Raw genomic sequence first — 72,089 nt, 5'->3', positions numbered from 1 at the left:
CACAGACTGCGTTACGCTTCATTGTGCCATTTTACATTGATCTCTAAATCTCTGGCCACAGGGGTGCGCTCAGTCAAGTGACGACACATCTGGGAGGCTCAACTGGAACACATGGAGAGTTGAAACCCCCTCCTTCCGTTAGTCCAGCCCAGTTTTACATAAAGCTGCCCACTTGGGAACTAGCACCACCCACTCAATAGTGAGTGGACCTCCTCACTCTTCTGATGTCAGCCATGCCCACTGCTTATAGGCCCTACCCACTCCCTTACTAGCTCCTGCACACTTCTCAGGTAAATCTTGACTTAAAGCTTTCGATGACTGCAGGAATTCATATTTTTTGGGTCTTTCGGTAAGCCACGTAGATAGAAAAATAATAAAATTATCACGACGTTTCAATCGCAAGACAAGCAATCGTCATCAGGTGAAAAAATATAGCGAGAGCTGCGGAGGCATTAGAAAATATTTTCTCCTGCCTCACCTGATGACGATTGCTTGTGTTGCGATCGAAACGTGATAATTTTATTATTTTCTATCATCGTGGCTTTACTGAAAGACCCAAAGAATACTTCTCAGGTAGTCCTGCCCTTTGCCTATATCATGTGAAAGAAAAATGTTTGTTGAATTTCATTTGAAACGAAAAAATAAAAATTGCCGATACGGACAGAACGATAATTTAAATGTCATTCTGTCAATGGTGAAAACAATACCAATTCTGCGATGAATTCAGGCACTTATTTCAAAAAGCAATTTCATGTACATCATGGCATTGATTCTACGAACAATAATTATCATTATTAAATCATGGAGAATTTGTAACGCGCACAGTTTTCGTTCACTCTCAGAAAAATAATCAATTGGAGGCGCAGAAAGCCACAGACAAGCGGGAAAGGCAACTAGAACAAGTGTCCAATAATTTCCAAAGTTCTGTGGGCCTGTATTATGACGTTTGTAAAACTCCGTGAATGAGTACTAATACATGTGGGAGGCACACCTGGTGAAATCCTGGCAGTGTGGAATTTGCAAATGTGTTTAGTGGACACCGAGAGGCGAACCCTTACGAATAGCACGTTCGATTCTCGCCGGCGAGGAGCTGGTCACAGGGGGAGGCGACGTAGAGCGCAGAATCGGGTTGGTCAACAGGGCGATTTGCAAAAGCGCAGGTAAAACCAAATGGAAACAGGGGTCTGTTTGGTAGACCATTAGTAAAATGGAGGGGATGGTGGCAAGTCAGGGCAAGTTTCAGAAAGGACGAATACCAGCAGAGAGCAACGGTTCGGGGCACATGAACTGAGAAATTCCTTAATTCGTGGGGCTGATGACGGAACAAAGACCAAGCAGAAGGTTTACCAGAAATTGAACTCCTTTACATATGTAAAACACACACACAAAACTACGACAGGAATGGTTTTTTTCAAAATCTCTGCACGCACCAGCTAACCTTGTTATGCAAATCCAAGGCACGGTCGCCCAGGCGTGAGTGTCCCACTGTGCACAGAGCAGACCCCACAACCCGAGTGGGACACTGGGGTTTTCCCCCATGCGACGATTCGATTCTTCGCTTGCTTTTGATTACAAAGGCGATTTCCTGTTCAAGCGAGCACTTAGGTCGAGATCATCGCCTGTGGTGGAAATTCCACATTCGTCGAGTGTGGTCAAGTCTCCTCATAGGACAACCAATGTTGACTTCCCCACCACAAAGTGGTGCTCATTGTACAGGGACATAAGTGCCGAGTCAACCCTCGGCCATGATTTAAACTCACAACTTTCCGATTGCGAGTCGCTCGCTCGAACGTGGAGCCACCCGACCGGTTTGCTCCGAGACTTGTCGGCAACATTCACCATTCATCAACTGCTGCAATCTAACAGGAAACAGAACAAGAAGGGGCGTGACAGCTGCTCCGAACTCGAGATAGTGCGAGCGAGCGCCTATTGCCACAGGTGCTATGTCAGTGGAGCGGCTGCCATACCCAACCACCTTTGTCTCCCCAACAACCCGGTCCTCAAATGCATGAAGGGACCCAGCAGTTCCTTTTGATGCCGCACGCGGGGAGCACTCGCAAACGGCGATGACACGGCCAGAAGCCGGACCACGGCCGCTGCGCTTGAGCGGACGGAAGACTGCCGCTCGGCCAGACGCCTCTCCCTCAGTTGAGGCAGACTGAAAGAAGGCGGCTGAAGCAAACGTGTGAAGCTACTCGCGGCGACTATTAACGCCATGCTCGGCCAATCGTTGTCATCAACGTGGCACTATTCTGGTCCTGGAGAGTTGACTCGCGGCACAGATCCACCTTCAGAATTGTACAAGTGTTGATTTGATTGATTATGGCCCTTTGCTCAATCCACTGGTGAATGTGTCCAAATATAATCTGCAAAGCAATATGAACATTCATTGCTGCGCAAGTGAATATGAATGCGGATTTTCAAATGTAGAACTTTACTCGCTGGAAGGACATAAAAAAAAAGACAAGGAGCCAAGATGTCCTTGTAACCTACTTCATTAAGCGCAATGTGAAACAGACTTAGAGCAGGTTAATGCTCTCGTACGATCAGCAAGCCACAGCCGGTTACTCGACCATCAGGGTTTCAGCTAGGATTTCAAGCACAGGAGCCAAAGCAGTTTTCTATGCAGTCCACTTGAAAGACAAAAACTTTTCCCAAACATTTTGGAACATTTCAAGCAGCTGACCTTTCTGCAACGATTGCCAAGTTTCTTTAGTGCTCTGTGTTTTGCCGACAAACTAAAGTGATACAATTCATGCATGCAAACACGCACACGTGTGTGCCGTGTGCGCATACACGCATGCTTGGGTGCGTACGATTGTAACAATGTGTGGCGGTTCGTGGATATTACGCAACACAAACCGATAGTGGTTTCCAAGACGCGGAGCTGTTGTTGTGTGTGCGTTGGTATGGCATTCGCGGTTGGTATGGCGTTCGCGTTTCGGTTGCGAACAGCAGGGTGGGGTGGGTGGGACCGTGGCGGGGAGAAGCAGCGTTGATTGGGGGGTTGCAGCGGTGGTGGGGTGGAGGGGGGGGCGAGACGAGAACTGCCATCGGAGGAGAAGCGCGAGGTGGTGCCAGCGATGAGCTCACCAGGCAGGCAGCGCTCCACTCGATTTCACGGCCAGTGGGAATCGCGGTGGCACCTCCTTCGCTCTGGACTGTGCCAGACAGTCCTCGATCCCAAGGCCGTCAGGACTGGCTCCTCCGACCCCTTGGAGTCCTAAAGCTGGGCTGCCCGGGTCCGCGTCTCGACTGAGCTACACACCAAAACCAATGCTGCCAAAATGATGCCCTTCCAGAAAGCCATGTAGCTGATGGAGTGTGTCAAACATACTTAAGATATTTTACGAGGATATGGGAAGAAGGTAAACCATCCGATTATTTATTTACCTTCTTATATTCTCCACGATGCAAAACATTATTTTCTGTTCACTCGTTTCCTCCACCTATGCTGAGGACTCAGACTCTCAAACACCATTTACTCTCATCCTGCACACTGTGTTCAACCACCATACTACAGTCACAACAACACCCACCCACACTCACTCACCCACCCACCCACCACACCAGACCAAGCCACGCAGACCCACTCACCACACTGCGGGTTAAACATTTTTCTTCCAGTGTTAGTTTCTTTTCCTCCACTTGGGAATTCGCCCCCAGTCTCTTTTACAAGTTTTTACAATAATAACCATGCTCAATTGAATCAACGCGTCAACTCATACCTATTACAAATGCGATCGTGCTGTTCGTTGCTGGCTGCTTGACATGTTTGGGCCTTTGGACTGGTGTTTAGCCAAGGTGTTAAAAAAAAAACAAGGATCCCAATCAGGACTGACGTTTCCTGCATGGACGGTACCGGCCAGTTCAGCCACCAGACACGAGACAGGTTCAACTTGGCAGTTGAACCTGTCAGTTGAACCTGTCAGTTGAACCCATCTCGCACTGCTCGCCACACACCAAAAATTATTTGCAAGGCAAATTCAACAAATATATACACTTGCTCATCCAAATGAGCACAAAAATAATACATACACTCACACACCGAAACACTTCTATTGAGTCGTATTGGCAGTTTAGGCAGGTGCTACTCGATAGTTAAATGGTAGCACAGCAAACAACGGGGCAGTGTGGCCAAAACTATTGCCAGCTCGACTTTGTCTCCTAGTGGGCATGATAATGCACTACAAGAGGTACCCATTTCATCATCATCATCTAGCATCTCACCCAAAAGGAGATTCAGGACAGGTTCAGATGGCAATTTGCTACAGATGGCAATTTGCTACAGCTGTCATCCACGGTCAGAAATTGAGCCGAGGTTGATGCGTTAATAGCATACACAGACCAGCAGGAACGTTACATTAATGATGCACTTTCCTCAAGAACTGCACAGGTGACACAGCGGTCGAGAAACCAGCTCGCAATCAGAAAGTTACAAGTTCAAATTCTGGTTGGAATTTGACTTAGCTCATCTATCCAATGGTGGTTGTCCTAAGCATATACTAGCACCCGTCATGGCAACGTGGAATTTTTAACACTCGCTTGGGGCTGTAAACAGCAGAGGAGCACATCCCCAAATGTGCAGTTGAGCAGCAAATCACTTTGCGTCTTTTCTCAAGGACAGCTGAAAGTAAGGCGGGCGGCTATGCGAGGATGTCAGGTTTAAACCACAAAACAATTATCTCGCACGGCACAACCAGCACCGATCCGATTTCACAGCCATTCCACGTGGAATTTTGCTCGTGAGGAACTCACCTGTTGCACCAAATTCCTCTTTTTCTCGAATTAATTCACTCCCTGCACATGCTCATGTTCAAATGTAATATAAAAATAAACAAATTACCAACTGGCATTTTCCTGTTATTTCTCTGTTGCTCCAAAGACCATGGCCGTTGGCGAGGTTTTGGACAATGGTACTTACTATAAGATTGTACAATATATATAATTGGGAATGAAGGGTGTATCATATTCAAAGCAACCACACATCAAGACACTGTACCAAACAGTTCACCACATGGAACATAGGCAAATTATATGGTAATACACCAGTTTTTAAAGAGACAAATAACAGACCAAACCTAGACATATTTGTCCATCAGCTTAGGTGTATCAAAGCTGCGCAGTAGTTTACTGTAATAAGTTCAAGACCAGTACCAGATCTTGGTTCACATAAATTCCTGCCACCTGAACACAAGTACCAACTCCCAGACCGTGTGGATCAAATCCAGACAGTTTGGATAAGTGGCAACGCTAGTAGGAGGATTACCCGAGTCTGGACTTGAACAGGGAGTCGAGAGCACACATGACTGGGACAAAGTTGCCAATCATGGCTATGGGGACTCTCTTTAACAAGCAATGGAGCAGCTCTCATCTCTCCATTGGTGACCCCGAGCCAGTGGCGGACATTTCACATTGCAATGGCCATCGCCAGGCCTCTCAAAGGCAAGACTGCTATTAATTTACCTTAAGTACTATTTTATTAACCCAAAAGTGATGATGGGTTGAGGAGTCGACCAATCACTGGGATTTGAAATCGCATCCTTCATGTGCCACACGAGATTAATAATAACAAAATCACCGCATTAAAAAGCAATCTGAACAAGGAGGGAAGAAAAGTGTTGCTGTAAACTCCGACACACGCACGCATCAGAGGCTCAACTTTGTCACACGGCAGCGAATGCAGAGCCCGCAAGACGCGTGTGAAATGCGACATTCAGAACGCACCCACACATGCGCGTGAAATTCCCGACACGGGGCAGGCACCTCGACGCTCGCCAACGCATGGACAGCGGCATCGTTCAAATTTCCATGAGAAAATGTACGGCTTTTGTTTTTTCCCCCAATAAAGAAACTCTTCCCCCACCCCCACGAATCAACAACCCAAAGTTGGTCCCTCACGCAATAAAAATGCTGGAAGCGTTCATAATTAAGGTACACGACTTCACTTTTCCCTTTTAGGAAATTTTGTCTTGGAAAAAGAAAAAACCAGTTCGCACAACGACGATAATTCATGAGGCTCGGCTGTGACAGCGTAACCTTGGCGAGGCAACAACACGCGCCGGGTGCCAGCATCGTGGCGTCGGTTGCCCATTTAACCGTGCCGACAGCCCCCAAAGACCGCTTCTGCCGCCATCTTCCAGCATGGAGACCCCTGGGAAGGGCCCTCACTTCCAATGCCCAGGTATATGGGGTTGGCCTCCTTTGGTCGTGAAGAGTGCTTTTTCAAGGATAGACACAACTCTGTCATAGGAATGTGTAATTACTACTACCGGCTCAAAAGTTTTTAAACAAACACTACCAAAGGCTTTTGCCAACATCATCCTCCAAGGGCCCAGGGGAAGGGATGGGGAATGTAGCCGTCTTGTAGGTTTATTAAAATCAGTTTAACATGTCGGTTTTCGCGACCAATATCATCCATAATAGGTTTTTACGGATTAGATCGCGTAAATATAAAAATGTGTCGTTAAACCCGCCACCACCAGACACAGCCAATAAGTAAGGTTTGTCACGTAAACAGAACATGCCAATTCGTTACGAGTACAGCACACTGGTGTGTTGGAGAGCAAAGCAACAACATTTACAATCGGAGTACGACAGTAATAACAACTCACTTCATCATGCGACGGCCAGATTTGTGGAGAAATCCTCCCGTTTCGTTCCTAAAATAGAGTAGATGTGATGGCATCACTTATTAAAATCATTTTGTTTTGCTTTACCAGTAACTGCATGAAAAACTGTGAAAATCAGTAACAGGCTTGCCAGTGTGACAGTGTAACGGTTCGCACACTGGACTTGCTATCCAGAGGTCGCAGGTTCGATTCCATCTCCTGGCGCGGCCATTGGTAGAAGTCAACAGTGGTCATATTACAGAGGCACTGGTCCCGTGGAAGTTCAGGGCCAGTGTACCAGATGAGCAGCGCCCACGCTCGTTTGAGCAACACTGTAACGGGACCCCGCTTGGGCGGTCACGTTTGCATTAATGATGACTCAGCCAGGCTCCGCTCGGCACCCGCGGGAGAATCACCGCTCAATCAAGCAAAGGAGGTGCAGGGCTGCGCTCGGGTAGTGCGAGGGTGTAGCTTTTCGTGTAGTTGTTACGCACTAAGATAAAAGGGGCAAGGTTTGTTTGCGTTTTTTTTAAATACCATAAATTCTGATAGAAAAAATGTATTCGGTACAATTAAATCTTGACTTAAAGCTTTCGTGACTGCAGGAATTCATATTCTTTGGGTCTTTCGGTAAAGTCACGTAAATAGGTTCAAATTCATAAACATTAAAATAAATAAAAAACTACGACGTTTCGATCACAACACAAGCGATCGGCATGAGGAGGAAAACAGAGGGGGAAAGCTGCTAAAAGCAGACTGTTTTAAAGGTTTAAAATGGGTGTAGCCCAAGGGTCATAAACGAAGTGGGCGGGGCTAGTGGTCTAAATGTGAGAGATTATCATGTTAATGTAAGATCGCAGAGCGGCCTCCACTACGAGGGCGCGGAGGTGGTTATGTTACTGTGAGAGATGAGCGTGTTAATGTGAGAGATTAGCATGTCAATGTAAGATCGCAGAGCCGCCGCCGCGTCGAGGTCGGCGCGCGGTGGTGGCTATGTTGGTGTGAGAAATTTACCTGTTAATGTACGAGTTGCTTTCCTGTAGACAGAGCATTGGACACTGTCTACAGGAAAGCAACTCATACGGATGCCTACCTAAAACCTAACTCCCACCACCATCCATCCCAGAAGAATTCCCTCCTCAAAACTCTACACCATAGAGCTCGATGTATCTCCGACCATCATCACCTAGCCAACGAACTGAAACACGTGCACCAAGCTCTCAAGATGAATGGATATTCGGACCACACAATCCATAAAGCTATGACCACCCCAACCGTTGGGAAAGAACCATCTCAGGACCCAATCAAAACCATCACCTTGCCATACATAGCAGGGGTCACCAGAAATATTTCCAAAATCTTGAGGAAACACAAGATCCAAGCTCGATTTAACACGGTACATAAAATTTGTGATCTGATCTCATCAGTGAAGGATAGGATCCCCGATATGCAATACCCCGGCGTCTACAAGCTAAGCTGTGTCTGTGGCAGTAGTTACATTCGGGAAACTAAGCGACATGTCTCGGACCGTATTCGTGAACATAAGGCAGATCTGAAACACGGTAGGACCAATACCTCGGCTGTGGCTGATCATTGTTTTAATGCGGTGGGCTCACACTAAATTGATTTCTCTAAGACAAAGGTACTTTGTAAGCCCACTAGCTATCAACAAACATTCGTTCATGAAGCCATCCATATATACAGGCACAGACACAATTTCAACCGAGAAGATGGGTACAAACTTAGCAATCATTGGAAGGACGTTATCAACCAGTTAAAGTCATAACTGGCTGTGATGTTCCCATCCTGCCACCTCCCGATGTTAGTTATTTCCCTGTGGCTTCGGCTCTCCAATTTTACAATAACACGCTAATCTCTCACATTAACATAGCCACCTCAGTGCGCTCCCCGTGGAGGCCGCTTGCTGACCTTACATTAACATGCTAATTTTACACATTAACATCACTAGCCCTGCCCACTTCGTTTATGATCATTGGGCTACACCCATTCTAAACTTTTAAAACAGTCTGCTTTTCAATCTTGACTTAAAGCTTTCGTGACTGCAGGAATTCATATTCTTTGGGTCTTTCAGTAAAGTCACGTAAATAGGTTCAAATTCATAAAAGTAAAATAAACAAAAAACTACAACGTTTCGATCGCAATACAAGCAGTCGAAAAGCTCCATTTTCCTGATGAGGTTCACTTGTGCTGTGATCGAAACGTCATAGTTTTTTTGTTTATTTTATTTTTATGAATTTGAACCTATTTACGCGACTTTACTGAAAGACCCAAAGAATATCGGTACAATCAATGACAGTGACGCCTCGTAGGGCCAAGCAAGATGGTGGTGGCTTAGAGAGGCCTTCGTACAGCAGAATAATCATGGCCGCTGCTACTACTGAAGGTCATCATGATGAACGACAACACTTAAATCCACTTGCGTGTATAATCGCAAGTGGGTTGTTATTGTCAACGTGTGCGCACAATAAATTATCGTGGATGCTTAGAAACATCAGCCACAGTTCCACTCAACCTGACCATGCAAAGCAGTAATGTGCAGCGTTTCCACGGAAACCACACTAATTACATGCCATGAACAGCCCTTGATTACATCGGCCCAGCAGCGTGCAGAGTCCCCAAAGTACCCCACAATCGCATGCACATTGCTCCCAGGGGAGACGCCGAAGCGTCGTTGGGGCTGCTACATATCCCCTGTTGCCTGGTTGGCAAGGCATCGGCCAGGCGAGGAAGCGCATGGCAGGTCTGGCCAAAAGTAGCCATGGGCTATGAATCCCATGATCCCCAGACTGCTTGTGAATATATTGTCAGTGGTTCGTACATTGCAGTATGGATTGATGATATCTAGTGATGATGAAAGTACCCTTTCTTAACACAGTAATTTCAGTTCCAATATTTATGGAACCAAGCTCAATGGATCATGTAACAGTTAAGTACAATTATCTTCATCATTAGACCTCCTTTGCCAGTACCAAAATATAATAATAGGGTTTTCCCCCTTTTTTCTGGCAACAAAACTGAAACCTTTTTACAAGGAATAATGTCTCCATTAACCACAATGCTTGTGGTCAAAATGCAAACAAAAAATACACTGATAATATATGCATTGTCCTTGAAACTGATTGGTCCACACCAGAGACGGCTTTCTTTTGAGCCTCGTCTCAATTGGTGCTAGACCAGAGAACGCCAAAAGTCGTACAGCTCAAAGACAATGCACTATCAGAGTAATGAGACGAGGCTTAAAAGAAAGCCGTCTCTGGTGTGGACCAATCAGTTTCAAGGACAATGCATATATTATCAGAGTGTGTTTTTTGTTTGCATTTTGACCACAAGTATTGTGGAGAATGCAGACATTAATCCTTGTAAAAAGGTTTCAGTTTTGTTGCCAGAAAAAAGGGAAAAAACCCTATTATTACAATTATCTTGTTTCTTAGTATAATTTGTCATATAGACTCACCTCCACCACAAGAATGTGGAATTTCATCTGCTGACTCAAGGCTGTAAACAGGAGTTGAGCACCATCTCTCTGCTCATGAGCCGCAAGGCAGTGGATTGGTGGCACAGAGGTTAGCACACTGAGCCACGAGCCCCGCCACAGAGATGGACACGGCCGAGGCGGCAAGCACTCGAAACCGGTCCTGGATCTCTCCCGATTGTGTTTACAACTCAAATAATCACCACTTTCAAATCGGAATGGAGAATTCTTGATCCAGAAGCGGATTGCCAAAGGGCTGCGAGATACGGCGCAGCGGAGCTTTTGTTCCAGGAATCCATACACTCGGTGTGTATTTCTTTTTACATATTTTGGCCATAACTGCACTTTTAAAAAATAAACAAATGCTATTTAACGATTCAAGATTACGATTCTCTGCTTTATAATATTTCCAAACAGAAGTAGGCAAAGGGCATCAATAATGTCACTTAATACGATGTAATTTTCTTAAAAAGGTACTCGGTTATCCATAACAGCCGAAAACCTCAGTGTTAAATGGTACTCGGTTAGTTGAAAAGGGCTTGTGTGATAATACAAATCGGCGAGGTCAGATTTGGCAGGATGCCAAGCGTCAACGTGAAAATGTTAGCACAAGATTTTGCGCAAATCAGTCAAAACAAACATGACACACTGTATTATATTGCACTAGACAGCAGGCTCGTGGTAGTTCATCAACTGTAACGAGCACCTCGAGCTTGGTTGAACAGTGTAATTGGAGATTACTGTAAGCAAAGTAAAGTATCGTTTCACCATCACTACCCATAATCAATGCATGTGTTGATTTACATCCTCTCTGGCACGTTCTCGCCTTTGGCTGTAACTCCATTGTTAGTCTTGACCACCAACGATAACCCCTTTTAGCGACATGTTCTGACCAATACGTTGTCTCTAACCTGCATTCTCTCATCCGAATCTGTGCCCCATTGTCATTTCAAGCACGCGGAGCTCCGTGCTTCTTCGCACCCTTCTGGGCTTTCGTTACACTTGTCGACGTCCACGTTTCTCAACCATACGTCATAGCGGGAAGTACAAAAACACTCTTCTTTGAGCCCTGTCCACCTTCGGCAGCTGCCCCAGGTATGCACACTGCTGTTTCCCAGTTTGTTTAGTGAACCTGTGCATGGCTTTGTTTGTTCTCATTCATCCTGAACCAACTCTGAAGCCTTATTTAAGAGATTCTTCTCAGATTCACAAAAACGGAACGGCCACACCACGATTACATGACGAGCGTACAACCGTCTCTTCTGTCCCAAAAGGTAACGGACCAAAACGGAAGAGCCTATTGATGTCACTCACAAGAGAGCAATTTTATGGTTTGGTGAACATGTACGATGCAATATTGATGAGTATGCGATTTTCATTTTACTCTAATACAATGGTCAAACTTGGTAAATTCGTTCGAGGAGTTGGTCACCGACTCTGGGCTTTACAAAGCATGCTTGGTACTGCATACCCGCACAAGGCATTCAACATCATCATTGTGAATTCACGCAGACGCACATACCGTCTGGCACAACATGTATGGAATGGGTAAGTTTAATTCGTAAGGAAGCAAGAGGCCACGTGTCACACGGCGGTACATTACCACAATTACGTCCTGCATGCATTTGTGCCCGCTGGCAGCCAGCGCGAACGCGTCCATACGCTTTAATGCTGGCATAGAATCGATGTCTTGCAATGCACTTTGGAAGCAACGGAAAGCTCCGGATCACTTAGCGCAAAGGAAATACGGCAATAATGCACGTCGATCGTGGAATTGGCTAATGGGTGTGGGGGCTCGGAACAGCCCAGACCCCCAGTGGGACACTGCTGGCAAGACTGATCCTTCTCCGGATCAAGTTTCACGTGTTGGCCAACTTAAAATTTCCACTTAACAAATGAACATGGGATAACTATTTTGTTATATTAATGCAGTCGTGATAATTTCGTAATGTTGACGAGTTTTGCCAAAATGCAACCCAGGTTCAGTACAAATAAGACAACTCTTCACCTCCATCACTAACAGTGACTCAACAGAAAATGTACTGCTCTCAAAAAATGCCACTGCCCAGAATGTTATCCTGCAATCGGAAGGCTGCGAGTTCAACAATGGTTAGGGGTTTAATCTGCCCATCAACCTTACAGGGTCGATAAAATTGACACCACTACGTGGAGAAGTCAGCAGTGGTTGATCTAAGGAAAGACTCGTACCCACCATTGGAATGTGGAATTTCCATCACCAGTTCAGGGCTGTAGGTAGAAAAGGAGCACCACCTCACTGCTCATTTGAGCAGAAATCACTTCTGACTTCATATTCAAGGTGACAAGGTTTTGATCTATGCTTGTTTATAACGGATATCAGCTCGTATGCAAGTGCCATGTGGATTGTCGCAAGTCTGGGAGAAGACAACGGTGTCGAGTCATTCATCCAGCTGTGTATAAATCACGGCTGACGAGGATGCACTATTTACTGGGGTTTAGTATTCCATTGTTCAATACAAGCCGAGAAGAGTCAGGATTGCTATGAGTCAGTAGTTTGACGTACAATGTGGAAGCTGTTAGCGCGACGTCTGCTACAAGTGTGCGCTTGTATCATCTTGCTCAATAAACACCACAGTTGCCGCCTGTGTGCAGATGTGTACACGCGCCCAACACGCTTGCATCACTACATTTAATTATAACTGAAACAGCATCCAAATATATATTAATTTAGTGCCCTATTTATAATCATCATATTATTAGCATGCTAAATAACTGAATTTGTTCAACGTGAATGTCATCGGTGGGTCTCAAACTCGCTTTCAAGCGGTCGTGCTGAATTTTGAACAATGTTCGTTGCACGTGGAAGAAGCTGCCGTTTGCAGACAGATGTACGCTGAGAGAAAACGGAGAACTCTCCAAAGACGAGTCAGAACTCAACATCGTCCACACCCAGCACAGAAACAGCTACAATACATGCTAATTTTAAAAACATATTAATAACCTCTAAAGGAGCACAAACATGACACGGGCTCACGACTCACGGCAAAGCACACACACTCAGGCCTTCGTGTTTCTAAATGTACTTGCGTGGAGCCTGCATTCTTGGTTTCACTGTTGATACGGGTGTTTCAAAAGCTACTTGCAGATAAAGATAACGCGATGTCGACACTTTAGAAATTAAACGATGGGTGGTGCATCAGCAGTGCTGGCCACAGTGGGAGCTCGGGACACGCATATCAGATGAAGGCAGCGGACAAGCCAACCTCAAAACTGGCTAGAAACATGTTGAGGCTTTTGCAATTGCTCCCTCAATCTAATCACTCACCGAGATGGGCAAAGACATCAGCCCCACCCTGGTACAGAGTTAATATTTTTTACAAGCATTCCACACTCATGTATTTCATCCCAACGACCTTTAGAAACTGCTTTGGAAGAGAAAATGAGTCTCATTGTTTATTTGCTGGACACACGAACTGCGCATCATTAAAAGGTGTTGCTTGCATTTGAGCCGAAGCAGATGGATGCTGTTGTCCCAGGTCACAAGTTCGTCGTGGTCCTCTTCTCTTACGTCACCACCACACTTGCTCAAATTTATTTTGATGGTGACCGAACACGAAATTACCACAAAGCCCCCACTCTGCCCAGTCACCCTTGCAGAAGAGCGTTTTAGGTCCAAGAACCCGACCCCAGGTAAACAAATAAAAATTATATTCTTGGTTCTTTCGGTAAAGTCACGTAGAAGGGAAACAATAAAATAAAAAAATATATTTTTTGTTTCCCTTCTACGTGATTTCACCCGAAAGAACCAATAATATGAATCCCTGCAGTCACGAAAGCTTTAAATTTAAATATAAATTAACCAAACTGTACTGCTAAGCTTCCCGCCTATAGCAACCCAAATTGCCCAGCGGAGTGAAGTACTGCGTGGTAAAATTACCCCTTCGACCTGCACAGCATGGGGAGCCGATCGTCCAGCAGCAGATTGGCACAGTGCTGTACATCTGCACATATACCGATGGGACCAGTACATCAGTCAGGCAAGCACCATCGACTTTCCACACAGCGGTACTGGTTTTATCGACCCTCCAGAGATGATAGGCTTGGACACAGTTGCAACCTTCCCAATGGAAGGGGAGCGAGCACCTGGGTGGACGCAATGTAATCACCCACCCAGGCGCGTTGAAAAATAATTCCCAAAATATCGCAGTGATGAAACCAAGTGTGCATTGCGGTCAGAATTAGCGGTGGGAGAGTAAAGCAGGCATTACATACCAAACACCCCGATGTGCCTGGCTAATTATAGCCAAGTCATTAGCCAGGCCATTATGGAATTGGCCTCGTCTTAACGTGAAATTCACCCACAACTGGAATGTTACGCTTTGCGCCGTGAAGCCCGCCGATGAAGTGGACAGCCGAGCAACAGGTCAAGTACATACACCTACAATGAGCCAAGAATGTGTCCCGCGCGTGACGTCACTCCACATGAGACCCAACCCCCCACGTGACGTCACTCCACATGAGGCCCACCCCCTCATTAATATTCATGAGTGGGTGGATTTTTACACTCACGCAGAGGAAGGTCGAGCTGAATTTAATAATTTATTACGCAAAGTCGCTTCAAATATGATGTTTCTTTACAGAAAGTGACGGTAACAATGCAGCACACTGCTACATCCGTCACTGTAAAAGAGCCTCCCCCGTTCATTAATATTCATGCACACGTGGAGATTTACACAAACGCACAAGGTCGCGCACTCCACATGCCGCACCCCTCCCCTCATTAATAATCATGAGGGGGTGACGTCACTCCACATGCCGCACCCCTCCACAATAACCATATGTGGGTGACATCATTCCACATGGGGCAATCCTCCCTCCCCCTCATTAATAGTCATGAGCTGCACAATTTTTCTATTGAATATTTCAGATTTACTGCAATATACACCCTTCCTTGGACGGACAAAAAAGCTAGTTATTGCTAGGGTTGTGCAATTTCTGAATATGTTGTACAATTTATTCATGGAGTTAAAATGTGCACAATTCTTTATCAATACAGTATACAGAGTTAACTCGAGGTGTTGTAAACAGTGGCGATAATCTGGCAAAGTGCTGTGCATCTGCACATACATATATCGATGGGACCAGTACATCAGTCGGGCGAGCACAATCTACGGTGGCGAGATGTTAACTACCTCTCCTGGTATACGGGAGGTTGTGGGTTCGTCAACACTCACTCGATGCAGACCCTGGTGCCTGTATATTTGGAGTGTGCATATTCTACTCGTGGTCGCGTGGATTTTTCTCTGGGTCCTCCGGTTTTTCCCTCCACATTTTGAATCAACGTGCATTTCGAGTATTTGGCTGCTATACATTTCCACATAAGCCACTTCGTTGAGCTATCATTTGTGGCCAGGTCGCTTCTGAAAAAGAGCTCTATATAGCTCAGTGAGCCTTACCTGGTAAAATAAAACAGGGTTTAGTTTAGCTCACAAACTAGAAATGCTACGAAAATAATTATCGCTTTTAAGGTACAAAAGGGTAGATAGCATCACACAAATGCACAGACTTCTCCAGTCTCTTACCCTCATGGGCATAACATTTGTAACATTCGTAACATTTGTCAGACAGCATCGACACAATACTTCATTCACAGCTTTGGGGACGCATGCTTGTAAAGTAGTGACTTGGAGGTAGGGTTACAGGATCACGCAGCAATTGCACATTAGATACTCGTCTGCAGGGGCTGTTCAGTGCCAGTCGGAGGCAGTACAGAAAACTCTTAGACCTCTCCCCTCTTATTTCACTCCCATCCGCACACTCTCCGCTCCAGCAACCAGGCAGGGCTTTCTGTCGAAGGCGCCTCCAATCAACCTTCACTCAGTGGCAGGTCGCTCAGTCCACAACCACCCTCTTCCCAGCAATTGGTGCTGCATAGCGTCCTGAGATGTGGTTACCAGAGGTGTGGACTCGAGTCATGTGACTTGGACTCGAGTCAGACTCGAGTCATGAATTTGATGACTTGCGACTCGACTTGGACTTGCATAACAATGACTTTGTCCCACCTATGAGATGTGGACTCGAGTCATGTGACTTGGACTCGAGTCAGACTCGAGTCATGAATTTGATGACTTGCGACTCGACTTGGACTTGCATAACAATGACTTTGTCCCACCTCTGGTGGTTACTACATTAAACTCTACAGTACAGAGGCCCAAATTACATTGTATACAGACTCGGGCTTTCTCAGGCAAACAAAAGCAGAATTATCATCTATTAATATTACTCTGATGCATCCATCATCCCACATCCTCATTTGTATCCTGCATACTCCTTCCTACGCGAGACTAAGTAATTGTTCCCATCCAATCACCATTTTGTGTGGAACTTGAACATGGCTTTGTACATTGACTACATAAAAACAATGGTGCAGTATTACATTGTAGGCAAGGGGAAATAGTGTGTAATCGACACGTGCAATTACACTAAACACACAGTGTATTGAATAAATACAAAAATACCCAATACTGTACATGCAAATGATGTTTCTTTAAAAACTGATGTCTATAGATACTTGGCAAGGAGCAGCTTTCTTAGATACGAGTCAGAGCTCTTCACTCACCTCCGTGAACCCTCCGACTTGATTCCTCCACCCAATTTAAGGACTATCAGACGGCTTCGTGTTCACTCATCCACACACTGACAGTCGCAATAATACACTCACTCATCCACACACTCACCCACCCACTGACAGTCGCAACAATACACTCGCTCATCCACACACTCACCCACACACTCACCACACTGACAGTCGCAATAATACACTCACTCATCCACACACTCATCCACTCACCACACTGACAGTCGTAATAATACACTCACTCATCCACACACTCATCCACTCACTCACCACACTGACAGTCGCAATAATACACTCACTCATCCACACACTCATCCACTCACCACACTGACAGTCGTAATAATACACTCACTCATCCACACACTCATCCACTCACCACACTGACAGTCGCAATAATACACTCACTCATCCACACACTCATCCACTCACCACACTGACAGTCGTAATAATACACTCACTCATCCACACCCTCACCCACTCACTCACCACACTGACAGTCGCAATAATACACTCACTCATCCACACACTCATCCACTCACCACACTGACAGTCGCAATAATACACTCACTCATCCACACACTCATCCACTCACCACACTGACAGTCGTAATAATACACTCACTCATCCACACACTCATCCACTCACTCACCACACCGACAGTCGCAATAATACACTCACTCATCCACACACTCATCCACTCACCACACTGACAGTCGTAATAATACACTCACTCATCCACACACTCACCCACTCACTCACCACACCGACAGTCGCAATAATACACTCACTCATCCACACACTCATCCACTCACCACACTGACAGTCGTAATAATACACTCACTCATCCACACACTCACCCACTCACTCACCACACCGACAGTCGCAATAATACACTCACTCATCCACACACTCACCCACTCACCACACTGACAGTCGCAATAATACACTCACTCATCCACACACTCACCCACTCACCACACTGACAGTCGCAATAATACACTCACTCATCCACACACTCACCCACTCACTCACCACACCGACAGTCGCAATAATACACTCACTCATCCACACACTCATCCACTCACCACACTGACAGTCGTAATAATACACTCACTCATCCACACACTCACCCACTCACTCACCACACCGACAGTCGCAATAATACACTCACTCATCCACACACTCATCCACTCACCACACTGACAGTCGTAATAATACACTCACTCATCCACACCCTCACCCACTCACTCACCACACTGACAGTCGTAATAATACACTCACTCATCCACACACTCACCCACTCACCACACTGACAGTCGCAATAATACACTCACTCATCCACACACTCATCCACTCACCACACTGACAGTCGTAATAATACACTCACTCATCCACACACTCACCCACTCACTCACCACACTGACAGTCGCAATAATACACTCACTCATCCACACACTCATCCACTCACCACACTGACAGTCGTAATAATACACTCACTCATCCACACACTCACCCACTCACTCACCACACCGACAGTCGCAATAATACACTCACTCATCCACACACTCATCCACTCACCACACTGACAGTCGTAATAATACACTCACTCATCCACACACTCACCCACTCACTCACCACACCGACAGTCGCAATAATACACTCACTCATCCACACACTCACCCACTCACCACACTGACAGTCGTAATAATACACTCACTCATCCACACACTCACCCACTCACTCACCACACCGACAGTCGCAATAATACACTCACTCATCCACACACTCACCCACTCACCACACTGACAGTCGCAATAATACACTCACTCATCCACACACTCACCCACTCACCACACTGACAGTCGTAATAATACACTCACTCATCCACACCCTCACCCACTCACTCACCACACTGACAGTCGTAATAATACACTCACTCATCCACACACTCACCCACTCACCACACTGACAGTCGCAATAATACACTCACTCATCCACACCCTCACCCACTCACTCACCACACTGACAGTCGTAATAATACACTCACTCATCCACACACTCACCCACTCACCACACCGACAGTCGTAATAATACACTCACTCATCCACACACTCATCCACTCACCACACTGACAGTCGTAATAATACACTCACTCATCCACACCCTCACCCACTCACTCACCACACTGACAGTCGCAATAATACACTCACTCATCCACACACTCATCCACTCACCACACTGACAGTCGCAATAATACACTCACTCATCCACACACTCATCCACTCACCACACTGACAGTCGCAAAAATACACTCACTCACCCACTCACCACACTGCACATTACAACACTTTCTGCTTCTTCCTTCGCACTGCTTAAACTTTTGAATTCCCTCCTCCCATCATCGTCTCTTAGCCAACACGGTTATCATATAACCTTGCCTAATTGAAGATACTGTACATGTTTAAAGTGCCGATTTGTGCTGGCCGCTTGACGTTTGGGATCTTTGGGCCTGCGCTCAGCAACTGCTATAAAAAACAACACCTCCATTCACATAAATATCCACACTCGCATTCACCTCAACACATGTGCCCATCAGCTGATTGCAGACACGGGGGGCGTCTGGTGTTGCTGTGGAAACCCATCGCAGCATGCCGAACGTCAAACAGCTGCACAAGCAACAACCTTGACAGCGTGATGATGATGGGGGGGGGGGGTGACAATTACATGATCCTTAACAATGCATAGCATTGATGTTGCGACGGACAGACCAAGCAAGGCGAGGAGAATGCGGAGGAGGAGGCGAAGCGCATTGCGTGTCGTGTGCGCGTGCTTTGGGGCCGGGTGTGTCCCGGGTCTCACGCGGACGGACGGCTCTGCGACTCCGCGGGGGGCCGCAGTGTGGGGGGGCCGCGGTGTGTGGGGGGGGGCGCGGTGTGTGGGGGGGGGGCGCGGTGTGTGGGGGGGGGGCGCGGTGTGTGGGGGGGGGGCGCAGTGTGTGGGGGGGGGGGGGCGCAGTGTGGGGGGCAGTGTGTGGGGGGGGAGGCGCGGTGTGTGGGGAGGCCGCAGTGTGTGGGGGGGAGCGGTGTGTGGGGGGCCGCGGTGTGTGTGGGGGGGGCCGCAGTGTGTGGGGGGGGGGGGGCGCGGTGTGTGGGGGGGGGGGGCGCGGTGTGTGGGGCGCGGTGTGTGGGGGGGGGGGAGCGGTGTGTGGGGGGCCGCGGTGTGTGTGGGGGGGGGGGCCGCAGTATGTGGGGGGGGGGCCGCGGTGTGTGGGGGGCCGCAGTGTATGGGGGGGCGGTGTGTGGGGGGGGGGGCGCAGTGTGTGCGGCTCGGGTTTCCGAACACGGACGCGGCTACCGTGACACGCGGAACACCCCCCAGTAGAAGAGTGACTGGGCACACGGAAATTGAACCCGACTGGCATTTGTACAAATGTGCGGAGAAACACGCGCACCACGCGGGCAGATAGGTGTGGATTGTTGACACCTACCACTTGTAGACTGACACGGGCACGTACATACACTCAGTTATAGGTACTGTACGTACACACACGTGTACACCATGTAAGTGTAAACTTACAGTACACGTAATGCACACGCGTACGTACACATACTCTGTACATTTACACAAACTTCAAACACGTTCTAAAAATAAGAAACTCATTCGACACGCATATTAAAACACACAAAGACATATACACGCCCAAAGACGTGTACACGTGCATGTAAGTGTAACACACATGCAGACGCGTGTCCACAGACATGTGTGGTGTCAATGCACTCACTGTATGCGTTGGAGAGCGGGGGAGATGCGCTCCCTTCGTCCATCCCGCTCAGACGGTGCCAAGCAACGCGTGTCAGTACGCGTTCGTGTCACAGTGCACACGGAGTGAACGCTGCGAACACGAGAACACGCAAACACGAGAACACGAAAACTAATCCTCAAATAAGTGCGCAACCTCCTCCCCGGTACGCAGTGTGCGAGCGACGCGATGGGTTGCAAACTTATATAGCCATGGGGCAAACCATGTGCCCGTGGCGAGAGGATCAGAAGGGGGTAGGAAATACTCAAAAAAATTTAATGATAGTGCTTAACGACCAACGATCCGAACTAAAGCGTGTATATATATTTTTTATAATAACTAGATGAAATTTAATTTATCAATAACATGTGTTTTTCTTTTGTAGCAATTACAAAAACACATTCTTCTGGTAAAATCATAAACTCCCCCCCTTAATTTTCAGTGAGATTTATGAAATGGAAGATTCCACTACGCGGAAAGCCGTGATGACCTTTTTCACGCATCTCAGTACACAATTGCTCACCGTTGCCATGCGATTGTGATTTAAATTTGTACTGTATTTGTTGTATATTGATTATACAAACATGACATTCATATAAAGTACATATGTGCATTTGTAAACACAATTTGTACAACATTGCACATATTCTTTTCAGTTTTTGCTGTGATATGTTTTATTTGTTATTGTTGCTTTTGTTATATTGGTGACACAAGTCACTCTTGAAAATTAGTGTTTCCCTAGTCAATTAAGTTTTCACTTGGATAAATAAAATTAACTTGCAACTCAAAATATGCAAGTCACTGTTATACATGTGGAATTCCCACTATGTACAATCAGTGGGGCTATAGTCGCATTTGTGAGACGAAAGCTTTACTTGCCAGCTGCACAGACTATGCGTTTATGACGTCGACGAGGACGATAAACCTCCAGGCTCCAACTCATTGTGTGAATAGTTTAGGCCCCACCACCCCTCTCGCTCTCTGCGCCTTTCCTTTGTAAGACCCGCCCTTCTTTAAGCCTCATTGTCTTCAGGCCCCCCGCCCCTTCCCCGAGACACAGTTGGGCTGATGTGGGTGGTGGGTGAGGGTTGGGTGGGTGAGGGTTGGCTGGTGGGTGAGGGTTGGGTGGGTGGGTGAGGGTTGGGTGGGTGGGTGAGGGTGGGGTGGTGGGTGAGGGTGGGGTGGTGGGTGAGGGTTGGGTGGTGGGTGAGGGTTGAGTGGTGGGTGAGGGTTGGGTGGTGGGTGAGGGTTGGGTGGGTGGGTGAGGGTTGGCTGGTGAGTGAGGGTTGGGTGGGTGAGGGTTGGGTGGGTGGGTGAGGGTTGGGCGGTGGGTGAGGGTTGGCTGGTGGGTGAGGGTTGGGTGGGTGAGGGTTGGGTGGGTGAGGGTTGGGTGGTGGGTGAGGGTTGGGTGGTGGGTGAGGGTGGGGTGGTGGGTGAGGGTTGGTGGGTGGGGGGCAACACAGCAGCCAAGGGACATGTTCCAGGCCTTTATCGATCCAATGCTGGCTGATGGCCTCCCGTGTCAGTTGTGGGGTTTGTTTGACCATACTCAAGTATCAAGTTTATTTAGCACGAGTGGGGTGGGCATTAGTCGCCAATGTATGGTATATTTAAATCGCCGAGAAGAATCAATTTTGAGGATGAAATAGAAGTAAGCGATCTCAGATTCCTTTGGATGACTGCAAACAGGGGCAGTCAATAGCATAACTACTATAATCACCCAGGAATGTCTGTCCTTAACGCTTGTGACGTCACTCCACATTGACCAGCCCCCCTCATTAATATTCATGAGCAGTTGACATCCTCCAAATGGACATCCCCCCACCCCTCCTCAATAATCATGAGCGGGTGGCGTCACTCAATATGGAGTACTCCCCCCCCCCTCATTAATAATCATGAGCATGTGAAGTTTTCCAAATGGAACACCCTCCCCCCTCATTAATAATCATGAGCATGTGCCGTCATTCCACATCGAACAGCCCCCCTCATTAATCATTAAAAGGTGACGTCCTCCAAATGGACACCCCCCACATTAATAATAATTAGTGGCTGACGTCACTCCACATGGGGGGCCGAGGCGACTCCTTCACCCTCCTCGCCGTCAACTTACAACCCTCACTACAAAGGCAGATCTCCGTAGCGCTGTTGAGAGATCGAAGTAAAAAGGACGTCACGATGAACAAGGGATTATAACCTTAAAACTAAATAGGTTTGTGTCACCGCGCCTTTACTAATTGCACACGCAATAATGCAATGAATGTCACGTCGCGGTCTGCTTTTCGCTTGCAAGTTTCAGATTTACTGCAATACACCCGTCCTTGGACGTGCAAAAGGCTAGTACTGCTAGAAAGAAATACCCCTTCTACCATACCATTAATATTAGTTTTAATTGCTTTTGAAGAGATACAGATTTTGCCAGTGAGCAGTTATAATGGGACCTATTGTATAGTATGACATCTCTGGATGGAGAGAACCGATTCGCTCAAAGATGTTAAATCCCGATGGAGTGAGCCTATTCGATCAGTGTGGTTTGGTGAAAGCTGGGGGATATTGTGTCCCCACGAGCACCATATTATGTGATGCCCTACTGCTTAGGGGCCATCCATTTATTACGTACGCATGGAGGGGGGAGGGGGGGTTAACCCAAATGCGTACGCTTGCGTATGGGGGGGGGGTCTACTGAAAATGTACGTATGCAAAGAAAACAAGGGGGGGGGGGAAGTGAAGCCTCGATAATAATTTGTCTACATTGGCCTTCAAATGAGTTAGATAGTCCGGCGGTAGACTATCCGCTTAAACACGTTAATAGTATTAATACATAATCGTTTCTGCGTAGATTAAATATCGGCCGTTCTGTAGGACTACCTTTTTTCCCGTCCAAGGACGGGTGTATATTGCAGTAAATCTCAAATATTCTCTAGAAAAATAGTCCAGCTCATGATTATTAATGAGCAGGGGGTTGCCCCATGTGGAGTGACGTCACCTGCTAATGGTTATTGGGGAGGGGTGCGTCATGTGGAGTGACGTCACCTGCTAATGGTTATTGGGGAGGGGTGCGTCATGTGGAGTGACGTCACCCGCTCATGGTTATTGTGGAGGGGTGCGGCATGTGGAGTGACGTCACCCCCTCATGGTTATTGTGGAGGGGTGCGGCATGTGGAGTGTCGTCACCCGCTCATGATTATTAATTATGGGAGGGGTGTGGCATTGTAGCTAGTTACGTTGTAATTAGTGTAGGACGCGTGTTACTGCGGTTTTTTTCCTCTCTCTTCCTACGTTAGTGACTGTATATTCTGTATATATTGCATAGATGGGTATTTCTTTTGTTGAGGCACACTAATGGGTTGTTTGTTTTGTTCTTTTGTTGAAGGGGGTTTATAAATCCAATGTAACGTTTGAATTAACCAAATCCAGTACGGGCTACATGACTTGCATTACGTACTACAAGGGCGTTAGATAAGGTCGCATTGAATTAAGTTATTCTAAATGATTTAATTTACGACGCCTTTAAAATCCACCGTTAGATCAAGGCTTCCTTCCCCACGCAGTGTCAATCGTCGAGGTTGTTTGACCATCATTCACGACGATGGTAATTACGGTTAATGAAGAACACGAGCTGTACAACCCGGCTTCGCCCGGGACTTGGATCCACCACGCCCGGCCGCCTTTGTCTCCCCAGTGGCGATGTTGACACACCACACCAGTTACTCGTTTGAGGCTGAGTCGACCTAGGGGAGGCCCAGGACCGGTTTAAATAATCGTTACCGGTGGTGGCTGTGAGCGGGAATCGAACTCGGGTCACCGGATTCGTAGCGCAGCGCGCTACCCGCTACACGACAACGCGCGGGTCACGTGACAGATGTGACGTCACAGCTCACTTGCCGTGCAATAGATCTCTGCATTATTGAGCCCCCCGCCCGCAAACACTTTAAAGTTGTATTTTTATGTTTGTACAGTCTGGAAAGTACCCACATGGAAAATTTAAAGTTTGTTGCATGTCGGGAAGTACGCTAAACATTTTGAACAGACACACATATTATATTCTTGGTTCTTTCGGTAAAGTCACGTAGAAGGGAAATAATAAAGTAATACAAATATAAAACAATTGTTTTATACAAATATAAAACAATTGTTTTATACTTTTATACAAATATAAAAAATATTTTTTATATTTGTATTATTTTATTATTTCCCTTCTACGTGACTTAATACAAATATAAAACAATTGTTTTATACAAGTATAAAACAATTGTTTTATACAAATATAAAACAATATTTTTTATATTTGTATTATTTTATTATTTCCCTTCTACGTGACTTTACCGAAATAAACAGGACCCTGCGGGGTGGGCTGGTAGGAACGAATAACCAAATAATATAAACATAATGTATTATTACACTTGTTAAGCCAGGAAAGCCCCACTGAGTCAAAAGGTTTTTGTAGGGTCCTGCCAAGTGTTTGCAGTAGGGGTCGATGTTGATACACGGACGGACGGACGGACGATATAATCTATTGGTGGTCTGGTCCACTTCGTTCCTACCAGTATAACCAATAATATGAATCCCTGCAGTCACGAAAGCTTTAAATCTAAATTTAAGACACTCAGATTCACAACTTTGCCTTTTATATACATGGAGATGTAAGTGTAATGTTTGTCAATGTTTATTTCACGTTGGTGTTTTTGCTATATGATCATTAGGGAAAATTTTACGTCATAAACTAAAAACACGTATAATTTAGCCCGCCAATTCAAACAATTCCGATTCTTTAATATTCTCTATCGATTATCACAGCCACGAAATCATACAGGAATCGATAGGCGGGAATCGATAGCCCCGATTTTCACAATACGATTCTCCTCATCAAAGACGCTCAGCCGCGGTGTTTGTGGTAATTATAAAACTTAACACCCGAATCAAAATTTTTGCTTATTTTTTTGTTTTAAAATATTAAAATAACCAAAGTGATCGGCAAACACGAGGCGCTTGTATTGTAGCGGTGATGCGGGTGGTTCTATAACTTTTAAACGTTTGTGGCGTTTTTTGGGGACATTTAAACCAGTTGCGTTGGAAAATTACAGTGCGGTAAATGCAACCTGTAGTTTAAATGGACAACGTACAGCTGAAATACAATTACTATACTGCATAATGAATTACTTTACTCATGTTTGACATGTAATGTACCGTGCATAACTTTGATGTGAAGCTTTCGTCACTGCAGGAATCAAAACTCTTTGGTGCTTTCGCCAAAGTCGCTGGTGACAGACGATGGTGTTGTGTTGCGCCCGAAACATAATTTATTTTATACCGACGTGACTTTACCGAAATATCCAAAGAGTATGTGCTGTGCATACTTTAAACCAAATAGTCCACATAGGGCTTTGCTGTGCTCATATTTAAATAAGTTTGCGATGTAGTCAGGCAAGTGACACGGACGAGGTTGGACCGTGGTGTAGTTACTGATACAAATAAGAATGAGCTACGTTATATAATTGCAAGGTACATACGTTTATTAATGGTTATTAACTCAATATAATTACCATACAGAACGACGGCGCAGTTGGTTGTCACGCTGCGTTGTGAACCCGGCGCCATGAGTTCCATTGCAGACCACAGCGAACGCTTGACCAGCGTGGTGAAGTATGGTCAAACTCCCCATGGCAAACACCACCACGTGGTGAGGAGACCTCCAGCAGTGCATTGGCAAAGGTCTTGCCAGTGCTTGACACGATGTTTTATGCTATCTTATAGACTAGTCGACATGACTTCCCCAACAATAGTAATTTATATAACATCGCTTACTCCATCCATTCGTTTCGTCCAAATCTCCTTCCAGCTGCTCGCAGGTCGCCTGCTGCAAGATCTTGCACAGGGACCAGCTTCCCCGAGCAGCTCAAGGTGGTGGTGGTGTCGGTGGTTGTCTGCCTCTCACCACAGTCGCAGCAGATCTCTGCTGTTGTACAGTTCTGCCATCTTGCCAGGTTTGACCTTGACCTGCCGGCTTGGATGCTTAGTCCGTTCAGAGTTTTGCATGTGGTCTAACTAAACTTCAAATCTATAACTACCCCACGTGATTGAAGGCGATTGACTGGCGGTGTGGTTGTGTCGAGCGTGACTGGTGCTATTCATTAATACTGTACAATGTACAGTATTCACGTACTACTTTAATAACAAACACATTTGTAAGCATCGACCTCAGTGCAGATTGAAAATAAACGTGTCCGTGCATAGTTCTCTTGGCAGCGAGTTCCAGAATGAATATTGTTGAGTCTTAAGGGGCTGTTGAACAATGACACGCGCTGGACATTGTAAGGGTGGCTCCGTGCAGCATCAGGACGACTTCTTAATGGAGTTTTACATGACAGCAGTCTTCACGCAGTCAGATGAGGACTGGTGTACACTATTCATACATTGTCACAGTGAACGCCGTATGGATTTGCTTTACCAAGCGTTATGCATTTGTGAATAATACTGTGCGGTTATCCGCGTGACAGGAGTGAAGCAGTGTCTAGTGGTTTGCGCATCGCACTCTGAATCTGGTGGTCTGATCCGATTACCATACAATGATCAGTAGCGAATTATATATGAACTGGTTCTGGGTCCCTCTTTAAAACCGCAGACCAACTTGGTGACACACATCATGTCGCCATGGCAGGAGGTCGTCTTTAGCAGGAGATTGACAAAATGGCTGTCAGTCCGGCAGCCGTGGGCAGCAGAAGTCGCCCACTCTGCCAGAAGTCGCCCACTGCGGCAGAAGTCGTCCACTCCGGCAGAGAGGCCTCGGGGGGTCGACGACCTGCGGCTCTTTAAGGACTGCTTCGTGACGTTTCTCAGATTGCATTGCGGCTCTTGATTGTTTTTGTATACCGAATTCGAAAAAAACGACTTGTTATTTTGGTTGCCGCCCCCTGGTACTGACGGATATAATTATGTGCTGTATACTCGTGTGTGTGTGATTGTGTGCGTGCAATGGCCCGCGTGATTCAGGGCATAGTACGACATCAGAATGCATTTGATCCATGTACTGGCTAATTTCATCCCCAGACCCTTCACCGTCATGCACAGGAAGCACACCAAGGTAATCTGCACATGTTTGGGTCCCTGCTGGAAAGCACCTTACTGTCGTGAGACTTGGTCTCGTGTGCTTTAAATAAACATTTCATACCAACTTCAGCCAAGGACGCCGGACCAGCTTCCCAGTGCCCCGCTAATTTGTGACTTGTACAACCGGTAATTGAGGGGATGGATGGATTTTCACTTTAATCTGCCTGCCGCACCCATTGATTTCATTCTGGGTCATTCACTGAAGCTGGGCAGCACTAAGTAGTCTTTCCCGTTTTAACGCTTGCATTGTGCACACGTAGCAGCTTGTGCAAATGCAATAACGTTGCCATGGGCACTTGGGGCTTAAACACGTTTTAGTTACTCCAATCAGCCTTTATTCAACCTGGGGAGAGCCCAATGGGATCCTGACATGATTGCTGTTAGGGAAACAACAACAAACGTTTTTCGGTAACCTTAGTAGTACATGAACATTTATTGCTTTGTAATGAAGTTGCAGATAGATCTTAAGATTCGCGAAATGATACTGGAAGTCAATGGCCTACTTCCTGTGAATGAAGTCAGGGATCTTAACATCCACTTCACAACAGATGAAGTTATAACATCCTGAAAAAGTATTGGCAATGGTTTTAGGAATCAAACTGTTGATTCCATGTAAGCCAACACATGGGGCAAGTATGATAAACATGAGGCTACCTAGCTACTGATGTAATGTTAAAACAACATTTCTCTATATACAAATACTTAAAAATGTGGCTATAACCAGGGCGGTATGAGCCAAGTCTTTTGTTGACGATTTTTTATTTAAATGTAGGTAAATTCCACTGTACAGTAATGGTATTAAAAGCACAATACGTGGAAATAAAATAATTGAAATGGGGTCGTTTATATTGATTACAGATTAACTCAACATGCTATTAAAATAGAGGATATCCATGTGTAGGATACGTGTGAAAGAAGCTCAACATACGTACAGAGGCAAATGGCCTCTTTTCCCAAAAAAATGCTGCTGTGGCCATTACCAACAATTAGGCAAATCGCCAAGGGTGTTTCGGTCTTTTTGTAATGATGTTAATCTGGCCCTAGAACTTCAAACACCAAGAGCTGCTGCTGCGATATTTTGTGCTTATTATGGTTTCTTGTGATATAATTTAATTTCTGTGGAATTAACTTAACCTTTTGAAAAGTTAACTCATTGTAGAAAAAGCAATCCATTTTTTGTGCAGCAGGAGATGCTGCACTACATCGTGCTCTACATAGAGCACCTGCAGAAGCATCTTGGCCACCTCCGCCGTGCTGCCGAGACACATGCAGCCGGCAAGACATGCAGAACCCAGGGAGAGCTCCGGGTTCTGACCCCTGCAGGTCATATGCACAAACAATTATGCAACCCTATTCTTACTCATGTGCTGGGGTTGGCGAGACCTCATGTCTCAGCCCCCATCTGTTTCCCGAGAATGATGTAGCTCGCACGGCACTCAAGCTTGCATTCCCTGGGTGGAATTGGCAAAAATATGCAGTGTCACGACGATGTATGTGCCTTACGGGCTTGGCATGTGAAGAACTTTGATTTCTAGAGCTCATGGGTAGGGTCAGGGTTTCACAGCTCTGTTTTATCATATGCGGTACTAAACAATGAAGGGAAATTCCTTTGTGCTGTGATGAACTGGGGGCAGACACATGCAGGGAGATCGTGAAACGTAGAGTGTCACACATAGTTATTTGGTGAGAGACTAATGCGTAAACTGAAAAACAGAGATTGAGGTAAAACAAGATGCCACTCTCGCATGCCGAGACATTTAATCTGTATACATTCGACAGCAAAATATGACTACCTGGGATTCTGAAGATTCTTGCGATTCAATACAAATGAACAGTTTGGCTCTTAGCCTGCAATTTCCTTGCCGAGTGCCAATAATAAGAATCCTGTACATGCCAGCTATCAGCTTTGTGTAAACATATCTTTGCTGGGTGTGGTTATTGATGTTTTTATCGTAAGGAATCCTGCCAGGGTTTATATTACACATAGCAATGCTGTCTTTAACCAGAGTTCTATCAAACCAATCTGGTGCACTTATATTTTTGAGGATGCACATATATTGTTGATAATGGATGTGTTTCAAATGGTAGTGTTCTGGTCTGTGCTATGTAATTGTTGGGTAAATCTGCAAGGGGCAAATAGTTTTAATTTTTTAATGTGAATCTAAAATTGAACAAGGTTTGACTACGTGTACTGATTTCAACGTTCACTATGAGGGTACACACTGGCGGAGCCAGTGGGAGGGGGGTGGGGTGGCACGTGCCCCCCGAATGATCCGATCGAAGTTCCTAATTTTGATCGGATCATTGGGGTTTATTAGTAATAAATCGGCATTTTGGGACCCCCACTGACACTGTATAGCATATTATTACATGCCAGGGACTCTATGAGATGATAGGATAATCTGAGTCCATAATTGGCAATAAGTAACGGCCAAGCAGTTATAAGTGACTCACAGAATCGTCCGCAGTTGCGTATACAGTACACGACTTCCCTGAAGGCATTCACCTTCAGCGAGCGTGATGCCGATCACATACGGTTCGAATTCGACCCTCGATCGATGGCTGCGCCATCGCCGCACACGCGTCGAATAAAAAGCAAGGGACAAATCCTTACTAACAACTAGCATTTTTCATTGCTGGAGGGGATGCCCCCCCTACCTGAAAATCCTGGCTCCGCCATTGAGGGTACATTTGTTGATTTGAACACCATGCTATCGTCATGAGTGACAGTGGCCTTGCCTGCTTTGCATCATTTAGACCCATGTAGCGAGGATGGAGGGTACAGCACGTTGCACACGGAGGAGCCCCTGCTGGACTCGCCAAGCGAGACGTCCCCGGGTATACTGCCACAGGGAAAACACCGCTTCTACCACCACCATCACTTCCATTAGCAGCATGGGACCAGCCCTGGTTTATTCCCAGTAGCAGCAGCACAGGTCTACCCGCCCGCACAACAGAAGAAATGCTCAGGTGTTGTGTTTAAGCAAATGCAAAATGAACACCAGGCTGGGACACAGAACACGTGCATGTCTGGTAATATCCTGGCTCATCTCACTCTCATCTGCTCCACTTGTACTCATGTTATTTTGGTGCAACATGCACACAGATGTGCATTGCACATTGCTTCTGCATTATTATGATCAACGAAACCGCCTACGTTCATGATCTGAATGTGAAAACCATACAGTGGAGTTTACCTCACAACCACACCAGAGGCATAAACACTGCATTTGTGACCCTTGCCAGCACTTTCCTCGTCTCCCGTGTCCTCAGATGGCAAGAAGGTGGCCGGCAGTGAAAGCAAGTTGTTGTGCCAACAGCAATACAGCTCCACCAAAGAGCAGACCACTTTTGGCCTGCAGCTCCTCCAACACCAAGACAACGATACACATGAGACGAGTGCTTCTATGGATGTTGACTACCAAGTTCTTGGTAATGATGGCAATGAAGATAGTGGGATGGAGACTTCCATGTGTGAGCAGCAGCAGGAGGGTACAATCCACGACAAATGCGGTCCTGACAAGGAAGATAGTGTGACTTCGCAAACAGATTATGGTGAAAAAAACATCTTTACAAAAATTATGATATACCTTTCACAGACGTATCTCAAAGTGCATTGCATGATTCACATATATCAGAACTCCTGGTCTGCATGGGTGTCTGCGGATAAAATAAGTTACTTTCATGGATAGTAGGGTCTGTGAATAAGGCATCTTAAAGCATTGTAAATAACAGCACTTCTGTTAGTGCAACGTGTTGAAATATGCTTTTCAAGAGACCACATTGACAATCGAAAAAAAGGAGTTAATTTGTCTTTTGAGGTTTTGTATGCTCCTGTGTGTGTGAAGCAGGTTTGTCGGAGGCCACTGTGAATGCAGTTCTCATTGATCCAGGGAAGCACGATTGGCCGAACGACTCCAGACTCACTGACAGCATCATCACCTGCACTCACAGCGCATACAGTACCGACTCGGGGACACTGAATGGCCAGGAAGAGCCTAGGTAATGCATATAAAGGATAATATTTATATTTAATGTCTGTGACTTTACATGAAAAACAAATACTTTACTTTCTGAAAAAGTTTCTGATAAAAAAAATTTCATTTGGCTTAAAATAAACAATTTATTTCAAACAAGTAAAGTTTAGAGGTTAACAATATGAATTAGTTACCAACCCTTTAAAATCCACTATGGTATGAAGGCCTGTCATGTCTGTTATGGGTACTATTTGGCCATACTTAACTGCCTTTGAGTGCAGGCGGACGAAGAAGCACATAATTGGTTCCGATACCATTCGCTGCTAATGTTAACCACAGTCAGGAATCAATCTCAGGTCATCAAGTTCTGTGTAGTTCGCCGACTACTGTACAACCTTTTCCACCCCTATCACTGGAGTGAATATATTGATATGGAATTGGTAATCTTTAAGAATAATGCAGTTATGACTGAAAATGTACATTTCCTTCTATGTCAGGCCGCAGACTTTGAGCACCTTGTAATATTGCCGGCAGTCCCACAGGGCCCTGCATACTTAACAGCTGGCCTTGTCCCCAACTCATCCTGTCCCTGCCATAGTTGGGAAACTACCCAGGAGCTGGAGTCCTCCAGTCCATCCGCCGAGCTCTTCCCTGAAGACAGTCCCTGGCTGGCACAGTACTCTACGCCACCACACACAGGTCTGCTGGCGCTGAGGCCATTGTGTTATGTTGGTTTTATTTCTTGTTTCTAAGCCAAACCACAGGAATGTGGCATTTTCATCAAAATGGATCGCCACCAAAGACGATGTGTATCATCCATTAATTGCTCATTTGAGAAGGAAAACAATGACTTTATTTGTCACACTGTTGAAAAATCACAGACTCCGTACTGACTTTGCATGAAGGAAATGGTCATGGTCCTTAGTCAACACATGCGCACCTCCAATTATCACCCCGCACCTCTGATTAGCACGGTTGGCTAAGTATTGTGCAAAGGAAGTTCAATATACATACATCAGACAACACAAGTTGTATAACTAAAATATGGTGAGGTGTGCACAAATGGGTCAAATACACTTGCTGTTCTGCCACCTACTGATCACTTTGTAGCCCAATTGGTGTGTGCTTAATGCATCTGTGTAATCACAATTGTGAAATCTCGTTTAATCCTGCCTCCAAAATGCAGCATTAAAGGTTAGCTTCTCATTGTTGTGTTTTAGTTTGGGTTTTAACTGTTTGTGTGACTTATATTTTTTCATCTCACGCTGCTCTCAATTGCACTGTTATTACTACTTGTGTTTGTAATGCCACGTTTCTGTATCATGCGTGCACAGTCCTGTACTCTCAAGTCATCACAGTGGAGTCGCACTCCTCTGCCTGCGAACCAGCCCAGCCTTGGCTGAGCCTCAGCCCCTCGCTTTTCACCTCACCCAGCAGACAGACGCCGTGCTCCATACTCACACTGGATCAACATGGAACCCTCATGAGTGGTGTGATAGACCTTTCCACTGTGCACAGTCAAATAATCATTTAAGGCATTGAACAAGCTGTGTTTTGGATATACTTTCAAACAATGTTAGTGCAGAAATGTAATGTATGTCATGAAATATAGTCAGAAGACAAGTGACAAGCATATTTTATTTCAGGATGCTGTTGAATAATGCTTGAAATGTTTTATCAGTGCTGGATGAGGATTCACTCCAAGCTGAGGGTGACATCTGGATGGTTCAGAAAAATAACGACATAACACCTCCGCTTCATGAACTGCAAGGACAGGTGACATACACATTTAGTTATTTGAAGTATAGAAGCCTCACATTTTTCTTGTAATGCACCTCTAATTAGCACGTTTGGCTATGTACAATGCAAACGAGGTTCAACATGCATAAAGAGCAAAAGCTGAAAAGTGTACAAAGAAGGTTAAATTCGGAATTGTAATCACTGCACCTTTGCTTGCCCGTTTTAGCTCATCAACGAAGCTTCTTAAAACTCAGACAGCCTGGGACACAACCTCGGTGCATATCTAGAGGAGATCACTGTTTTTGCAGGTTTTGTCTTTTTGTAAGCAGCCCGATGTGTGCCTTCGGCATGCAGGAACCCGAGGTGGTCAGGCTGGCACCTCTTAACCCAGCTGTCATTGCTTGGCATTTGCAGCCAGACGATGGTGGCAGCAGCCAGGTCCCGCCGATCACGTGCGAGGCGTTGCCCAAGCCAATGACGGCACGGCCTTCCCGCTCACGTCACTTGCGCTGCACTCCATCCTCCTACATCAAGCAGGAGGAAGCAGACATTGAGCTGGTGGGCTGCTCTTATATAATAACACTAGCATTCAACTTTGTCAATTAACTATTGGATGGCTTCTCTGCAACATTTCGCTCGTGCGAACAAAACCTCTTAGAGTCTTAAGACCTTTTGAGCAATGTCTTTGGGAAATTTGGCCAATATCATTTTATGAATTTGGTATGTGAAAAGAAACCAGTGTATTGAAAAAACCCAATTACATCAGGAGGTAACACTCAAAAGTATTACACAAATTGAATCCACACAACCTTAATTCTTTGAGAGGACCAATATCAGACGGACCACACCAAATACTGTGCTGCCATCTCTAGGTACCTGGCAACCCGAAACGCTAAATGCCCACAACACCTGTAATGCATTGTTGTTCACCATCCAAGCACGAAACACCCTGCTTTTATTTTGAAACTCAACAGTATCTGGCACATTCAGAATGATTTGGTTGTATGTAACTGTAGTGGTTAATTATTCCACTAGAAATGCAACTAACTTGAATGTACACGCAAGAAAATATGTTTTAAATATATATATAATTCAGAAATAATACTACAAAGATCAATCAACCTGCATTAAATTTTTTATGGAAGTGGTGTTGCTTACATTTAATATTGTGCTTCAGTTTGTTGTTTTAATGATAACATTTCTGGGTACATATTGAGTGTCTTTTCACTCAAGAGTTTAACAAGTCTTCTTTTGCTGCTTGCTTGCTGACCAGATTTACAACCAAAAATAAAACCACAAGGGTGTCTTGTCATTTTGCATCGCCACCATCCATACGTCTTCTGATATGTGCTCTCGTCAGCGATACAACAACTGTCTCCTCTTCACTTGCACATAAGGGCTGGAACTCGAGCGACGACCTGGGCAAGGGCTTTGTGGATGACTGCAAAGACCAAACGTGGACACCCAGCTTGTATACAATGAGGCGGGGTGCTACATACAACTCCAGAAGATCCGTCAACAACAGTAATGACAGCTCCATAGTTGCAATGCAGTTCTCTACACACTAAAGAGAGCAAACTATGATGCCAACAATGATCTGAGCAAGAGAAGCCTCAGTTTTACTTACAAACCAAGTCAAAGTGTTTCTTTGCTCAAGAGTATTGAGCTATGCTCATCTCTGATGGCTGCCAAATAACCCTGTACAATGCCACGTAATTGCGGGAGGCACAGATTTCTTGACAGAACAATGACTTCAGTGGTACAAATTTTGACTTAAAACTTTCGTGACTGCAGGAATTCATATTCTTTGGTTCTTTTGGTAAAGTCACGTAGATAGAAAAATTATAATAAAAATAAAGTGAATAAAATAATACAAATTAAATAAAAATAATAAAAAACCAAAAACACTAATGTAGACTGTAGCCTGGTTCTTAATCTGAGTGAGTGTACTGGCAATCTATTATGTAGACTGTAGCAATAGTTATTCAGCTGGGTGAGTGTACTGGCAGTCTATAATGTAGACTGTAGGCTGGTTCTTAACCTCGGTAAGTGTACTGTCAGTCTGTAATGTAGGCTGTAGCCTGGTTTTTAAGCTTGGTGAGCGTGTGCCAGTCTATTGTAGACTTATTATTGGTTCTTTCAGTAGTTAAAATAAAAAAAACCACGACGTTTCAATCGCAACACAAGCGGGCGTCATCAGGAAAAGGGGGGTTTAGTCTCTAAAGGAAAACTGTTTATAAAGGTTTAGAGATGGGCGTATCCCAAGTGTGTCAGCAGCATGGGCGGGGCAGGTAATGTTAATGTAGGTAGAAGACAAGCAACTACACCAATCAAAGGGCCGCCAGGCAATCATTGCACCTCGCTCCACACACCCACACTGCTGATGGTAGAGGTTGACAAGAAAACACAAATCAAGTAACGACCAAAAGTGGTTGATGACATTTAATTTAGTTATTTTTTAATCTCATATCCCCATTCTATCGGTATCATGAGATGAAGTGTCACAGAGGAGTTCAGTTGTGCTAGAAAACAGCTCACGGAAGTGGAGACCACACAGTTCAGAATGGGAATATTTGTTTATACTCGGGGAGTCCGATGAGCTATAAAGCTCTTTTTCAGAGAAGTTCAGTAGGAGCAGGTCAGAACATTACAACAATACAAAAACACGATACGAGTGCAAAGTATAAAGAAAAAAGGGGAAAAGTTATCTCAAATCGCTTAAAAATACATACAATGAGATCAATCAAAGTCCCCTCTTGTCCACACAGAAAGCAGGCAGCATTTTTACAACACTTTGTGTATTAATTTTCATCGCATGACAGTCAAGTTGTTCTAAGCTGATGTCCTTTAACCATAGCATTATTTTGTAAAAGACGCAAGATGTTGATCCTATTCACGATCGAGCATTAACCTCGCGATATAATTTGAAAGTGTAAACTATTGTGTACTTTTGTCAAACTCCAAATTTCGTATAAACAAATTAGTCAACTAAATTTCTTAAAATACAACTGTCTTTAATTAACTAGGATTCAATAAACTATCCTCAGGACCTTTTTGTAAAAGTCTTGAGGCTAGTTTTTCTTAGCCAAGTAAACGATTATTACTTTATTTTAATATTTCAATAAACTGCTTTTTCTCCTTTTAAGTTGATGGCAGCAGACAACAGCGAGTTGGAGTCGTGCAGGATAAAAGCGAGAAGCCAGGGGGCGGTCAAAAAAGTGTGGCTGGGAGGAAACGGCGCAATTCCCTGAAAACTAAAGTGTCCCGTGATTCCAAGCATCATCTCACTGCTGGCGTGCAAGGCAGGAAAAAATGTATAAATGGCTTCATCATGTTTTGCCGTCTCGAACGCAAGAAGTACATCTGGTGAGATCTCTACAATGTGGCATGTTTAGATTTTTGGCTTGGTTGCTTTGTGTACCAAATGAAAATTAACTGTACGCGCAGTGAGAACCGACTTATTTAGGTAAGCTCAACTTGTAATGAAGTTGTAAAGTGGAATATGCAAACGCTGTCGGTGACTAGGTGTGACTCATTTCCATAATCTCACAATCTTCATTGTCTGAGTCGTAAATGTATAATTATAGGTTTTTTTACATAGTGCCATTGTGTGATTTTACAAAAACTACAATATCAACGACTTTGGTTAGCCTTAAAGCCTAAAAAGGTAAAGCCATACCCGAATTATTAAATTGTAAAGTAAATTTCTTATATTGGGCACGAGCATCATATTTTGGGCAATAAAAGTGGCCAGGTGAGGTGCTGATCCCATCCAACCTCATGCTGTCGTAGCCTGAACAAGTGCTGGCTAATATTAATTGCCTCGGTGAATTCAGGCTAAGAGGGGCCTTTTTTTCCCTGTGTGCATGCATATGTGTATCTGGCATGCAGCCAGCACCCAGCCATAACATCAACACAAACCACGTGCGAGCTGGCTCAGATGTGGCGTGAAATGAGTGGGGAGCAAAAGCAGCCTTTCCGGTAACTGCACGAGATTAAAAACTCGGTGAAATCAATCATTTATTTAAATAAACGTTTACTTTGTGTCATGACTTGAGAAGAATATGAATTTCAAACATAGCAGTGCATCACCATGTCAGAGAACAACCCCTTAAGATGGCTTCACTAAACATCTGTTCGAGCCAGTCTGCCTCTATCCATATTATAGGCATTCATTGTAATTGTATATGCCTTTCAAAAAATAAGTGCTGAATGTCAATGAAATTAAACAAATTGAGACTATGAAACTTACACTTGATAACCTATAAATGCTTATACCAAAACCTACCTCTTTAGAGTACTTTAATCCACACATTTATTAATATTTGCCAATTTACATAATTGTAGGATTTAGCAATTTTTGGATGCATTAATATATTAACATATCAGCTGAAATGCTCTTTGCAGTGAAAAGGCACAGGACTTCAGCAGACAAGACAACCGAGTGGTGAAGACAGGGGGTGGTGCCACATTGAACGGGCCTCCCAAAGTCAAGATAGAGACACTGGTCACCTCTGAGATCGAGCAAGTGTTGGGTGAGTGGATGAATCATTCAGCATCTCTTAGGTGAATTAGTAACTGAGGGTGACAATCATTGAATGTAATTAAGTAATGAAATGCAATGATTTCTTGACATTGTTATATTACACGAGGGCCAATTAAGATTAGATTTTTCCTTTAGCTCGGCACACCTAGGTATCATTATTACAACAAAGGCATTCCATGGCCTTCATCCAGCAGTGGTTTTATAAAGGGCTGTCAATATAGTTTCAGTTAAATTGAGGTACAGTAGTTGGGGCTGTGATGCTGGCAATTGTAGCCTACTTTTGCAATTACTATAGAGTATATCAAAGGGACCTTAACATCTGCCTTCCAGCAGATGGTTTACTTAGTACAGTAGGTCACTTCATATAACAGGATGGCATCTGGAATTAACCCACTTCCCCTGTGCCCTCACTCAACTCCTACCAACAGATCAAGCGATGGAAAATGAGTCGGCCGACTTGGTGACAAAAGATTACTTTTCTGTGCAGCGGACGAGTTGCAAGAAACGTTGGCGGGGGGATATTTCCCATTCTAAGCTTCACAATTGCCCAACTTCTGGCCCATCTATGGCTGTAGTGCCATTGCCATGTCAGTCTCCCCTGCAGAGATGCTCCCGACGTGCAGTGACACGGAAAACCAGTAGAGTGCAGCAATCATTTGAAAATACTCATTTTGTGGTAGAATTGCCCAAGTCAAGTGCAGAGAAAAAGCAGCAACAACAACAACCATGCCAACCACGATGGAATTGGCAGCCAAAGCAGAAACCAGCTCCATGCCAGCAAGGGATGTAACAGCACAAGATTAGAGAAAACCCAGACCTACCACATGTCAATACTTGTAGTGCGACAGTTCTGGGTACCCAGGTACCAACTACCTCAACACAGGATGCACAGACCTTAGATGGCCCAATTTTAAATTCCCAAACCCTGGCTGGCCTGACCTCATACACCAAAACCAACAGTTCCCTGGCTGTCCCGAGGCAAGATATCCTGACCTTAGATTATAATTATTCAATCTAGAGTATCCCAAATGGCAGATACCCTACTACAGGATTCCCTGACCTTAGCTGCCCTTGCAGGATGCCCCAAACACAGCTGCCCCAGCCACTGTAATCCCATTCACCACTAACCCAGGTTCCACATCCCTCGATACCCCGTCCTTCTCACTAGCTCGGGAGGCGTCATGTGCGGAGAAGGCCACGTTGTGTCCAGGTGGCTGGGCAGGTGCTGGGCATCACGGCGCAAGCCACTTGGCCATGAGATCTGAGCATTGGCGTAATGTGGTTGCCATGTTCCCTGATCTATGGATTTGAATGGTGCCCCCCCGCCCAGTTTTGTAGCCCGGCACCTGGGCCCCTTCGGCCCTTGAGTGCAGGTGCACTGCCTGCACACTCAATGGGCATGAGGAAGAAAATTAAGAGAACAATGAATTCAACTGTTATTAATATGGGTACAATTTACCAAATGAAATGTTATAAATGAATTGTATAAATTAACATGTATGCATTTATTTTTGGAATGTCATAGCTGATTTTAATGTAGGAAATTTTTTAAAAATATTTTTAGAGAATGCTTTATTTCTCCAAAGTAAATTATTTTCATAAAATTATTTTTTACTTCAACCTAGGATGTCAATCACGGTGACAAAAATTGGCATTCTTACTGCACTGTAGCCTCTTTCCTCAGCTCTCACACATCCCCACTCTTTATTTTACTTTTATCCACAATTTCAATTGTAAAAGGTAACAAGTAAAAAGTTAAGATTGGAAGGGTCTGATAGTTGTCAGATGGCAACCCTAATTGAATTGGTTTTCTGTAGATAGCTGCATTGCAGTATTTAAAAATGTTAAACTTTTTAATGAAATTGAAATCTTACTATGAAATGCAGTATGTGTAGATAACACGTTGTATCACAGGCTGGTGCCATGGTGATATAGGGATAACTAAAGTGATATGTTTTAGTATGTTTCACGTCTTGTTTTATACTTATAAATGTTGACCATTAATATAAATGTGACATCTTCTTGGTTCTTTCGGTAAAGTCATGTAGAAGGGAAATAATAAAATAATAAAAATAAAACATAATAAAATAATTCACAAGACATTTCGGCCACAACGCAAGCAGTCGTCCTCAGGTGAAGAACAGGTCTGTCGGAAAGACAGCGTCATTCAGACGCGTCATTCAGACGCGTCATTCAGACGCTGTCTTTCCGACAGACCTGTTCTTCACCTGAGGACGGCTGCTTGCGTTGTGGCCGAAACGTCGTGAGAATTATTTTATTATGTTTTATTTTTATTATTTTATTATTTCCCTTCTACGTGACTTTACCGATAGAACCAAGAAGACGAATCCCTGCAGTCACGAAAGCTTTAAATCGAAATATAAATGTGACATGTATGATATATACACCTAGGGGCCATCCATTTAGTACGTACAAAAAAATCTGTTAAAACTTGACCCCCCCCTCCCTGTACGCACGCGTACTTTTTACACATCCCCCCACCTGCGTACATACACTTGACGCACCCCCCCGAATCCTATAGAACGGCTGATATTTAATCCACGCAGAAACGATCCAGGATTAATAACGTGTTTAAGCAAACAGATAGTCCACCACCGGACTATCTAACTCATTTGAAGGCCAATATAGATATTATCGAGGCTTCACCCCACCCCCCGTTTCCGATGCGTACATTGTCAGTACACACCCGATATGCAAGCGTACGCATTTGGGTTAACCCCCCTCCATGCGTACGTACTAAATGGATGGCTCCCTACAATAAATTATAATTGTATTGGTGTAGGTTCAGGCTTGTGTGTTTAAGTGTATAATTATAGTAATAATTACGAACACCCCTTTCGCAGTCCATTGCTGAATAAGTGCCCCCTCATTCTGTCAGTCCTGGGGGTTGTTTGACCATACTTTAAATCACTCACTTTTGATATTCGTTGTTGGAATTAAACTCCAATTGCTTGGTTCATTGTGAAGTAAGAACACCACTGCACCATTGCCCTCTCCCCACCTACGAGTGTGTGTATAGAAGCAACAATGAGCTGCTTCCGACAAGCTTTTCATTGTAGTTTTGCTTCAATTATAATGACGGTACAATTGTATTGTATCTTATTACAGAAGGAGCATCATTAGGACTATTAGTTTTGTACTTTTGTGACTTAATGATTAAGCTCTGATACTATTTGCTATTATTTATCTGTACTCGGAGTGAATTGTTTTGGAATTTACAAACTGGAAACTAGGATAAATATGCATACCATGTTGTGAAAGCATGCAATGGGATTTCTCAGGCATGTCACTGGTATTTTTTTCCAAAATAGAGCTTCATATACGAGAACTGTTGTGCACTTTTCATCGTTTCTGTTAATTATGTTGTCGTATGGAATTTAATTGGGAACATTCATACAATTTAATATATACAATATATAGGAACACAACAACATGCTGTATGAATTGTCTGTCAAATCCTATATTTCACAAGTTTATGGATCTTGATTTAGTATTGCATGAACACATTTCACATTACATTTCGACCAAATCTGTTTTGCATTTCCCAAAACCTGTTTGATCATTCTGAATACCAATGACGAATGTGGTACATCGTAGTCTGTATAGTGAGGACTCATTTAAATACTTAAGCATTCGCACATCATACAGCAAGTCACTGGTCTTCAATAAACCACGTATGAGTCCATTTAGAAGGAATCTGTACTTGGATAGGTACAATTAAATGTGTTTTTGTACGCAGTATTTCCTTCTCATAAAAAGTATCTTGCAGGCTAACTTTGCAGTTCAAATCCAAATGCATGGCCAAATTAATATTTATATCGTTTGAGCCAATGCATCATGCAGTGTCTGTGCATGTGTAATTAGTGGTGAGATACTGCTATTTTGATCATTTGCTAGAATTGTTCTTTGCATTATTAACAAAATAAGCGTTGTGTAGCATAGATATATGCAGAAAATACTTCTCCTTATGCAGTACTGTATGTCTCTAAAAAAAAGAGGGCTTCTTACACAACCCGTTGGTCAAACTGCCTTCTTGGAGTGTATAATAAATGTAACTTTCATCCATTTCGTTATTTAAGAGGCTGCCACCTCCTTTGCAATGTGAAACTATTAAATTGAGATTGCGTTGCAAAGAAGATAGTGGCATGTTTGTAAAGCCTAGTGCTTTAATTTGTCGATGCAGATGCCGCTGCAGTAATACTGCACAATGAGAGGAATTTGCCATTGCAGAAAGCAATCCTGAAATCCGTTTTTTTTGCGCATTTCAGGATCAAACCTGTGGATTATGGGAGAAGTTGGAATGCACGGGTAATCTGTAATTTACAGGCGTTCGCGGATTATTGGTGCGTGGATTTTTGGAGTTATTCTCCATTGTTAAATTGTGAAAATTTCCATTTCACAAAATATGATGTCATAAGGACATAAGTGCTAAATTGTTACATGTCATGTTATTGCACTCCTGTCTACTTATTAAAACCTTTTCCACATGTATTTCAGTAATTCTAATTATAAAGCAGAAATGTAACTAGAATGTGCCTTTAGTTGGGGTTATTACCTTCCTGTACTGCTGCAACATGGTTAAGTATCGTCACTGGGGTGGTGACATGGCCGAGCAGTAATGTGTATGCTGCGTAATGCAGAGGTTCACTGTTTGAATTCAGCCATGTAATAAGTGTAAAAAGCTCCTTGGAGACATCCCCGATCACGGGCCTCGTTCCCCCTTATAAACTCGCTCGGCCCCACACCTATCGGACAGTAGGCCCCCCCACCCTACTACAACATGTGTGTTCTTTATTGAATAATTATTCCAGTGCCTTCTGGCCACACGTTTCCAATTATCTAAATTTGTGCCTTCTAGCACTTTCTGTTTAGTCCCCAAACACCCCCCCCCCGTCCGTGTGATTGACACGTTCATTCCAGCGACGCTCCTTTCCGGCGCTCTCTTGGAGGACTCTGTTAGCCTGCCCCATCCTGCTGATCTTTATTGTGGTCGTTCCTGATTCTTTCTTGGGAAGTCCCGCAATGTTGCCCGCAGCTGGCTTGGTTGTCTCGGGTCGACTTCACCCCGGCATCCTCTTGCGATGTGGTCCGGCCTCCCGGAGCGGTAGCAGTGGATCTCCGCACAATCCCAGGTCCCTCCGCAGGTCTGCCACAGTCGCTGCTGTTGTCGATCATGCCTCGGGCTGTTGATTTTCTGCATGGCCGCTACCATCTCCAAGTTCGCCTGAAGATCATTACCCATGCTGGGCCCGGTGGTGGCCGCCGTTGTTGCTGCTCCTGTCGGCTCAGCTGGTCCTCTGGCTCTTAAGCTCTCCGTCATTTGACACCTGTGCCGCCATCCGAAATGGCGCTTCTTGCTTCGTGTGCTCGGAGGCACTTCGTGAATCACATGGAAGTTTGGTCGCTCTTCAGCACAATCGGTAATACAAGGCCGCTCCCTTGGACGAGGCCTCGTATCTGCTCCACCACCAGCGGATCCTAGGCTGCCTCGTCAATCCGTGGGAACACCACAATTGCGAGCACCAACAAGGCGTTAAACTGTATTCCATCAGCGGCTTATCTTCTCTCCGCCGGGATGAAAAAAAAAAATCGCTGCCTTGCGCTAGATCGAGGGCATAAAATCTCTGCCATCCCTTTATAGGCCTGTCGTAGCATGGCACGTTAACTCTTTGGAATTGTGAAAAAGCCGTCAGCGCTCCGTCGTTGAGCACCGTGGGCAGCGCTCAAAGGACCTCCTCGCTCCATCAGCAGACTTTAACGGTGGCTTCGAATCTCCGCCAGACCTTGGGTTGGTTCAATGAAGGTCTGTGGTGGTATCTCGTGCAACACATCTTCGTCTCGAGATCCCCGCTGGGCGTAGCTCCATCTCTGAGATCCCCGGAGCTCGCCGCGTGGAAAGGGGAATCGATGGCTCCGTCTCCAGGCCAACACTGTTGACTCGGCGCTCTGCTGGAATTTGCTGTTATTCCGGCTCATCAATCTCGTCTTCTAGGACTGTGGGGATTGGCAGCTGCTCAGGTCGCACAGCATCGGCTCTCTCCCCCTCTCCTCTACGATCGCCGTAAGCAAACGATCAATGGCGGAGGCAAGGCGGTCCAGTCTCTTAGCTATCTGTTGCTAGTTCTCTTGTCTCGGCGATTCTGGTCCCCCGGTCTATGGAAGGGCCTCCACCTCTTTTGGGAACGTAGCTGCCAACGGGGTCTGGCTCCCGCTGAGTTCCAGGTCTCGGGGACCCGGGGCGCTGAGGGACAATGCCGCTTGTTCCAAGGGAGCTCTTTCAAAATACTGTAGACTGTATCCCACCGCTGCCACCAGTGTAAAGAAGCTTCTTGGAGACATCCATTTTTGTATAAGTATAGCTTTATTTCTAACTTAACGTATGTCAGTTCTGAGTGTAACAACCGCCACAATCGTAATTACTTCGGCTATATTTCGATTTAAAGCTTTCGTGACTGCAGGGATTCATGTTCTTGGTTCTTTCGGTAAAGTCACGTAGAAGGGAAATAAAATAAAACAAAATAAAATTATCACGACGTTTCGGCCACAGCTGTCTGAAATACATCGTCCTAATGGACACTGCTAAGCTTGGCAGCGTATTTTAAGCTGGGTGGGAGGAGGAGAGAGCCTTGACAAAGGAGTTTACATATCAACAGAGGAATTTAGCATATGTAAACTGCTTTGTCAAGACTCTCTCCTCCCACCCAGCTTAAAATACGCTGCCAAGCTTAGCAGATGCTGGCTGCTGACGGAAAAGTGGTACTGACAGCAGAGGGCTGTACACACGTCAGCAGAGGGAGTTCATCGGGGGGTGAGGAGATCCAAGGAGAAGCTCAGGAAGGGGTCAATCTGGAAGCCCGGGAACCTGCGAGGAGCTTCCAGAAAGTGGGCGTGGCGAGGGCGGAGCAAGGCCACGCCGGGGCGGATAAAAGAGGGCCCCGGGCGAGAGCTCGGGGCTGTTGACGGAAGTGGATCTCCCCTCGCAGCGACACATTCGCCGCCGCCTCGACCACCCTGAGACACCGCGAGCTCGACAGCCTGCCGACTGTCGTCGCTGGCTGGTGCCGTCAGAAGAGACGGATGTGTGTCGAGCGTGTAAGCACGCAGGGCGTCTATAGTTCCTTGACGTGTAGAATAAAGAAGGTGCCTTCAGAACCCTGCCCGAGTGATTGACTACACGTGGATAAGGATAAAAGTTACAAATCAGCACTAATCTTCCGCTTCAGAATATTTTTTTAAAGATGTACGATACGAAGGGAGGAAACAAGGTTCCAAAATGTTGGTGCTGCGACGGCAAAGGTTTTTCACCGATTCCAATGAGTTAATGTTTTATTGCGCAACGCACGACACAAATGTTACCCCGCGTCCCATTGGTCGCCGCGAGAGGTGGGCGGCCATCTTACGTGGGGTCAGCCCCTCGTTAAGATGGCCGCCGGGAGGCGGGGGGAGTGGCGGAAGTGACGTAGCCAGGGAGGTTGTGCTAGGAGTCACGAAACTTAACGCCGCTCGCCTTCCCCTCGGACGCGAGGCCGCGTGCAGCGCCTCCCCACTCCACTGCTGGATGAGCACCAGAGCCTCGGTGAACGGGCATCGTTAGAGCACGACGAGGAGAGTGAGCGCGAACTGCACTCGGGTAAGAGGGGGGAAGGCCACCAGTACCACGACACCACGAGAACACGCGCCACGACTGGAGCTCTCGTGCCACGGCCACAAGTCACAATACGCGTGGCGGCACGATGACGCAGCGCGGAGGGTAAACGCTGTCCCCGTAGAATGCCGATGTTAATGGGGAGCTCCACTCCCGCCATAGGAATGATGAATGCCCATCCCGAGCTGGGGGGGGGGGCTGCTGTAGTAAACAAGAGGCGGGCGGGCGGGGGGGGGCACCGCCTCGATGCTCATTTCAGGGGGTAACGAGGCTGCCTCGTGACGGTAATCGGTTAATAACAAGAGAAGTATAGCTCCATGATAGTGCTGGATAATTGTAATTGCTGTACTTACGACAATAGCGCATCGCGATAACAGCAACATCTGTAAACCTGTAAAGCGATTATTGTAAAATGAATGTGCTATGACAGTATCGGTATAATGCCAGTACAACGATAGTACACGTGTATCACAGTGTCTCTACAGTACAGTACACAGCTTGTTGGGTATACATGTTGCGACTCTTGCCACATTTCCCGGAATGCAGCCGAAGCTCAGAAGCGAAGAAGGCTTTGATCCGGGGAGGTCCTCGTGTCAGCGTCCCACCATGTGGTGGTGGGCGTCTTAGGCTGCGATGTCTGCGTTGTGGGCAGCAGGGAGTGCAGAAACAGAATCTAGCTGCATGCTCCGTGGGTTCGTCAGCTCTACCAACCAACACCGACTAATGTGAAGTGTCGTGTCGGCCCAGATGGAGGAGTCGATCTTGTGGAGACCCCCCCCCCGTCTCTCGCTCACACTCGGTTAAAACAAATATTCAGACATTTTTCTGAATTTAGCACCCCCACATTGACTCTCAAGCACACCCAGTTGCCGAGGTTTTGGCTCTGGTCGTTCGTACAAGCCCCAGATAATTCACTCCCTCGCTTGCACACCAACAAGGCAGGAATGGTTGTGCACCCGCCCTGGTGCACTCTTGTGGGCGATTTTGTTCCGCGTTGCAATTCCGTTCAGCCAAAACCAGCTGGAGCTGGGTTTAATTAGAAACACGTGACAGATTGTCTTCTCATCCAGTGAAAGCAACATTATCAATTGAAATACGTGTGCAAGATGCTGTTCGACGCCCAATTAGTATACCGCGAGGCTGTGATTGGCAGGCTCCAAGTGGGCCCTTAATTGGACCACTGATCATCTCAGTACAGGTTCTCGAATCCTGGAAGGAATACCGCGACCAGGGGCGGTTTCTTCATTAGGGCGATTGGGCGACGCACCACCAATGTCATTCAACCACAGAGTCACGCTAGCCGTCACTGTCAGCCTCTGGATATAGTCCAATCAGCGTCATGTCACGTTCTGTGGAGTACCGCCTCTTTTTGGGCGATTTCACTACGGCTGAGAATCGCCCCGAGTGGCCCCATAGACTTACATTCAAAGATGTTTTTTTTCGAACGGGGGCGCTGCAATGCATTCTCTATGGCTTCCGGGAGGGCTCGCACTAACGTGCTTACGTCATCATACGTGCTAACGTCATCATACGTAAGCACGTTTCATCCAACAATATAATTTATCGCCACCTAGTGGAATCTTTAATAAAATAAACTTGAGTGGTTTGTTTTAATAGTGAGTATATAAACAAACAAGATGTATTGTAAGAGTCACTTTATTTTTCATTAATATTAAAGAAGTGAAGTTGCCTTTACATGCTTAAGCTGTTAATTTATTCATTGCATGGGTGGACCTTATCCTTATCAATCATCCAGACATTTGCCCCCCCTGAGAGATTTTGCAGGAGCCGCCACTGACCGCGACTAGCCCGGCTCCACACCTTGATTTGCTCGAGACGTTCTGGGGCAGTGCGTTGCTCCCCCTTCCTTGAAGGGCCCTGACGCGCGGTTCCCTAAAAACCCCAAACATGAATGGACATGCACAATGATTTTCCTGTCGTTTTGTGTGCAGGACAGCATTAGTGATTCAAACTTCGCGGCTATCTGTCTTGGTACCACACAGGGCCCAACCGGCCCGGCTGGCACGGGGCACGATGGCCAGCCCGGAGGCGATGGCACTGCGGGAGTGCGGCCCGCTGTACGCCGTAACGAACGCACTGCCCGCTCGGGTGTCCCGTGGTCTGCGCTCCGTGCCGCTCCGCCTCAGTGTGCTGGACGCCAGCAGCGAGTACCTGGCGCTGGGCACCAACGTGGGGCAGGTCTTCCTCTACTGCCGGCGACGGCACCGCTTGCAGAAGCTCGATGTTCGTCCCACTGCACATGCCGCTGGAACTTGAACGTCACTAACTGCCGCTTTAACCAATTCTGTAAATGATGAGAAAATCCCATCATAATAGAATAATATTGACTTCTAATGAGGATGAAGCTTGGTGCACAGTTGTCTATCACTGCGTCGTCACTACTGATATGAATTGGTCACAGCTCACATTTATTGTGCTGGTGGCCTAAGACAAGAGGACCAAAATGCACTTCTTCAGGTGTTTGAATATTACAAATGCCGTGTGCCAGATTAGCACATGGCGTGGCTTTCGTGTGTGATAATCCTGGCTTTTCATGAGCTGTAGATCTAATAGACACAGCAAGTGCTCTTGGCAAGTTGAAATAGCTCACCAAGTGATATAAATTGCTACCTGTCTTTGTGGAGTTAGTGCTGTAGTATTTTATCCTTCAGTTTACTGCAGAAACTCCAGTTTCCTCCCACATGCAAACGTCATCTGGTAGGAGTTGGCCAAACATAAACGCAGGACCCTCCTGAAAATATCTTGATTCACTCGGTGAGGATTTTGATGGATATGCAAAACATTTAAATTGATGAACATGTTATAAATAAGTAAGTTTTATAATAAAGTCCAATCCATAATGAAAAGTTTAATTACAATTGTTATTTTCATTCTCAAATCGATTGTTTGAAAGTGAAGATTTAAGTCTGTAAAATACTGTCATTGCTATGGATAAGGGCAGTAGTCGTCAATTGTGGTGCGCGTGTGTCTCTTGCAGGTAAAGTATGATCCCATCACAGCCGTGAGGCTGCTCACCTGCCTGGATGACCTGGTTGCTGTGGGAACTGCTACTGGCCGGGTGGTTTTGTTTCAGCTCACTTCTCCGCTCCCTGGACGCAACAAACAGGTTTGCGTCTGGCACTAGGAAGGAGTTAACTCGTGTGGAGAGCACAGCTGGGCCAGAACGAACCTTGTCTTAGAGTTGGAAGACAATTTATATTTCACAAAATTAGGCTGTAGCGATAAGAGGTTAAGACAGTATTTAAAAAATAAAACCATTGAGTTGGCCTAGTGGCTGTGTTTTAATCAGGAGCCAGCACTGCTGAAATAATGGGTTAAAATTCGCAGTTATCCATAAACAAGATTTTTCAGTCTAGCCACTTGATAGTATCATACAGTCACCAATGACTGCATCAAAAACTTTTCTGCGTAAAATGTCAAATTTTTTATTTGCCATACAGTTTTGAGGACTAAAATCTATAAAATATATTGATTGGAAATATTATCATCACACATTTACATCTGTGCAACTTTAAAGATCAGTAGACTATAATCAAAACTCAAGATCATACTTTGCAGCGGTCATCCAGAATTCCCTACAGCAGCGATGTAGGGAATTCGAACAAGACCTACATCTCTGCTTTATTGACCTGGTCAAGGCCTATGATATTTTCAATAGGTCAGGGTTGTGGGCAGTTCTTCGTGCTTTCGGAGTCCCTGATTCTCTGCTCACAATCATTAAGGGCCTTCATGATGGTAGACAGGCCCGGGTAAAGCTACATGGCCATGAGTCGGAGCCATTCCCTATTCACCTTGGGGTGTGACAGGGATGTCCTTTGGCTCCCACATTTAACACCACTCATTAAGCGTTCCATGGCTATCTGGTACAGATGCAACGGGAGACTGATCGATGCCCGGGTGCGGTCGAGGGATGGCTCCATATTGGTCAATCATGTTATGTATGCTGATGATCTGGTGATTGCTGCTCACTCAGAGGAGGAGTTGGAGGCGTTGCTGCTGAACCTGGAGTTTCCCACTAAGAGATGGAGTCTTACCATCAGCCCCACTAAAACTAAGCACCTGCCTGGGTATTTTTTGCTACCAAACACTCCTCCCCCTCAGCTCCCCATTGGTGATGGAGCAGTTGTGGCGAGAGTGGAGAGTCTCCGATACCAGGGCAGTGTGCTTATGACCGTCTCCGGTTTGACAGGTCTCACTCGGAATCAGTTGGGCGGCATTATTTTTTCATCGGCTGCGCAATGCTGTGTGGAAGCTTCCTGGTCTGTCACTGCATGAAGCATCGGGTCTTCTTGGCCACAGTCATGCCCTCCCTTCTCTATGCTTGTGAAACGTGGACCCCTTTAATAGAACATCTGCGCCGGTTAAAAACATTTAGGCTGGCATGCCTACTATCCATCCTGAGTTTGACCAGGCTGGATTGTGTAAGGAGCTCACAAATCCTTGAAAGATCTAGACACATTCCCTTCGGTGAGCTCCTCCGGCAGGCAAGGCTGCGTCGGCTGGATCATGTAGCCCGCATGCCCAGCCATCGCATGCCAAAGCAGCTTCTGTTTGGCCACATAGAGGGGGCTAAACGGGCAGGACATAGTCTGGAGAAGAGATGGGCTGATACGGTACCCGGTACGGGAGGATGTGGAGCTGAGTGGACTTGCTGACGACTGGTACCAGCGGTTTCAAGACCGGCCTCTATAGAGGAGGCTCGTGAAGGACAATACTGGGCAGTTGGCAGCCCTCCAACAACGGAGAGCAGAGGAACAACAACGAGCGGAGGGCCAGGCGGCTAAAATGCAGCAAATTGGCACAGTAGGGGGTACAGCTGGTGCATGTACCGGTCATCTCAGTCAGCCAACCCATGGCACCTGGGTCTGTCCCAAGACCAGTCAGCGAGCCTTCGATACTTCACGTGGACTCAGTGCACCTGGCCTGGCACAGGTGCCGTGGTGACGTCACCGTCACTTGAGTACCTGGTGCAGTGTATAAACATTGCTACTCGGGGGACAAAGGCGGTTGGGCGTGGTGCTGCCCACCCCCTCGAGTGTCGTCCCGGCCTTCATAGGTGCTCGGCAGCAGCACTTGTTCCTACAGTCTTTGTGTTTCTGTTGGTATAGCAGCACGCATAGGTTTGTTGTTGTTTGCGCTGTCCTGGTCCTTGTGCCAATAAGCTGCACAGGTTCGAGGTGGCGGGCCAGCACTCTGTGTCTGTCGTGGCGCTAGCTTGGAGCACCAATGGCATGAAGCTGTTCTCGGGTGATGAGCGTGGCAAGGTCGTCTGCACCAGCATCGACTTCGAGCTCGTGAGTAGCAGCTGCTAACATGAGCCCCGGGCTAAATGGCGACGTACACACAAAATAAATACACTACAGAGCAGAATATGCAAGACTGCAAAACAGAAGCATGTTGTGGGAGTTGGTGATGCCGTGGCATTTCAGGACTGAGTCATTGCAAACCTTTTCATCGAGAATCTTCGGAGAGAGAAACAAACTCATTGAGAAAAAGTTAGTTGCTTAAGGATAATGATAAAAGCTCATTATGTTTTGGAATGATCGAAGTCAAAATGATTGTGGAGAGAGTATAAAATAGATAACCAAACAGGATCTTGCCTGTAACATCTAGCAGTTCACCGGCATCAATTGAAGCATTTGTGACCCTGTTGGTGAGATACTGCATGTCAAAACTGGTCCAGAGGTTTTTGAATCAATGGTGCTGAAATGATGTACTCCCAGAAGGCTGTGTGGCTGATGGTTGTGTGAGAAATACTTTTTATTTTTGAGGTGGAGAGACAGATGTATGAAATAAATATTGCCTGCTTTTCTATTTTGAACACTGAAAGCAAATGTTAGGGCTCGCATCCTCTCCATCACTTCCTTCCCCACCTCCCCCTCATGGCTGACAGGGCGTGTGCAACTCGTTTCTGGTGCACGAGGAATGCAGCGGGGTGGTGCAGCTCGACTATGCCCAGCGCACGCTGCTTGTCTCCACTGGCCAGCGCTCCGTGCTGTGCTTCCCCGAGACAGGACAAGCCGCGCGGCAGGTCGGGACCAAGCCGCGCAAATGGTGAGGGGCCCCTCCGAGCCATGGCTAGGTTTGCCATGGGTTTGGCGATGTTGCCACGTGTTCCACAACGTAAGATACACACGACAAATGTATCCATTCACTTTCTGCAGTATAGCTGCATTTATGATGAAAATAATGAACGAGAAAATTGCCCAATTCGAAGTCACTAGCTCTTTAAAGTATCCACCAGCTGTGGCTTATTTTGTTGATATTGTGGTTCATTGTGTTGTAATGTGAGCCAGAGAGAATCACAACATCTGTTAAATGCCTCCCTTAGCTAAATAGGACATTAAATAAACTCTTGGAAGTACACAGGAACCCGACGTCGACATCATTGCAGTGCAGAGTAATGTGGAGCTGCAACTTTGTTGTGGCATGTGCCTGTGCCAGCACGGAGCCACTTGGTGCGTGCTTCATCCCAGGCCTGTGCAAGCCGGCCGACCTGACGCTGCATGCCGCGCGGCCCGGCCTGCGTCTCTGGCGCGCCGACATGGCCGGCGCCGTGAAGGCCACGTACATCTTCCGTGACGTGCTGGCGCTGGACCCACGGCCCGTGCAGCTGACGGCGCGGCCCACGGTGGCGGCAGGCGGTGGCGGCAGTGCAGGGGAGCGTGCCTTCGGGCTTCTGCGGCCCTTCCTGCCCACGCAGGGCCTTCTGATGTCATGGAGCCCCAGCGGCCTGTATGTGTTGGACCCCACCAAGCAGGTAGCGCCAGTGTTTAGTCCTACACGGCACTCCAGTCGGGGATATACCCACCAGGTGTCACCAGGCCATGCAGAGAGCCATTTCTCAGTACCGTGGGCCTGTGGGATCTCTCGTTAGTCCAGAGCATTGTCCCCTTTTAGAGGTACAGGTGGACGTGGGTTGGCCCTTCAAACATTTGGAAGGAATGGTTCCTTAGTTGCAGTCGTTGCTAGTGCGGCTGTCGTTATCTACCTCTGCTGTTAGGTGTTGCTGCTTGTTCACGTTTCTGCTTTTGTTGATGGCGTTGGTTTGCGCTGCTGATGTTTTGTGTTGTGCATTACACCCCTCACCCACCGCTCCCTTTGGATATCCAGGCGGTGGTGGGCAGCCTCGAGCTGGGAGCTGGGGACCTGGTGGCGGCCGCCTGCTGCAATGATGAAGTCTTCCTGCTGCTGGGCGAGCGGGAGCTGGTGCGCCTGTCGGCTCAGCTGCAGGGCACACCCGAACCAGGCACGAAAAAGTCTTAAGCATATTATAGATGATGAATGCTTTGTTTGGGTAATTTTTATCTTGTAAATCCTGGCTGAATCTAACATTGTCCATAATAAAGGTTTTTGGGTTAGATCGCGTTAGTATAAATGTGTCGAAACCCTCCACCACCCGACACAGCCAATTAGGAAGGGATTTGTCACGTGAACAAAGCGACATAGTTACTACTTCAGCTCACTGGTGTGTTGGAGAGTAAATCCACACATTTACAATTTGAGTACTCAAATTTTGAGTACTCAAATTGTAAATGTTGTGAGTGTCGGGTGGTGGAGGGTTTCGCCACATTTATACTTATGTGGTCTAACCCAAGAACCTTTATTATGAATAATATTGGTCGCAAAAGCCTCAATGTTAAACTAACATTGTCCATATCTGACATTGATGAAATGTCATAAAAATATAATAAAATAGTAAATAGCAAACTAAGACGATTGAATTGCTATGGTTCATTGCACTGTTATGTTGTTCCCCTCACTAAATATTAAGTTTTTCTTACTCGCATCCTCGGCGTGAATCAGCTGTCCCGCTGACCGAGAGAGGTGTGGGGCCGGGCGTCCCAGCGGCCGATACCACAACTGCGCTGCCCTCGGCCCCGTACGGCGGCTCCCCCGTCCCCACGGCTCGCCCGGACACCCCCCCCACCATCGCAAGCCCGAGCACCGGCCCCGACGATCGGCCCGCGGCGATGGCGACGTCCCCCGGCTCCGGGTCGGGGACCGCGTTCGCTACCGAGCAGCGTGCGGGTGACGGAGCCGACGTCGCCGTCGAGGGAGCGACATCGACGGCTCACGCGCCCAATGCCCCCGCGCCGGACGCGGGGCCTGCGGATGGCTTGGCGGCGGAGCCCGTGTCAGAGGTTGGGTCGGGGGTGGCCGCCCGGGAGCCCTTGCCAGAACAGAGACTGCGCTCGCTGAGCCTCGGGGAGCTGGAGGAGGAGGGGGGGAGGGTCCTGGCGGAGCCGCTCCGCAGGAGGAAGAAGAAGAGGCATGGTGAGTACCTCGTATTTATTTAGTGCGGTCGCTTTTGTCATCATAATGGGCCGTGCTCTATCCACTGCCGGATGAAGGCCTCTCCATCGCCATCTTTCATGGTCTCGCGATGAACACAGTCCATCTGGCTCGTGCAAACGTTTAATCGCGCCAAATTTTCTCTCGGTATGTTTTATCCACGGTTCGTATCGACCACTAGCCTTTCTACCTTTCATAGACGAGCCTTGCCGAAGCCCATTTAGCATTTAAAATAATATGGCAGCAGGAGCACTTTTATATCTGTTGTCCCACCACGTGTCGCTGTCGTTATAACATAATGTATCGAGGAAGCCTCATCGAGTCTCTCGACTCTTATTCAGGAGGGTTCTGCATTAGGATCTTCAAAGAACGTTGTGCGTGTCGGGGGAACAACGAGTGTGTGCATGCGTGCGAATAACAAATAAGGGATTGATGATGATGCAGTAACGGTGGTAAGACATTTTACAATATTTTTAGGGGAAAGGTGTAGACTGGTTGGTTGATGATGGTGATGATGATAATGGTGATGATGATGATGTTCACATGCAGAGGGGAGCGGCAGCTTGGTGGAGGACAGCTCTGCACCACTAACCCAGGAGAACCCGAGCAGCACGACTCTACCCCCAGCCCACGTGTCTGCGGGGGCCTGCGCAGTGCCCGACAGCGTCCCGGAAGCACCTATAGCAGACCTTCAGTCAGATGGGAACAGCGCCTCGTCCGGTGTTAACAGTGCGGGCGCCGTGTCGGTCGCTGCCGTGCCCCAGGAGCGCGTGTCTACGAAGAGCTCGTTGCCCGAAGCCGTGGGGTCCAAACCACGCACCGACGCGTGCAGAGAGGGCCACACGGGGAGGGGAGCGGCCGAGAGGCACGGCCCCATGTCACTGCATGACGAGTTACGGGAGCTTGGGGAGTGCGAGGAAACTCCATGGACCTTGCACCTCACGGCTCTGGCGGCCGGACATTCGGAGAATATATCTGACGAGATGGCAGACGTGGATGTGTCGTCTTCGCTGCCGAAACCAGCTGTGGATGTGAACAAAGAGTGGACCTCATTGAGCAAGGTGCCACAAGAAGACCTCGTCAAACAGCACCGTAGCGACGCTCCGTCACCCCTGATTTTCTTAGACAAGGACAAATCTGACACTCGAGGCACATTGCTGGGCGCCCCTGGCGTCGCTGCCGGTGTCAGCAGGAGCCTCGATCACCCTCGGCAACAACGGAGCCCGGGCACCGGTGTCGACAAAGGCCGGTCGGGCAGCGTGACCTTGGCAGATGACGGCAGTTTGGCCTGGTTGCTGGGCGACGAGGCTCCTCCCCGACACGACGAGGCCACCGGGAGCGTCGCGCCGCAGGGCAGCGGCTACTTCGGGGAGACCGTCCCGGCGGCATTTCTCGTGGACGACCAGCACTGGTGGAAGAAGCTGACGGCGGCGCACGAGGGGGGGAACGGGGAGCCCCGTTGCCAACAGGAGGAGGAAGCGCGGCGGGAGGAGGAAGCCGAGCCTGCCGCGCGGGGCGACGGCTCTGACGAGAGCGACGGCGAGGACATCTACGCGCGGTGGGCGCCTGCCTCGTCATCCGACACCAGTGTGGCCGACGCGGAGGGGACTGTGCCCGGTGACGCCGAGAGCCCCGACGAGGTGGCCGGGGGAGGGTCGTCCACCTCGTCGGGCTCGGCGTGCGAAGGCCGGCAGGCGGCCGGCGGCTCCGCCCCGAGCGTGTCGAGGGATGGGCAGGTGCGTGAAGCCTGCACGCCGATGCACTGCCTTGCCCCTTGCACTATATGCGGTGCAATACAACTCGGTGCGCTGTCCTGCGTACGTGTTCATAGCCCCTTTTTGTCAATCCACTGCTGGATGAGGGCGCCTTCACTGTACTGGTTGGTGTGGGGAGCTGACAATTTCTGCACAACATTGGGTTATGCTGCACTGCTCTCTGCTGTACTGCATTTCAATTATACATGATGCTATAATTTGCAGTACAATATATTGCACTCCAATATAATTCCCAGCGACGTACTTTTCTACATTGTAGTGCTGTCATGTCAGTACCCCGCGTGGCGATGGTGCGGTGACTTTGTTGGTGGCGATGGTATCGGCTAGTGACGATGTTGCTCGTGTCGCCACCGACGCTGACGGTGGTGGCGTTGTGCCGGCAGCTGTCAGAGTGCTGGATGCGGCACGCGGGCCCGGGGTCACTGGCGGCCGGCCTGGCCGTGTCGGAGCGCCACCTGTGGTGCGTGGACGGCCGCGGTGTCCTGCACTGCGCACCCGTCGCCCCCGCGCCGGCTGGGCTGCTGTGGCAGAAATACGAGGAAGGTGTGCGCCATGTGGCCGTGTCGCCTTCCGGTGAGTGTGCCGTCCTTCCTGCTCCCGTGGAGACACGAGTAGTAGGCTTATCGTCTTAGCTCCCAACCCTATTCTAACAAAGTGGTGGCGCACTGCTCTTTTCAATATATTCAAATCGAAATATCGGTATTAACAGAACCACCGTTGATTGATCACCATCATCAGAAGTCGGACGATTGCTGTGTGGTGGCATCGCCGCTGTGCATTTCCCCCACCCGACTGTGAAGCTGGCGTATGCGTGCGGTGTGCACGTGTGCGCCCGTAGGCATGCTGTTGTGGAAGGTGGAGCACAAGTCGGGTAAGGCGTTTGCCGCCAGCAAGGCCACGATGCGCGGCAAGCGGCACTGGTACGAGGCCCTGACGCACGTCTCGCACGTGGCGCTGGGAGACGACTCGGCCTGGGTCGTCAACGTTAGCGGGCACCTCTCCGTGCAGACTGGTACGTGCGTGTGTGGGTGCGTGTTTATGAGTGTAGGCAGCTCGAGACGACGAGCGGGAGCGCCAGGCGGCTAAAACACAGAAAGTTGGCACAGGAGGGGGCACAGCTGGTGCATCTGCCAGTCATCTCAGTCAACCCATGGCACTTGGGTCTGTCCCGTGACCTGCCAGTGAGCCTTCGACACTTCACGTGGACTCAAAGTGCACATAACCTGGCACAGGCGCCATGGTGACGGCACTGCCACTTCGTGGTTAATGACGGGTATCGTTGATGTTGAAGTGAGTGGTGGTGCAGTGGTTAAGGCAATGTTCCACAAGCCCAACGATCTGAGTTTGATTCCCAGCCACGGCTAACATCAGTGGAGAGTTGTATCTGACCCACTCCGAGGCCACCCCTAATTCGACTCGGTCTTAAATTAGTACCCGGTGCAGTTAAATATAAATATTAGCACTATGAAGCACTGTAAACATCAGCACTGGGGAGCTGAGGCGGCCAGGTGTGCTGTAGGCCACATCATCCCCTTCATGTGTGCTCGCTCACAACCCTTTCCCCACACCAGCGTGCACGACTCCAGGAGGACCTGTGACCTGTGTGTGTGTGTGCGCGTGCAGGCCTGAGTGGGGAGCGGCCATGCGCGCGCCCCGTGCCGGTGAACAACTCGCCCCCACTGCTGCAGGTGGCGGCCCGCGCCGGCGTGGTGTGGGGCATCACGTCGCAGCCCAACGCCACACTCATGTGCCGCGAGGGAGTGAGCAGCCTCTGTCCCGAAGGCGAGCGCTGGGTGATCGAGCAAGCCTGGTAAACGGCGCGCATGCCCTCGCCGCCTCTCCCGCGCCGGGCAGCCACACCGCCCTCCACCTGCTAAGCATCGCGTTGGAAGCGTCGCGGAAGATGCAACCCAAATAACGACCCGATGCTATCTCACATTGAAGTCGTCCTCTTTGGAGCGTCTAAATGCGACCGCATCTCAAGTTGCTGTATCGAACAGTGGGACATGGGCTTATTTGTTTACTTAATGGAAAGAAAGTGACATTTATTGGCAAAGGAAAAGTGGATGGCGTTGAGGCTAGCACATGCGTTGGCAAGCAGGATATGATGAAAGCTAGTCCGTTCTGTGCAGTCTGTCACAGAGATTACTCTGAGCTGTGTGACGCATGAAGGAGGCTAGTATAATGTGTGACATGTTGAAGGCTTGCCCATGCTGAGTCACGTGCAGTGCAGGCTAGCCCATGTGGAGTAGCGAGTGACAGAGAGGACCCCTTCTGCTGTGTTGAATGCAGCGTGCAGCAGGGCCTGGAGGTGGTGTGCATTGCGCTTGGTGACGACCACACGGGATGGGTGCTCGATGCCCAGGGACGCCTGTGGTTTCGCACTGGGGTCACGTCGCAGACTCCTGCTGGGGAGGGGGACCACTGGTGGCAGGTGACGTCGTCATCATCATCATCATAGGATCATCATCGTTATTAGCAGTAGCATTACGGTCATTATCAGCATTAATTGTTTTGCAGCTGTTCTATCAGAGTTATAAAATGAGAGAAGTCATTTTCATGCAGAATTGTTGCAGTCGGCAGTATCAGCTGAAGTTGGCGTGACAGAACTACTTCTGATGTCTCTTCAATGGGCCTCTAATCCACCATCTTAATATGCCATAAAAATGTGTTTGTTACATGGAAATCCAACCAAAGTGTTCAATTCTCATTGCTGGAATAATCCAAATGAAGCAATAAAACGAATAATGTGATAGAGGCTTTTGTTGACTAGACTGAAAACCATTATCTTCCTGCAGAACCCTCTAATCACAGTTCTCTGAAACTTGGATTCAAATCTTAAGTTGTATAAAGCACCATCCATTGAAACTGGAAAAGAATAGTCCATCTGAATATGATTCCAGAAATATGTGGTGGTTAGTATTTCAACTATTTCACATGCGCAATGCAGTCTAAACACTTACACCTTGACTTTGCATGAAATGTTATTCCTATTGGCACATATGTACAGTTGTTGTCGCTCTGTATAGATTGGAATGTCTGTCTTGCTTCACACGGCGAAGTCAGCATGCGTTGCTGGGCATGTTGACTCTACTCTCTACTGCAATCACTGACGGAGCCAGTGGGGGGGGTGGGGTGGCACGTGCCCCCCATTAGGGATTTCGATTGGATTATTGGGGTTTAATAATAAATCGGCATTTTGCGACCCCCGCTGCCACGGTGTAGCATATTATTAAGTGCCAGGGACTGTATGAGATGTTAGGACAATAGTCTGAGTCCATAATTGGCAATAAGTAACGGCAAAGCGGTTATAAGTGACTCAGAATTGTGCGCAGTTGCGTATACAATACACGACTTCCCTGAAGGCATCAACACATTCAGCGAGCGCGATGCCGATCACATACGGTTCGAATTCGACCCTCAATCGATGGCTGCGCCATCGCCGCACACGCGTCGAATAAAAAGTAAGGACAAGTCCTTATTGACTAACAACTCCTATACATTTTTAATTGCTGGAGGTGATTCCCCCCCTACCTGAAAATCCTGGCTCCGCCATTGACTGCGATGGTCCCTACTCTTGGGCTGCAAGGCCTTGGGAAGTAGTTGGTGGAACTGTTGTGTTTCTTCACAAGACACCACACGTTCTTTACTGCATGGTGGTCCTTAAACTTGTTTTGATGGTTGACACTGGAACACCGGTCCACAAAGGTTGGGAACCACTTGTCTCTTGCTTTTGCGGCAAACGTTGGTGAATCACGTAGATTTGTGACATTACAAACGTTCTAGGCTGCAGAGAAGCCAGTAAGTAAGTGTGTTTGTGAAACAGCCCCTTGCGTGATCCCCCATACGAGTGCACATTCTCTGGGCACTTGTTCCCTTCCACGTGCAAAACACTCCCAATCGAGCCTTGATATTCATTAAGGCTTTACTGTAAATACATAACATTTTTAATAGTTATGCAGATAGACTTATGATTGTAGAATTACCATGACTGGCTCAAAGGTCAAAGTTGACCTCATTTTCCTTAACATCCTCTGCCCCTGTTCTCCCCCCTCCCCTCCCTCGTGCACAACGGGCCCCGTGGTGTTCAGGTGTGCCTGAGCGAGTACGTGCTCTGCGAGCCGCCCTCCATCCTGCAGTCTCTGACGGCGGCGGTGGCGGCGGCGGGCGTGGCGGCAGCCGCGCCCGTGGAGATGCTCGCCGAGCGCCTGCGCGCCGTGCAGCGCCTGCGCGCCCCGCCCGCTGTCGGGGCCCACCAGGCGCCACTCCTCGCCGTCGGCCGCTCTGGCGTTTGGGTGCTGTCGGGGCGAAACGAAATTCACGTGTCGCGCGGGGACCTGACGGGTAACGAGCGCGCTCGCCGGCGATGTCGTGCCAATGGCGGTCGGTCGGTCGATCGAGCGGCTAGATCCGTGTTATGATTGGCGGCTGACTCGGCCCCGTTAATGGTCGTGGCACACGATGGTGGTTTACTCTTGTGAACGATGTCACAGCATCGTTCACACTTATTGAAACAGGGCCGTTGACGTTTGCTAAGCAGCATGTGGAATTATTCAGGGCAAGCCGCCACATTCAAACCTTATCTCATTCCTTTTGTTTACAAGCATTCGTGTTTCACAGTCGATATTTTAACCATCAACTAAGTCCATCACACTACTTGGATTGATGAGCATCCCTTTGTGAGACCTAAAGAGGCCTTATCCTGTGCACAAAGCCGGTGCCCACCTTAGGGATTGGACTCTGGAACGCCGGCTCACGGCAGGGAGGTGATGAGCACCGTCCCCATTTGAATGTGGGGATGTGTGTAACTTTTTTTAAAGCACTGCATGGCTTTTACAGCCAGGCTAACACATGTTTTATTTATACTTATCTACCATAGTGCTGTGGGGAGTTGTGGTCCAGTGGTTAGCATCCTGCACTTGGGAGAACCCAGCGACCTGAGTTTGATTCCTGGCCCACGACCATCACCAGTGGCGAGTGATGTCTGAACCAGTCTTGGGGCTCCCCTAGGTTGTTCCAGCCTTAAATGAGTATCTGGTATGTAAAAATCGGAAGTGGAGAGACAAAATACACCACCTCCATGTGCTGTTTGGCCTTAATAGGTGCTCACCCGACAGCCCTTGCTCCAGCAGTCTATGTAAGCTGCAGGGGGGATTCTTGTCTGTGTTCCCCATGTATCTGTGTACATGTATGTACGGGTGTGCATGTGTGTGTCCATGTGACGGGCTCTGCAGGAGCGTACTGGGCGTCTGTGGTTCCCCGGGGCACGGCCTCCACCTGCATCTGGCTCTCCGTGCTCGTCTCCCCTTGCCCCGTCGACTGTGGCCCAGGTAGCTCCCCGACCGTCCCACTCGTGTCGCACCTCCCTCCAGTGTGGGGCACCTCGCCGCAAAGGCGCAGGAACAACGACCAGGCAAAAAAACACATCACTTGAATTAACAATAGCTGACATGGGATTAGCATCGCTCCCGTTGGCATAGTAAGTGGGCTAGTGCTGCCCCCTACTGTTTACAACATAGGATCCCTGAAGGGATCTCGGTGATAGCTCCATGGTATCTGCTTCCGTGGGCCGTTCTGCAACACGAAGGGGTGTGCTGCTCTGCCAGAGCTCTGATTGGATTTTCTAGTGACGTGCAGCCGACAGCACGATTGGATTACAACTGGGCGAAAATATAACGAAGATGACTCAGAAGAGCAAAATTTAACTTAGTTATTTTTCATTCATGAGTAGGTTTTCTTTATTCCTACTGGGAGTTCAGAAAAGCACAAAAATTACACATTTTCGAAATACAGTTTCACAGTTATGGGAAACCGATTGCGTAGCAACCATATTGTGAATCGTGATAGCATATTGTCGTGAAAAATTACATCGCGACAGCTGTTTGTGATACCCACCCGTGGCCTCCCCCAGGCCACAGCGTGTGGGCCATGCAGAACGGCGGCGAACTCTTCATGTTCTCATTCGAGCCACCCGACGCCAGGGGGCGGCTCGAGCCTGCGGGGTGGCCCATCGTCGTGCCCCTCCCACAGCCGCCCGTGCAGCTGAGTGTGGCACATGACGCCGTCTGGGCCCTCGACGTTGCCGGCCGCGTCTTCGTGCGCCCGCTGTCCCGCTCGGTTCCCGCTGGCGCCGTCTGGTTCCCGCTAGATCTCTCGCAGCTGGGTGAGTGCGCTGCCCGCGCGTGCGTTGTGTTCTTGCCTGTGTATTTTTCTGAAGTCTTCCGTCATTCATCCAGCTTATGAAGAGCAACTATTAGTTCCTTTGCCTGAGTTGGTGAATTGCAGATACACCCGCACACTGCATTAACACGTATATTTTAGACAATGCGATGTAATACAGACCATGGCTTGAGTTTGTAGCTGCAGTCGGACATAGGGGAGCCTTTGATTTTCTTGTAGTGTTTTGGTAAAAAGACTACTTATGTCCAATAGCATCACGATAGGCCTCTGCATAGGAGGATGGCAACAGTGCGAGGTGTGCCGGAGGGAGCAGCACTTAACACAGTGAGCCGTTAGTTGGGAAGATGAATCCACTGCGAGTTGGCTTGTGGAATGGTCTACCTGACCATATCACTGCATTGATGAGCCTGGATCATTCAAGAACAGCCTTAATCAAGTCCACTGGTCCCCACGCTCCTCTCCTTTGGCTGCCACTCCATCATTCCGCTCAGCGAAATCCGCAGACTAAGACACAGATTGCCTCGACTAGATGAAGACCGACTAGAATAAAAAAAATGTTGACTTAAGTGCTGGCAACAAGATGAAATGTTTGTGGTGTCTGAATCTGCATGCCTTCACGTGTGTGTGCGCGTATGTGCGTGCATACCAGGGTCCACGCGTCTGGTGAGCGTGGCATGCGGTGGCCAGAACGTGTGGGCGTGTGACGCGGCTGGCACCGTGTACTTCCGCATGGGCACACAGCCCCTCAACTCGAGCCAGATGATGCCCGCTTGGGTGGCCCTGGACAGGGACACACAGGTACGCTGGGCCTCCGGCCGCCCACGCTCCCCGGCGAACCTCTGAGTGGGTGGCAGAGAGTCGTGTCCCTGAACTCCGGCCCTCACCACTCCCCACCTTCCACCATTTCACGATTACCAATCTTTTCTGTGCATATGCAAAAGACAATGCCCATTGCACGCGCCTGATGGTGGGTAATCACGCAAAGCTGTGCCGTGGCGGGTCACGCGGACTGGAGTTGAGAAACACTGACTTCGAGCCCCAGAGCCCAATACGGGTCCAATTTTCTGGCTTGCTACTTGGACAGGTTGGTTATTTATTGGTTGAGGTGTTTATTTTTTGTCTTTCTTGGTGATTTTATGCTCATTGTGCGAGTAGTGTTACCGCAGAGAAACAAGTACTTGTGCTTTTTAATTTTTCAGCAGAGCCTCGTGCGATCGCCCTAAGAGAGGCCAAATAAGACAGCCACGGCCGTATCTTGGATCGGCTTCCATCGTCACCGCCACACGGTGGCGTAGCGTCAGCCATACACTACAGACATTAGGTCCCCACAGCAGAAGCTAAACATGGAGCGAGGACAAAAACAATTGATCGCCGTGTTTTTGTGCAGTTGTTGGTTGTCAGTTCTGAGCACTGTGTAGTGGAGAGAAACGCGAGCGTGCTTGTCTTACGGTGCACCATGACGAGAGTGCTTCTGGTTGCTAGAGAGCCAAGCTGCCCCCCAACCCCTTGAGATGTTAGCGCCCCCTTCAAAAACTCTTTGGGATAAGCGAGCCTGCTTCTCCTGCGCCTTAATACACGCGATCGCTTATCTGAAGCTGCATCTGCATCTCATTTCAAGCAGCATTTATTTGTTGCAGAAGACTTTTCTGTGTTAACACCATAACTAACCATTTTGTGTTCTCTCAATCCTGTCCAAAATGTGCAGATCAACTAGGGAAAATTTTACAAGAATTTTAACAGTCTCCAGTAAAATCCAATGCCCAGCACATGTGTGGAAAGTTTCTGTATTGAGCCAGATTGGATTGGGGAAGGAAAAATAAAACTCTCGCACGACTTGTGCCATAATTCTGAGGGGGCCCACTGTCTCGGCCGGAGTGGTCGTAAACAAATTGCATCACGCAGGGAGCCGCGAGGCAACTCACAATTAATGAGCAAAATCCACGTTACTCTTGAACACGAAATTATAATTCCCTATTAAGTATGGAATGCGCCATTGGTCCATACGAGGCTGCGTCGGGTTTACGTCCATGTGTCAGATCTGGTTCATGGGTCATCGTTTATCTTTTATGGAGCGATATTTTATATATATTTAATTTTTATTAAAACTTGAGTTATCTGCAGTTTTTTCCAGCCGTGTCCTTGTAGTCATCCGTCAGCCGTCCAGTAAATCTCACCGGTCGCCGGGCATCTGTGCATCAGTCTTGTTACTCGAGTTATCGATGGATTAATGTTGTTGTTGAGCCAAATTGCATTGTATTAGACGATGATGCTAATAATACAGTTGGTGATAGCAGAGGGCATGTCAGTTTGGGAGTAACTGCAGTGTTAGCTACAGAAGACAACAAAAGCTTGTTTGCAAAAGCAGGTCACTATTCAGAATAATTGGTTCACTTGCAAAACTGCTCGTGTTATTACGTATAAAATGGGAAAAATGTTTACCAGTATCAAAGTATGAAAAAATAAAAGTAGGTTTTACCCATTTTGTAGCTGCTCACCCTGAGCTATAATGCCCTGATAGTGCATTGTCTTTATACTGGTCGCCTTTTGCCATTCTCTGGTTTACACTTGTGGTGAGACTGGGCCCTAAAGCTGTCTCTGGTGTAGACCAATCAGTCTCAAGGACAATGCAGCAATATTGCCAGAGCGTGTTCGTTTGCATGTTCACCACAAGCACGCGTCTTTAATGCAGTAACTTGATGCCTCGCAAAAGGTTTATGTTTGGTGTTTGGACATCTTAACACCTGTTTTATTGTCAGAAAGGATAAAACCTATTCTTATTTTGTATATGTTATTATGTAGGTTTATAATGATGCATCAACTCGCTAATTAAAATAGATACCTATGCTCATAATACAGGTGTCGAGGTGAGAGTGTGACAGTGTGATTTAGGATTTGTGTAAAGTATTTGGTAATATTACATCAGACTATTTGAGCAAACTGCACAAATTTCGATTTAAAGCTTTCGTGACTGCAGGGATTCATCTTTTTGGTTCTTTCGGTAAAGTCACGTAGAAGGGAAGTAATAAAATAATAAAAATAAAACATAATAAAACAATTCTCACGACGTTTCGGCCACAACGCAAGCAGCCATCCTCAGGCGAAGAATGAAACACCCCAAGCTTGGAGCGTATATTTAAGCTGGGTTAGAGGGGGGGGAGGTGGGAAGAAGAGCGCCTAAACAAAATAATTTGCATATCAAGAGGAATTCAGCATATGGAAAATGAGTAGGAGGTGGGCGGGGGGGGTTCCCATAGTATTGATTTGGAACCCCCCCCGCCCACCTCCTACGCATTTTCCATATGCTGAATTCCTCTTGATATGCAAATTATTTTGTTTAGGCGCTCTTCTTCCCACCTCCCCCCCCTCTAACCCAGCTTAAATATACGCTCCAAGCTTGGGGTGTTTCATTCTTCGCCTGAGGATGGCTGCTTGCGTTGTGGCCGAAACGTCGTGAGAATTGTTTTATTATGTTTTATTTTTATTATTTTATTACTTCCCTTCTACGTGACTTTACCGAAAGAACCAAGAAGACAAACTGCACAACTGCACAACTGCACAAACAAGAAACAATACGATCAGGATCGTGAGGGAAAAATAAATAATCAAATCTTGATCCGTGACCCCTGACCGGTGCCAATGTCGTCAACCTCTGAGAGCTTGAAGCCTGGCGTGCCTAATGTTGTTTTGTGTGCGTGTGTTGTGTGTCCACGTGTACGTGCATCGTGTACGTGCATTGTGTACACGTGTGTGCGTGGGCTCGCCTTGCGCACATCAGAATTTCCAGCTGTGCAAGCTGTTCTGCAGCCCCAGCGACGCCATGGTGTGGGCGATGGACGCACGGGGGAACGTGTTTGTGCGCGTGGGCATCTCCCACACGATGCCCATTGGCTGCAGCTGGGAGCACGTGCCGGGTAAGTCGACCGTGCGAGTCAAGCCAAAGTGGAAGCCATCCCTCGCGGTTAAGAACGGAAATGCTTCACGTGCGACCGAAAAGTTTGGTAGGATGAGCATTTATTTTCCACATCGTAACTTTTGTTTAACCGCAAGTTCATTATTATTTTTTTCTACCTACGTGACTTTACCGAAAGAACCAAAGAGTATGGATTCCTGCAGTCACGAAAGCTTCAAATGAAGATTCATTCGCTAGAGTTAATGCGTTTAATAAGAATAAAATAATAATGACAATAAGTCCATGTACCAACATGAAGCCGTCAATAACTGCATCTTCTACTCTCTCAGCTGCCTTTTGCAGAGACAAATAGACACGCCGGCTCTAAGCCACGACAAGCCAGATGAGTTGCTCCTTCACAGCTGCTCCTTACTCTGGACTCGTTTTATTTGGTGAATTAGGAGTGCCATCTTTGGTAAACATCGTGGGCTCACAGGGCAGTGTCATTCCCGACAGATTTCCAGCACAGGAAGTGAAAAATGCCAAATCTTTTGACAGATCTGCGTGTGTATACGGCTCATGTGCACATTGTATTCAATGACCAATGTCTATGTTGAGCCACTGAATGTTGAAACCGGTACAGACTTTGTTTGTGTTTAACCAATGGAGCTGAAATTATGCACTCCCGGAAGGGCCGAGTGACTAATGGGATGTGTAAAGGAGACGAATTGTCGCATTTTGGTTACGTTGTAATGGCCGCATGCGTACTGCTGGACGCGCGCACGAGACCGTCGCGCGCCGTGTTCACGTGCAAGCCCATCGTGCGCGTTATCCGCGGCGCAGGGCTGAATGCGACGGCGCTGGCACTGAGCGAGCACACGGCGTGGGTGCTGTGCCCCGGCGGGGAGGTGGCACGGCGGTACGGCGTGCGGGAAGGCAACGCGGCTGGAGACTACTGGAAGCGCATCCCTGGGCAGCTCTCCTCGCTTACCGGTAAGCGCCGTGCGGATTTTATTTTTCGTTGGGTGGGAAAATCCTCTTGCGGATCGTGGCTCGGTCATTTGTGCAGCGGGGCTTCCAGTTGAGGCATGCGTTCAAATCCTACCATGGTCCCTGGCATGGAATTTTGGAATTTCTATCTCTAAGCTAAGCAGAATCCAGCCTGTATGGTGCATGGATGGGCAAACGCCCTGGACAGGTGACGGGGCCACGTGACGGGGCCACGTGACGGGGCCACGTGACGGGGCCACGTGACGGGGCCACGTGACGGGGCCACGTGACGGGGCCACGTGACGGGGCCACGTGACGGGGCCACGTGACGGGGCCACGTGACGGGGCCACGTGACGGGGCCACGTGACGGGGCCACGTGACGGGGCCACGTGACGGGGCCACGTGACGGGGCCACGTGACGGGGCCACGTGACGGGGCCACGTGACGGGGCCACGTGACGGGGCCACGTGACGGGGCCACGTGACGGGGCCACGTGACGGGGCCACGTGACGGGGCCACGTGACGGGGCCACGTGACGGGGCCACGTGACGGGGCCACGTGACGGGGCCACGTGACGGGGCCACGTGACGGGGCCACGTGACGGGGCCACGTGACGGGGCCACGTGACGGGGCCACGTGACGGGGCCACGTGACGGGGCCACGTGACGGGGCCACGTGACGGGGCCACGTGACGGGGCCACGTGACGGGGCCACGTGACGGGGCCACGTGACGGGGCCACGTGACGGGGCCACGTGACGGGGCCACGTGACGGGTAGCAGAGGGTAGGGCAGCAACATCCTTTCGTTCTGTACTTCTATGTGACGTCGATTCTCTTAATCTTCACCAACCCGCACTGACCAGTGTGGTGATGTATGGTTAAATAATCGGCACGATGGGAACAGAGTGAGGAGGCCTTTATCTAGCAGTGGATCGGCAAGAGCGGCCAGCGCTCGTTACGTTGTGAACGAAGCGCGCGAGAGCTCATCTCGCGTGATCAGCACTCGTTACTTGATGAGTGCTCGCGTCCATCTCACCGCCGGTGCCATCCTCCTCTGCCCCTGCCGCGGTGCGACAGTGACGGGCGCGGACGAGGTGTGGGGCTGCACGCCGGAGGGCGCGCTCGTGCGCCGTCTCACACGCCCGCTCCGCCGCTCAACGGGGGCGGCTGCCCCACCGCACGCCTACCGCCTGGGCAGCACCGACGACAACGACGACGACTGGGAGCTGCTGTGAGGAGACGCGCCAGCCCGGCGGGGCGCCCACGTGGGCAACCGCTGCCTCCCTCTGCCCGCGCCGACATAGCCGCTTCTCGTTTGACAGTAACGGAGTGAAGAGCTGCAGCGTTGACCCCGACCACCGACCCGTCGCCCCGGCGATGTGAGGGTTAGGGCAGCGGGTTACCAAACTGCGCTACGTGGGCCGCCGCTGTGACGCTGCACAGCCGTGTGAAGCGTCGGCAATGGAACCGTTGCAGACGCTGTGGCTTTGCGTTGTTTTCATTTTGCAAGATATGTCCTTGGCGCACGGCGGTCCGCGAACATCTTTGGAGAGTTGGCAGTGATCGTCCGCGTTGTCCAGAAAGGTTGTAAACCACTGGGTTAGGGGACGTCAATCTCTCCACCAAAGTGTCCGGTATAAATGAGTGGAGTGTGTGGACAGTGGCACTGGAGAGCTTGCATTGCTGGAGTCTTGCAGATAAGTGGAGGTGGCTGAAGGGTATTTAACCAGCAATTCTCAGGTTAAAGGGTGATCGTTAATGGATTGCAGCCTCCACTGGAATCACCAGACCCAGCGTATTAAAGTTCTAACATTGTTACGAGTGATGGGCAGCGTGGCACCGAAATGAGGGTCTGATGCACTGTGGGAGGGGGGGTGGTGGTGTGTACGTTTTCTGTGCGCAGCTGGCAGTTGATTCACGGTGACGGGGTGAAGAGGGCACCGTAGAGATGTTGTCGGGGCGTCGCTAGCGCTGCTGATGTTTGTGTCGCCGACGTACTGAGGCCACTGGTAAGGTACATCATCCACAGCGTGCCACTTGCTGAGCTTGTCACAGGGGAAGATTCGCAGCCCTGCGCCAATATTGATACTACTGCAGGTGCATAGCAGCCATTAATCTCGAGTGCGTAAGATGCAAACCAACCCTATTAGTTTAACACGTAGTAGGCTTTCGCGACCAATATCATCCATAAGAGGTTTTTGCGTTAGATCGCGTAAATATTAGGCAAACGTGAGGTGTAAGAAAACTGACGTTAGCACAAAAGCAACGCAGATGTAAATGCAAGTAGCGAGAACAAAGCCGAACATTAACTCTGCTGCAGCTGCAATAATCAACATGCTGCTCCCAGAGCTTGAGCCTTGCTCGAACATTGCACTTATTTATTTATTAACCGCGCACGGCTTTGCCAGCGCTACGCACTGCGACCTTAAAAGAGAGCAAAAGCCTTGCGCGCCTGCAATGCCATGCAGAAATTAGTCAAAGTATAATTTGTGTGTTAGTGATGTTACAGCGAAGGAAGGACGTGAGGGGAGTCCTGATGGCGGCACAGGACGTGGTTTCATCTCTCGTTGCTCACCCCACGAGTGCCCAGCATCTCTCCGCTGGCCAGCAGTCGTTGCCACGCAGAAACGCGTCGACTGGCATTTACAAACTTGAGATGGTAGCCTTAGAAGGCTACCCCAATGCATACTGTACTATACAAAATCATTTTCTTTTAACTTTATTATAACTGTGAAATAAAACATTTAAACAGTAGTCTGCGTAGTATTGAAGTACTCTATAAGAGGTGATTTTTTTGTCAGAACGTGTAAATAGTATATATTTGGTGTTAGATTATGATGATGCAGTAATGTGTTATTGATGCTGCTGTAGGTGCAGCCTGCCACTATGGGCACAGGGTGGCTGGATCACGGTGGACTGGGTGTAGGGGGTGGTGTGGGTGTAGGTGGTGTGTGAGGTCGTGCTGGGGAGCCTCTTTGCTGCACTTTGCCACACAAGAAATTCAGATTCAAGAATCCGATTCCATTGGTCCCTAGACTTGGACCCAACATTTCCTGTGCAGGGTCTACCATTCTCACAGTAAAACTAAAACATAGCCGGATGTTTTCACCTGGAGAGGGAGTGAGTTTAGCTTCACCTATCCGTTTGTAACTACTAAAATATCGAGGAAAGCCTCCCCGAGCCTCGACTCAAGGAGGTTCAGCATTGGGATATTTTCTCAATTCCTTTAAAGGCATCAATTTGGAATTCGGTTTGCATGAACAGCATCAGAGTCGACCATTCTTTCACTCAACATCATTTGTGTTCGATCGCCATAATTGGCGTTGTGCACTACGACGGGGGGTGGATCCACGGTCTGTCACTCTACACGAGTGAGTGTTGCGCGACCGTGCGCAGTGCCGCCCGGGATTTGCGACCACGCTCATCCTGATCACGTCCTGAGCCGCGTTCACTGTCACCAGGCACGGTGGCAACCGCAAACTCCCCTTCCGTCGCTGCGGTGAAACTTGGCATTCTTTGTGCGAAAACACGCCATTTTTCAACCAGAGGCGATGAAAGGTGACACTGGTCCCATTCCTTTGTCCCATGCAGTCCGGTCTGGCCACATGGTTTGTGCTGAAAAGATTTAAACAACTTCTTTTATTTCAGAGCTGGAGTGATGGGCGGTTCTGCCGTGGGTAACTCCAGTTTCATGAACCTGGATTGTGGCGAGAACTTTTTTTGTTTGCTAAAAAAAGATTTTAGGTCGCAGATACGTCAAGGTGTCCTCATGTTCTGAAAGTAGCATTTGTTAATGTAGCTCGAGTGAGGTCGTGAATCAAAATAAAAGTGTCATATGTTACCAGATAGCTGGCTGGATATACTTAATGATTCATCTGTTCGTTACAATGTGTTCTTACGCGCTCTACGTATGCCCCGAGTCGTGTATATAAGAATCGGTTGTTTGATTTATATAGATTGCATTGAAATTCAAGCACACATGATACAAAGCAGGCTGTGCAAAGAGGACCAAACAAACAAGATAATGGATTGTGAGATTGAACCATGACCATGTTGTACAGTCGTGGGATGGGCCTCTCCGTGCCGAGCGCCTGGCCGTGTGGGGGAGACTCGATGCATATCGAGATGCAGAGTCGATCATCTTTCAGAGATGGGGAAGTAAACAATCGCCTTCTGGATGGACAGGCCTCTGCTCTCGTAATGTGGAATTCCCACCACTCAACCATAACCGTCAAGAAGCAATCGTTGCTCCGCACTCGCTGACCGTGTACAGGGACCTGAATGTGCTCATTTAAAAACAAAAGTTATGATTGTGTGTGCGGTGCCTGCTTCTATCACCTCATACGTGCCTGCAAATTGTCTTCGCATTCGTAGGTACCTGAACTGAAGTGTAACACTACTATGACTTATACTACTACACACGATGTAATTATTAAATGTCAAGATTACACATTAAACCCACATGCACATGGTTATTGGTCACTGCTCACCATGTGGTGATTGTCGCCACGCCACAGGAACAAAGCAGTGGGATCTTATAACTAGTTAGATTTTCGTTGCTCACACTTAAAATTCTAACTTAGCAAATTTTGAAACACGTAATCAACCAGGCTATGCGTTAATTGTGTGTTAACCGACTCTCTGTGTTGTATTACATTACATTTCGATATTTTACTAGGTTATTTAATTTTCGTGTGCCTGCCTCCTAATTTTCAGGCTTGCGTGCCCGTGCCGCGTTGTCAGCTTGCTCCTCTCTCTGTGTGCCGTTGTGATGTCTGTCTGCTTGTATGTCTGTCTATAGTTTTTTCTAGTTAGATTTTTGTTGCTATTTCTTTTATGCCTGATGAGGATTGCTTGTGTTGCAATCGAAACGTCGCAATATGTTATTTTATTTTAATTTATTATTTTATTTTTAGACGTGACTTAACCGAAAAGAACCAAAGAATAATCTTATAAATAATTTAAAAGTCATTTACACTTAAACATACTGGGTGGGTATCTGATGCCAGGCTGTGGTACTTTGGGATCACACAGCATATTGTTGCCGACCGTGTTTCTCTACTGCATCGTGAGCCAAATTCGGCGTTCTGGCCACATAGTCACCTCGTAAGGTGTGCGACCTTTGTCCAGGTGCAGTTCACATGGCGAGCTCGCTCTCTGCTTGAGTCTAAACAACACACATGCGTGACAAGCACACGGGTTTTGCGCATGACTCAAAAGCCATCAGCATTTCATGCAGTGCATTGGCAGTCCCCTTTGGTCACCATGAACATAGATTTGAGTAAATGCGACCGACAGCAGCAGCAGACAAGACAACTGAACCAATGTCAACCTCATTGGGACGCAGCACAGTGCAGCCTTCCCTAACTGCTCCAACCTGCTCTCGC

General features: G+C 47.6%; 2 protein-coding genes across 5 annotated transcripts in view; one reads left to right on the top strand and one right to left on the bottom strand.

Moving 5' to 3' along the window:
* The window catches only part of LOC144933689 (echinoderm microtubule-associated protein-like 2), a 69,561-nt gene extending 48,881 nt beyond the window's left edge, over positions 1–20,680 (bottom strand). Inside the window, exon 1 of the mRNA XM_078858765.1 lies at positions 20,502–20,680. Coding sequence (XP_078714891.1) covers positions 20,502–20,544 — 43 coding nt within the window. The 5' untranslated portion in view covers positions 20,545–20,680. The remainder of the gene's footprint in view (positions 1–20,501) is intronic.
* A 24,697-nt stretch (positions 20,681–45,377) lies between these two features.
* Positions 45,378–70,704, top strand: TECPR2 (tectonin beta-propeller repeat containing 2). 4 transcript variants are annotated; one of them, XM_078858756.1, is made up of 20 exons: positions 45,378–45,537; positions 47,556–47,796; positions 48,551–48,679; positions 50,736–50,867; positions 51,467–51,627; positions 52,018–52,333; positions 52,687–52,822; positions 53,380–53,850; positions 54,418–55,604; positions 56,027–56,216; positions 56,482–56,655; positions 57,267–57,453; positions 57,936–58,077; positions 59,735–59,987; positions 60,878–60,973; positions 61,555–61,806; positions 62,473–62,621; positions 65,599–65,734; positions 66,556–66,705; positions 67,780–70,704. In XM_078858756.1, the coding sequence occupies exons 2-20, from the start codon at positions 47,587–47,589 to the stop codon at positions 67,935–67,937; spliced, it is 4,629 nt and encodes a 1,542-aa protein (XP_078714882.1). In that variant the 5' UTR covers positions 45,378–45,537; positions 47,556–47,586; the 3' UTR covers positions 67,938–70,704. The 4 variants fall into 4 exon arrangements, with proteins under 4 accessions (XP_078714882.1, XP_078714884.1, XP_078714883.1 ...); XM_078858758.1 differs by lacking the exons at positions 45,378–45,537; positions 47,556–47,796 and having other exon boundaries at positions 48,572–48,679; positions 51,505–51,627; XM_078858757.1 differs by lacking the exons at positions 45,378–45,537; positions 47,556–47,796 and having other exon boundaries at positions 48,572–48,679; positions 52,050–52,333.
* Positions 70,705–72,089: the final 1,385 nt, after the last annotated feature.

The sequence above is a fragment of the Lampetra fluviatilis genome, chromosome 7, assembly GCF_964198595.1.
Source record: "Lampetra fluviatilis chromosome 7, kcLamFluv1.1, whole genome shotgun sequence".
NCBI lineage: Eukaryota > Metazoa > Chordata > Hyperoartia > Petromyzontiformes > Petromyzontidae > Lampetra > Lampetra fluviatilis.
Note: the sequence above shows the minus strand (reverse complement) of the source record. Positions and strands in the feature narration are given on the sequence as shown.

Coding starts and splice junctions, on each gene's coding strand:
- TECPR2 (XM_078858756.1), top strand. CDS start 47,587: ATGGCCAGCCCGGAGGCGATGGCACTGCGGGAGTGCGGCCCGCTGTAC. Junction 58,078..59,734: donor AGGGGGACCACTGGTGGCAG/GTGACGTCGTCA, acceptor CGTGGTGTTCAG/GTGTGCCTGAGCGAGTACGT. Junction 60,974..61,554: donor CCCCGTCGACTGTGGCCCAG/GTAGCTCCCCGA, acceptor GGCCTCCCCCAG/GCCACAGCGTGTGGGCCATG.